This window comes from Trichosurus vulpecula, chromosome 5, assembly GCF_011100635.1.
Source record: "Trichosurus vulpecula isolate mTriVul1 chromosome 5, mTriVul1.pri, whole genome shotgun sequence".
NCBI classification, from domain to species: domain Eukaryota; kingdom Metazoa; phylum Chordata; class Mammalia; order Diprotodontia; family Phalangeridae; genus Trichosurus; species Trichosurus vulpecula.
The window spans coordinates 6,511,792-6,583,880 of NC_050577.1; the positions used below are offsets into that span (position 1 = coordinate 6,511,792).

General features: G+C 43.5%; 1 protein-coding gene and 1 pseudogene across 1 annotated transcript; one reads left to right on the forward strand and one right to left on the reverse strand.

Annotated features, from left to right (window-relative positions):
* Window positions 1–25,014: 25,014 nt before the first annotated feature.
* Window positions 25,015–26,066, forward strand: LOC118851506 (cell division control protein 42 homolog). The gene has a single exon (XM_036760974.1). It carries the CDS (start codon window positions 25,243–25,245, stop codon window positions 25,828–25,830), a length of 588 nt encoding a protein of 195 aa, XP_036616869.1. The 5' UTR covers window positions 25,015–25,242; the 3' UTR covers window positions 25,831–26,066.
* A 6,604-nt stretch (window positions 26,067–32,670) lies between these two features.
* LOC118851801 lies at window positions 32,671–33,241 on the reverse strand (annotated as a pseudogene).
* Between the last annotated feature and the right edge of the window lie 38,848 nt (window positions 33,242–72,089).

Sequence of the window (72,089 nt, forward strand, 5' to 3'; positions counted from 1 at the left end):
AGGGATACTTGAGTTCAAATCCTGCCTCAGACAGGTTGTGTGACCTTGAGCAAGTCACTTAACCTCCTTCAGTTTCAATTTTCTTATCTGTAAAATGGGGATAATAACAGAATCTCCCTCACAAGATTGTTGTAAAGATCAAATGAGATAATAATTGTGGAGCACTTAGCACAGGGCCTGGCATATAGTAAGCGATATATAAATATTAGCTATTATGATTATGTATCTTTAGTTATCCTCTGGCCTCTTTGTGCTTGAAGAAAAATTCAGTTTTTGAGAAATATTTAGGTAACAAAGCAGGAGATTATATTATAGTATACATATGAATAGATAGGAATTAAAAGGGGAAATTGAGGAAAGAGCTGACCTTTTCTCAGGGCTTCTCTCCACTGAGGTCTTGTACTGCCATACATACCTGTTGAGCCAAAGACCTTCCTCTATATCTCCAGTCTCTGTCACAGCTCAACCCTCCCTTTGCTCCTCAGAGATATGCTGGAAGGCCATGTTTCTTCTGACCTTTAAGATCCAGACCCTCCAAATCCTTCTCCTGAAATAGTTTTCCTTTTTATACTGATTCCTTAGGTTATGGCCAAGTCTCTCCCACAAGGGCTTTGATTGTTTCAAGAAGATATATAGGCTTTGTTCAGTGATTGATTCAATCAAGAAGGCTCTTACCCAAAGGTAATTAGCTTTAAGTGAGTGGCATAATCAATTGAGGTCCACCTTGACTTACAGTAATAAAGTCTGTTTTCTTGTTTGAATAGAAAGCTAAGAAATTCTTGGACTAATTCTCTGGGGGCAAAGGGAGTGGAATGATGGGCCATGACTGAATTGGGTCAAAAGACTTGCATTTGGATCTGCCTCTTTTTGAGGAAAAGTACACAATGAGAGGCAGCCACCAGGTGCTAGTGAGAATTGTGAGATCCCTAGTTCAAGGAGGATGGAACTGCTGGGCATAGCCTCTTCTCTTTATAGACACACCTGCAGAAATAGAAAGACAGCCCCCTAAATGGGACATCCAATAAAATAAGGCCATAGCAACAAGGAGACATACAAAACATGTAGAACCAGTTGATAAACATGCCCTATATTTCTTCTCTGCTTAGTTTCTCTGGGCAATATTTTAAGTAACTGACACCACACTTCCTTCTAGCTGTTTGGAATCAATGGTGGGGCAAGATACAGAATAACACCATTGCCTGTAACCAGGACTATAAGTCTCAGGAAACAGTGATTCCCAACAAGTACAGACTGAGGGAGATTTCAGTGTATGTATAGGGCAGAACTCTTCGATTCAAAACTTCGGTACCCCAGAAGTCACAGAAACAGAGTTGAGACATCTTTTGGTTTATTAATAGGGCTCCACAAATTAAAAAAAATGAATTCTTTATTCATAAAAGGTCACTGTCTTTGTTAACCTTCAGATCTGAGAGATTCTGGATAGTAGAAAATACTGCTTCACCCTTTGGGAAGAACTGAAGAAGAAACAGGCCAGGATGATAGCAAGGGGACCAACTTGCCCTACACATGTGGTTCATACAGCATTGAGATGAAAGTGTCTGGGCTTCTTCTTGCGTTGTCTCTCCTTCTCCCCTTAATGATTTAACCAGAAGGGAGGCTTCTCTTTACTCACATATTTTTCCTTCCTCTCCCTTTACCCCTTTTACTCCCTCTTCCCCTTTTCTCTCTCTTCCCCCTTCTCCCACTCTTCCTCCCTTCTGTTACTGATTGAGTATGAGAACCACAGCCTCTTGGTTCTGCTCCCACCTTTCCCTCTCCCTCACAGCTAAGAAGGCAGAACTCTTTCTGTCCTGTCTCCCTTTCTTTCCACTGTACTAGAGGAGGAAGAATCTCTGCCTTGATCCTCTATTTTTCTGGCTGGGACAAGGAGCACTTCTTAGATTTTTCTACCATCTCAGTGACTATTGGCCCCACTGGGCCTAGCAAAGGTATTGATAGGTCATCTTTAGTCATCTCCTTTTCAAGCATTATTGCATATCATATTTTTTAAGATCCCTGTGAGAAATTCTATTTTCACCATTTGGGTGACTTTCCTAAAATAGATTTCCCTGTTGACACTGAGCTAGTACTTGCCATGTATTTCTTTTCACCCTTTTACATCTTTTACAGATAACAGTTGTTTAATAATTAAGATCTAATTTCCCTAACTCCCCCACCAACTTACATAAAAATTGTAGGAGTTCTGAAAAATGTTTCTAGTTGTTTCCCCCAGAATATTGGAACACCTTGGCCAGTGTGTATTTCTTTTGGTATCTAGTACAGTGGGATGTGAAGTAGTGGCTATTTCACAGGGGCAGCCTGTGAGAACCTTGAATGAAAGTAACTTCCTAGATTTAGCATTAAGAATAGGAGAATATCCTGGGCATTTTAAGTTTAGCTAACATGGTGTTAGTTGCAGTTATTTAGGAAGAAAGTCATGCTATTAGCCCTTCTCACTTAAGAATCCCTGGGCTCATGTTCAATTTAAAATATATTCTTGAGTTTAAATTTGGCAAGATGAAACACTGGGCTGAAAATAGAGATGACTTATGAATCCTACCTTCTTGAGGCCACGCCAAGAGGCATCGTGCATGGTCTATACTCTTGGCTGCTCACGACCTCCAGCTTCCTTCACATTTTGTACTCCCCAATGTTTCTCCCTATTTTGGGATCTACATTCCTAATGAGCCCCATTCTGTATCCTTTGCTTTCATCACGAGCCAAGAGCATAGCTCAGCTTAGCGACAAACAAGCCTGTGCAAGGTAAGATTGTCACGAGGCTCTTGGTATCTTAAGTTCCTTTCAACAACTTGGGAATTTAAGAGTTTGTTTCAAAAGAATACTCTCCATGTTCTATGAGGGCAAGGTCTTTTTTGTTTGTTTGTTTTTGTCTTTGTATCTTCAGCAACTGTCTTGGTGCCCCACACATAGTAGATACTTAATAAATGCTTATTGAGTTGAATTAAACTTCATTGTTGCACTTTCCACTCATCACCCTCATGCCTAAACCTTTGAAGCTTTGGGCAGTAAGCATTTAAGCGGTTACGATATTGCTTGAGGACAGACTTTGTCTTTCTAGGTAAAACCATATAGCTCCAACAGTTCAGTCCATAGTGCCCCTCCACACCTCCTCATCCTGGGTGATTTCTGTCTTTGACTTTATGTCAATTCCCCTGGCACATTGGCCCACATGCTGAGGTCTTCCTTGGTTTCTGTTAATACATTGAGCATAATGTTATAGTGCCCATGTTGTCCATCTGTTGTCTTACATTCGTGTGACATGAGTGGCCTACATCCATGTTTGATGATATCTTTTAAACTCCTCAGCATCAGTAAGCGACTGGAGAGTGAAAATTAGGAGGATACCTCCTTATTTTATATATGAGGAAACTGAGGCTCATAGAATTTAAGGAATTTGCCTAAGGCCATCCAAGCCATCCAAGTAACAAGCAGCAGAGCCAAGATTCCAAACTAGCACCTCCGATTCCATTGCCTCTGGGCAAAAATAATAGATAATAATCTGCTACCCTCAATGCACATCTCTGTTGCTCTTTGGCTAATGGGTTCTTTGTCTCCTTCATCAGAATGTAAGCTCCTTGAGATGAGGGGTTGCTTTATTCATTTTATTTATATCCTTAGCTGCAAGCATAGTGCCTGGCGCATAGTAGGTGCTTAATTAAGACTTGTTGATTAATAATCTTGATTATTCCAGTGTTATGTTCTTCCATGAATTGAAGACATCAAACACTGCTAGGAGAACATCTATGTTAAAATGATGGAGTTTCAGAAAACCAAGCACTATGGAGTCATTGAAAGACCTGAAATCTGCACAGTCGATCCCACTCTGAGTTCCTCCTGTTACTTATTCCCGGGACAATGAAAAGAGCCCTCACATAGGACTAAGGAGAAATGAGGAACATGGAGAACTGGGGAACATAGAGAATTGGAGAATATGAGAAATGAGGAACATGGAGAATTGGGAAACATGGACAACTGGGGAATGTGGAGAAATGGGGAACATGGAGAATTGGGAAACATGGACAACTGGGGAATGTGGAGAAATGGGGAACATGGAGAACTGGGGAATATGGACAACTGGGGAACAAGGAGAACTGGGGAACATGAAGAACTGAGAAACATGGAGAACTGGGAAATGTGGAGAACTGGGGAACATGGATAACTGGGAAACATGGAGAACTGGGGATTATGGAGAACTGGGGAACATGGAGAACTGGAGAATATGGAGAACTGGGGAATATGGAAAACTGGGGAACATGGAGAACTGGGGAACATGGAGAACTGGGAAATATAGAGAACTGGGGAATAGGAAGAACTGGGGAATAGGAAGAACTGGGAAACATGGAGAACTGGGGAACATAGAGAACTGAGGAATATGGAGAACTGAGGAGCATGGAGAATTGGGAAACATGGATAACTGGGAAACATGGAGAACTGGGGAACAAGGATAACTGGGGATTATGGAGAACTGGGGAACATGGATAACTAGGGAATATGAAGAACTGTGGAATATGGAAAACTGGGGAACATGGAGAACTGGGGAACATGGAGAACTGGGAAATATAGAGAACTGGGGAACGTGGAGAACTGGGGAATATGGAGAACTGGGGAACATGAAGAACTGGGGAATATGGAGAACTGGGGAACATGAAGAACTGGGGAATATGGAAAACTGGGGAACATGGAGAACTGGGGGATGTGGAGAACTGGGAAATGTGGAGAATTGGGGAATATGGAGAACTGGGGAACATGATTAACCTGGGCCAAATCTCTTCAACACTTTGTGCCCCAATCGTGCATTTGTGTAAACAGATATTTTTGAGCGTAGTTGAATTGAAGGATGTGGTTATTAGCTAGATGCCCCGTTTTTTCTTAGAGGTGTTTTAGTGTCTTTGTAAACTTATTCTTAGAGATTATTTTCTTCAGTTTCACTTGGTTACTAGGATCGTTAGCATACAGATCATTAGTATACAATCATCATAAGATTGTAGACTCCCGCTCCAAAGCATTGGCTATTATACAATTACTTCTTTTACACTATTATACCATTTAATAATGCATTGGTGTTTCAGATACCCACCTTTTAGAGCATCTTCCTAATTAGTGCAGGATACTTATTAAATCATGCATTAAAGGACACGAAATAACTTTGGAACATATGAGAAAGGAAGTATGAAAATCTGTGCTTTAGTAAATCTTCCAAAGAAAAACTAAATGTAGTGCGGGCAAAGTAGTTTATTATGTGACTCATATTTTAGTTCCTTGAGAGCAGGAAATATTGTTTGCCTTTCTTTATATCCCCAACACTCAACACAGTTCCTGGCACATAGTAGGTATTTAATAAATGCTGCCCAACTGCCTAAATCCAGGCTCAGTGATTTTCAAATTCCAGTGTTTGCACATTTTTTTTCACTCTAGTGTTTCTTCAATCTCCATGAAATGGATCAGATTTGAAATGGAAAGGGGCCAGAGGTGTAATTTAGTTCAATCTCCTTATTTGACAGTTGGGAAAACTGATACCTAGAGAAGGACTGTGACTTGCCCAAGGTCACTTGTCAAAGTCAAGATCTGATGCTTCCTCCAGTGGCACACAGCAACTCATCATCCCTACCTCCCTATCCTGGGTGACTCTTGGCCAAGTCCTTCTATAACTCTCCTACATGGGCTCAATGTATAGGAGGTTTTCCTTGCTTTCTCTTTTAAAAAAACATACTTTGAACTTAAGAAATAAAACAAGCATTTCTATAACATAGTAGAACGGAAAAAAAGATGATTGCACATGAAACTGCAAATCTTTTATGTACAACTTACTATTCCTTTTACATATATAATAAAATATGATGTAACTCTCTTTTTTCACCTGTTTTTCTTCCCTTCCCCTCCCCTGATGGCTACCATTAGACATAAATTTGTGTGTATACATATGCAAAATCATTCTATATATACTACTATTTATCACTTCGTTCTCTGGATGCTTTCTCAGGGTCTTCCTCCATTGTAGCACCTTTGTGATTAATTTGGGTGTTTATAATAACCAAAATGACTTAGTTGCTCGAAATTGTTCTTAAAACAATATTGCCGTATACAACATTCTCTTGGTTCTGCTCATTTTGCTCTTCGTTATTTTTTGCAAGTCTCTCCATGTTTCTCTAAGATCGTTGAGCTCTTCATTTCTTAAAGCACAGTAATATTCCATCATGATCATGTACCACAACTCGTTTAACCATTTCCCAATTGATGGGCATCCCTGCAATTTCTAGCTCTTTGCCACCACAAAGAGAATTGCTACATAGGCTCTTTTCCTTTTTCCATAATCATCTTGGGAACCAGACCTAGTAGTGGAATTGCTGGATCAAAGAGTATGGGCAGTTTAATAACTCTTTGGGCATAATTCCAGATTGCTGTCCAAAATAGCTGGATTAGTTCAGTTTCACCAACGATGAATTTTTCTACATCTCCTCCAACATTTGTCACTCTCCCCTCCAATCATTTTAGGCAATCTGTTAGGTATTATCAATGTTGTTTTAATTTTCATTTTTCTAATCAATAATGATTTCTTTTGAAACCAGAGGAGCAAAGGGCTACATAGCCTACCACCATTTATTCATACCTTTCATCACATAAGGAGCCCATCTTCTTTGTCATTCAAGCATTTCATGGATGTCAACCTTGACTGCCATTCTCCTTTATTATTCCTTCTGTGTCAGGCATTGCTGCCTCCAAATCCTACTTCACTTCCCTCTGGGGGCATTTTCAGTCCTTTAGAGATGGTGGTGGCCAATGAATCATGGCCACACAACACATTGCTCACTATTGCAAAGTATCATGGGAACACAGAACTATAGAGTTGGAAGGTTCTGGGAAGGTTCTTGCCCCAACACAGACCTGACCAAGAATTCCCTCCATAGCAAACCTAACAAGTGACCACCTACCCTTTGCTGATGACCTCCAGTGAGAGGGAACCCAGTGCTTCCCAAGACAGCCCATACCACTTTGGGGTAGCTTTGATTGTTAGAATTTTTTTTTTCTTAAATCAAGACTAAGTTTGCCTCTTTGCTTTGCTCTCAAAGGCTCTGCGTTCTTACCTCTCAGTCCAGGTAGAACAGATTTATTCCTTTTCTATATGTCAACCCTTCAAATATTTGAATGTAGTTTCATGTCTCCCCTGAGTCTTGTGTTGTCCAAGGTGATCCCCAGTGTTTCTTTAACTTTTGATTTGAGCTTCAAGCCTTCCAGATCCTGGATGCCCTCCTCTGGACACCCTCTTATCTATTTCCAGAAAAAGGACATTGTAGTCTTGCCCACTCATTTTTGGTCCCAGTATGTTTTATGTACAAGGTTAGCTGGGCCAAAAAGTTTGCCAGTTTCTAAATAAAATGTTCCTGGGGCTAGTCTGAAGATTTCAATGAAGATTCTCTCCCTACCTCACCCCCTCCCCCTCCCCGCCAATGCCTGCATAGGAGAAAGACCTTTCGACTCTAGAGCTGGCTAAAGGATGTTGAGTTACAGGGATGGGAGGGAAAAGAGAGATATTCAGTGCAATTTTAATACATCTTGGAGGAGTTGTTTTGACATCTGGTTTTGTTTAATTGTATTACTAAAGATAGACAAGAGATGCTTGATCTTTTAACCTTAGGAAGAATTGTGGGCATTACAGACATACATGAAAAACATAGCACAACCGAGGAAATGGAGACTAGTACACTGTACTAGGAATGTAATCACAAAGCCAGCTTTTCCCTGCAAAGGGAGAAGACAAAAGAGCATTTGTTACACACCCATTTCCAATGAACAACTCTAAAGGTGGAGAACGAAGGAGATAAACATTGCCAAGAAGAGTAATTGAGTCCTGTGATGCAGCTTTTAGATCCAGAAGCCATACAGAACCATAACCTGTTTCTCCCTGCCCTGGGCCAGCCTATAGAAACCTCACCCAGAGGCAGACGAGATTTTATAAGTGCATTTTTACCAGAAAAATAATGCGGCTTCAATGGACCCCCAACCAGGAAAGTAGGCGCAAGAATTTAGAGGCCAAAGAAAACCATGACTGCACAGATAAACAAATATGAACAAAACAGCTCAGATTTCATTTCTATTTGTATGTTGCTGCTTTAAACCAATGACAAAAGTCAGATTTGGCCTCTATTCCCAAACCTCTAAAGCACAGGAGGAGTTCTTTATTGAGGAAAGCAGTGAGTTGACAGAAAGAATGAGAAGGAAACAAGTAAAAATACAATAAATACAATACATATTTTAAAAATCCTCATGGGAGATAGATGCAAGACAGCTAGAAATGTTTTTCTCTTTCTTCCTTTCCTTCTTTCTTTCTTTCTTTCTTTCTTTCTTTCTTTCTTTCTTTCTTTCTTTCTTTCTTTCTTTCTTTCCTTCTTTCTTTCCTTCTTTCTTTCCTTCTTTCTTTCTTTCTTTCTTTATTTATTTCTTTCTTTCTTTCTTTCTTCTTTCCTTCCTCCCTCCCTTCCTTTCTTTTCCTTTCCTTCTCTTCTATTTCTGTTTATGTTATATATTAGCACTTAGCACAATGCCTGCCTCCAAGTTCAATTCATGTAAAGCTTAGAAGGAGTCCCTGAGAGATCCTGAGAGCAGAGGCAGCTTCCCATCAACATCCCCATAGGGATCCTAGATCTAGAGCTAGAAAGGAAATTCAAAGCCATCCATCCATCTAGTCTCACCCACTCATTTTATGGATGGGGAAAGGGTTCAGGGAGGTTAGTGATTTGGTCAGGGTCACGCAGCCAGTAAATGTCTGAAGCAGGATTTGAACTCTGATTTTCCTGAGTCTGAGTCCTGTGACCTATCCACTAAACTACACTGCCTCTCATCTTTGGGTCTACTGAATCTCCAAGGTTCTCCATCTTGGGTCTCTCTTCTTACTGAAGCCCTCCTCTCCCTACCCCCATGGACAGTAAATTCTCATCCCCGGGCAAACAAACAAGCCCCAACTTTTCCCGTTCCAGCCTTTCCCATGGGCTCCTCCCTGTCTAGCTCCTCCCTGCCCTCTCAGACTCTGCTCCTTCAGATTCATGTGCCCTCTTTTATATTCCTGCTTTCTCATGAACAAACTGTCATCTACAAACTTTCTTCATCCTGGATCCTTCATCACAAACTCCTACCTTCTTCTGACATGCATAACACCCTACCTTAGCCCCTCTGCATGCCTTCTGAGGCTGCCTGCTCTTTCCACAGCCCTAACCCCTGGTTAGGGGGATAAGGTCATTGGGCCACTCCTGGCCCCCATTCCCACTGCCAGACCTTCTCTCCTTCAACAACACTCATTACTCTCTAATCTATCCTCACCTGAAGCACCCAAACCATTTTCTTAAGGCATGAAATCTAACCATATCACTGCCCTGCTGAAAAACTATGAAGGACTCCTTATTGCTGGTAGAATACAGGATACCTTCCTTGCCCCAATGCTTAAGGCCTTCCACAGTATAGTTCCCACCTTTCTTCCCAGTTATTCCATTAGAATGAACTTCACGCTATGTTTCCCTAAGCTCAACATGCCATCTTCCTTTATCTCTGTGCACTCTATTCCCTCCCCTATGCTTGAACATCTTTCCCAGAATCAATTTGAGTGGCACCTTCTCCATGAAGCCTTCCATGATTCCCCCAACTTAAACTGCTTCTTTTCTTTCTAAATTCTTAGCATTGGGAGGATATAGGTTCATCTTCATTCTAGAGCTCCAAACAGAGGCTAGATGAGCACTTGGCAGGACTCCATGGCTTCCAAATTGTTTTTGTTTTTCAATTCACTTATTTAAATTTTTGTTTTCTCTCCTGAATCTCCCTCCTCCTCATCTTTCACCCATCCATTGAAAAGGCAAGCAATGTAATAATGCCCACTATACATATGAAGGTATGCAAAACATTAGCCATATTATGAAATTTTTTAAAAAGCCAGAAAAATAAAGTGAAAGAAAATCTTCTCCATTGTGTACCCAAACCCTATAAGTTTTCTCTCTGGGGTTGGAAAGCATTTTTCATTATAAGTCCCATGGAATTGTTGATTCCATTATCTTGATTGGAGTATCTAAGTCATTCAAAACGGATCATCCTTGCAATATTGCTATAACTGTATACAGTGTTCTCCTGGTTCTCCTCACTTCACTTTGTATCAGTTCATATGACTCTTCCAAGGTTTTTTTTTGAAATCTTCCTGCTCATCATTTCTTATAGCACAATCATGTGCCATTGCAATCATATGCCACAACTTGTTCAGCCATCCCCCAATTGATGGGCATCTCCTTGATTTCCAGTTCTTTGCCACCACAAGAAGAGCTGCTACAGATATTTTTGTACATATGGTTCCTTTTCCTTTTCCTTTGATCTCTTTGGAACACAGACCTAGCAGTGGTATTGCTGTTTCAAAGGTGTGACCAGTGTGATAGTCCTTTGGGCATAGTTCCAAATTGTTCTCCAGAATGGTTGGATCACTTCACTACTCCACCAAATAGTGCATTAATGTCCCAGTTTTTCCATATTCACTCCAGCATTTGTCTTTTTTTTTCTGTACTGTTTACCACTCTGATAGGTGTGATGTGATGCCTCAGAGTGGATTTAATTTGCATTTCTCTCTCTCTCTCTCTCTCTCTCTCTCTCTCTCTCTCTCTCTCTCTCTCTCTCTTGGAGGAGGGAAAGCAGGGCAGTTGGGGTTAAGAGACTTGCCCATGGTCACATAGCTAGTAAGTGTGTCAAGTGTCTGAGGCTGGATTTGAACTCAGGTCCTCCTGACTCCAGGGCTGGTTCTCTCTTCACTGCATCACATAGCTGCCTTGTATTTCTCTAATAAATGGTGATTTAGAGCATTTTTTCATGGGATTATTGATAGCTTTGATCTCTTTTTCCCCCTGAAAACTGCTATTCATATACTTTGATCATTTATCAATTTGGGAATGGCTTTTATTTTCAAAAAATTGGCTTAGTTCCCTACATATTTGAGAGATTAGACCTTTATCAAAGAAGCTTTCTATAAATTTTACCCTTCTCCCAGTTCTCTGCTTTCCTTCTAATTTTGGCTGTATTTGTTTTGTCTCTGCAAAACATTTTTAATCTCATGTTTTCAAAATTATCTATTTTATCTCCTGTGATCCTCTCTATCTCTTAATTAGTCATAAACTCTTCTCTTATCTATATATTTTGCAGGTAATTTTTAATGTGCTCCCCTAATTTGCTTATGATATAACCCTTTATGTCTAAATCATGTACCCATTTGAAGCTTGGAATATGATGTGAGATGTTGGTCCATGCTTAATTTCTGGCAGATTTCTTCTAGGTTTTCCCAGCAGATTTGTTAAATAGTGACTTGTTTCCCCAAAGCTTGGATCTTTGGGTTTATTACACAGTTGGTTAATCTTTTCTAATTAAAATATTCTGTAAACTGAGGGATTCTTCAAGTTACTCACAAAACTTTGTATCTTATCCACTGTGGGATCCTTATGCTGTTTTCCACTTATCTTTTGTTATGTCCAAGTGCCTCCCCCCAACAGATGGATTGCTCTCCTGGAACAGAGTCAGTCTCACTTTTCACATTTGTTGTATATTCTAGTTCCTAGTATACTGCCTTGAATATAATATGACCCTAATAAATAGTTGTTTCGCTGACTTGAAAATTAGTGAAAACTGTTTTTTTAAACAAATTCACCACCACCCAGTTTGGGTGAGCAGGTTACCCTTCAGGGCCATGGCTCTGGGCATCTCTGCCCTTGTTCCAGGACCTTGAAGGAACTCACACCCTGGGAAATTTGAGGCCTGAAGCACATTTCTCTGAACAGCCTGCAGGATCCTAGGACACAGAAGAGCCAGACAGGATACCCAATGTGATCTTATCCAAGTCATTTTAGAGCTCAGAGTCAAAGGGATTTGGCCAAGGTCACAGGGGCAAATATATGCATTTGTATCTTCATCCTCTTTATTCCAGAATCAAAGCTCTTGATGTCAACTCTTCATCCCTCAAGAGGGTTTTAAGTTTAAGAAATAGTCATTGGCAGGGGCAGGTAGGTGGCTCAGTGGATAAAAGCACCAGCCACGGAGTCAGGAAGATCTGAGTTCAAATCTGGCTTCAGACGCTCACTATCTGTGTGACCCTGGGCAAATCATTCACCCTGTTTGCCTCAGTTCCTTCATCTGTAAAATGAACTGGAGAAGGAAATGGCAAACCCCTCCAGCATCTGCCAAGAAAACCCCAAGGTCAGACATGACTAAAATGTCTGCAGAACAGCAAGAATCATCAGAAGCTAAGACTGAGGGATAAGGAGACTGATTTAGATGGGCCATCCCATGCTCGTTCAAAGTGTGATCCTTCTAGGAGGTGATGATACTGATTTTCTCATGAGACTTGGGCTTTTAGGGAAGATTCCAGCAGCACCAGCTCCAGGTTCCCCGCGTCTGCCCCTGTCCATGATCCCTTGGTTCTCAAGGGTCTTGCCTATTTACCTCTGCAGGAGGAACTACTTAACAAAGGCTGCTTGGATTGAAAGGGGTGTTTGTGAACAAAGTGTGGCCACATTTCATGGTATGATACTTAAATCTGGGTCATTCATTCTAAACCTCACAAGGGCCTCTGGGTCATTCATTCTAAACCTCACCACAGAGACAGGGCCTCTCTGCAGGGGCCCAAGGATTCTTGGCAAAGTATGCTTCAAGGCTACTTATCAGCAGGATGGCTCCAATTCTCAATGGCAGCTGCTCAGGAGGACAAATAGCAGGAGAGGATGAGATAAAGAACAAGATCTGTAGCTTTGTATATGGGCCTTTAGGCATGAGGCATCTCATCCTTAAGTGTGCAGTACAGGGCTGGGCCACCCTCAAGAGACTGAGTTGCTCCAGCCTGGAGAATTCACTCTGCGTTTGGCAGCCCTCGGATCACCAACCGGCCTCTTACAGATTCACTGTCTGCCTTGTGGCTCAAGGCTTTTAGCTCATAGGCAATGCTGACAGAGCCTTAGGAGAGTTCTCAAAGAATGCAGGCCTCCTCCCAAAATTCCCCAAGAGACAATATTTCTGGGATGACCCATTCACACTGGGTCAGAATAGCCAGCCTGCAGAAGCTCAGCCATCATAGGGAGCCCTCCCACCTCTTCTCTGGTAATTCCCTGTAATTACCCTCCCCATGACCTTGCTCATTGTGGCTGCCACGGCAATGGCCTTAGACATGGGAACCTGGCAAACCAGGCGACCTGACTGTCCACTCTCAGCAAGGCTCTCCTTCTTCTTCATTTACAGAGCTGAGCAAGCATTCAGGCCACCTGCTGAAGGGCAGGCTCAGGCTGCCCCCTCCATCACCAAACACCAGAGAGTGGGCTGTGCCACCAGGGGCATCTATGGCTTTCCTCTTTAGAATCAGAGTAGGTCTTTCTGTGTTACCCCATCATTCTTTGGCCTTGGGCACAAGGGACTGAAATCTATTCCAAATGAGTTTCTCCAGACCAGAGTAAATGAGGCTTTCTCCTTTCCTATAGCAAAGTGTCAATTGTCCACATAAATGGGAGCCCTCAGGGATGACATAAGATCCATAACTCATCAGCTAGCCAGCCAGCTCTGTATGTCAGTCGGCTTGTGGGTCCACAGGATAAACATCCTTTCTGAAAACAGCCAGTGATGTATTTTTTCAATCAGATAGACAACAGGAGGAAGGAAGAGGATAAACATCAACCCTTCTCATTTGGGAGGTATCCCCAGGGCCAGGTGTATCAGCTATGCTGGAGATGATGCCCTTGGAGACCGCAGGTGTGGCTGGCTCATTCCAAGGGCAATAGGCCCACCTGAGGGGATGCTGGGAAAGGAACAGAATGTCCAGCCTTCCTTCCCTCAGCTGTGATCTTTGCCACAAAAGACCAAAAAATGTGGCCAGTACCCAGAGGGGCACACATCATGGTGGGCATGCTGACTCAGAATGTGGGTACAGCAAGAATTTGTCCTTGGAGACATGTTTTGGAGATGGTGAGAGTGAGCCCAGAGGACAGAGATAAACAAACATGGGGAGGGAGAATGCTCTGTGTCCGGCAGTCATTGTCTCACCTCTTGGCCAGTCTTTGGATTCCTTTCCAGTTCTCTAACTAGGACAAGATGACTTAGTGCTGAAGACACTGGATCCAGCCTCTGCAAGTGGGGCAGTGGGTCGGGGCCCTTCACCCTTCTCCTCCAGGGACAGCTGGGGGTGCTGATAGCAGCCTCCGAGAGGCTCCTGAAATAGTCAGTTTGAACCTAACCCTGTGCTAGGACCCACCTGGAGGTGTCTGGTGAACGCTCCAACTGCCTTCTGGGGGCCAGGCTCCTCTGGGCTCACCAGCTTCTCTCTCCCCAGTCCCATCCAGTTGATTCCAGTTACTGCTAATGACTATGCTTACCTCCCTACACACCTGCATGTACACAGGTAACTAGTTATTTCATTCGCAGCCTATTTCCTTCTTGCTGCCTTGGCCCTGATTCTGCCTCTTACTTCCTCTTGCCTCAGTGACTGCCTTGATCTCAATGGTCTCCCAAACAGAGCTCTTCCAACCCTTCCTGGTGTAGACCATGCCAAGAAAGGCAGCCCAGCCCAGTGGTTAGAGAGGTGGCCATGGAGCTAGGATGATGCAGTGCAACTACAAGCAAGTCATTTAACTTTTGTGAACCTTCATGTCCTGATCTCATGGGCACAGAAATATCTGTACTATTGGGATTATAGTAGGAAATATTTCATAGACTCACAGATTTTAGGGCTGGAACAAAACACAGAAAGCTTTTGGTTCAAACTCTATCATTAGGCTAAGGAACTTTACTTGTCCAAGGCCAACAAAGTCATAAGCACCAGGCTGTCCTGGGCCACATCCAGTGGCTTTCTGGTGTTCCACGGGGAGCTGAGAGTCTCAGATGAGTTATCAGACAGCAAGCATTTATTATGCACCTACTGGGTGCCAGGCGCTGTGCTAAGAATCAGTCTCTGCTCTCGAGGAGCTCACAGTCCAATGGGGAAGATGACTTGAAAACAACTATGTACAAACACACCATAGGCAGGATCCATTGGCAGTGACTACCAGAGAGAAGGCCCTGGCATTGAGGGGGAGCTGGGAAGGCTTTCTGGAGAAGGTGGGATTTTAGGTGAATCTCAAAGGAAGCCAAGAGCATCCCAGGTTGGGTGGGCGGGCAGCCAGACAACAGCTGGGTCAGGAGGTGCTGTTTCTTGTTTGAGAACAGCCAGGGGACCAGTGTCCCTGGATCTCAAAGTAGGTGGTGGTGGGAATGTGAAGGTATGGGAAGACCGGGAAGGTGGGGAGGGGGGCTTTGCATGACAAACAGAACATTTTGTACTGGATCCTGGAGGCAATAGGGGAACTACTGGAGTGTATTGAGTAGGGGGTGACAGGGTCAGACCTGGGTTTTAGGAAAATCAATGAGTGGAGGATGGGCTAGAGTAGGGGGAGACCTGAGGCTGGCAGACCCCCCAGCAGCTACTGTAATAGTCCAGGTGTGAGGTGACCAAGACCTGCGGTAGAGTGGTTGTGGTGCCAGAGGAGAAAAAGGCACATATTTGAGAGGTGAAATCAACAAGCCTTGGAACCATATTGGATACAGGGGTGAAGAATCCAGGATGACTCCTAGGTTGGAAAGCTGAAGGACTGCCCTCAACAGTAATAGGGAGGTTGGGGAAGGGTTTAGGGAGAAAGATAATGAGTTTGAGATGTCTATGGGACATCCAGTTTGAGATGACCAATAGGCCAGTAGAAATGCAATACTGGAGGTTAGGAGAAAGGTTAGGGCTAGATGAATAGATCTCAAGTGTATATGAAAAGCTTTGTAAACTTTAAAGTGTTTCTAAAGTGCTTTGTAAACTTTAACGGGCACAAATGTTAGCTGTTATCTTCACCTAATTAAATCTTCCTAGTGTTCAGTTTGAATTACACAACTGTACTGCAGAGGGTTGTCTGTGATTCCCCAGTGAGCCAGGAATACATCTATCTCCCTCAGTCTCAAGTGCCAGGTGGCGTGCTGGGTAGCCCAGAATCTGCCCAGGTCCGGCCTGCCTTCGCTGGGCTTCACTCCTCCCTCTTCCAATTTTGTGGCCTTCTTGGTCCTGCTCCTTCCCAGCAGCCCTGCCCCTGCATACACCTCACCTCTCCCAACCCACATCTCCAGCTTTGAGCTGTAGATGCTGTGCTTCCACATTAGAATACAAGCTTTTTCAAGGGAGGGAGTGCAGTTTGGCTTGGCTTGGTTTTCCCAGTGCCTAATAGTGTCTGACACATCTCTGTCTCTCTGTCTCTATTTCTGTCTCTGTCTGCGTCTGTCTCTTTATCTTTTTGTCTCACAATTTTTCCCCCAGTTTAAGCTGATTTAACCATTCTTCACTTACTCAAATCTGTGCTGAGCTTTCTTGGCCCTACACCTGTGTTGATGGATTCCCCCTTTCTTGCCTCTTCCTTTACTGCTTGTCGAAACTAATGTCAAGGCCCAAAGGAAATCTCCTCCATGAAGCCTTCCCTGATGATTCAAGAGGATGGAACCTGCCCTTTGGACAGAGTACTTGGTTCTTATCCATGGGAGACGACTGAGTTCTCTTTGGTGTTACGGAGATTTCTGCCTGCCTCATGCCCTGTTTGAGAAAATATGCTCCCTCTCACATCGTACCTTGTGTTGTTACACATCTTTGCATATTGTATCCCTTTCTATTAGAATGAATTGACCGCCGTCTTCTTGGGTTTAGCCCAATGACTAAACTTTTTTTTCCCCTAAAAACCACAGTAACCACGATTCAAACTCAAAGTATCACTTTTTAAAGAACTATCGGTGAATGGAACTCACAAATCAGCGTCTGGGTCAAAGAATGTTTCCCCAGCAAAGGAAAACCTCCTTCAAATCAGGGATTACAAAGCGAACCACGGAAATAAATTTAATAGAAGCAACACCAATCCGATTTAAACTCAATTTAAAGTTACACGCTTTAGAAAAAATGCACGTTTCCAAAATACCGCAACCCCAAGACAAAGCGAATGACTTTGTATCACTCGTCTAGGCCTATGTTGTTGCCTGTAGTAGAATGAAAGCTCCTTGAGGGCAGAGGCTATTTTACTGTTTTTATATCGAGCCTGGAGGAAGAGAGGAAGGGAGGGAAGAAGGCAGGGAGTTAGGAAGGGAGGAAGGAAGAAAGGAAGGAAGGAAGGAAGGGAGTGAGGGAGGGAAGGAGGGAGGGAGGAAGGAAGTGAGAAAAGGAGTAAAGGAGAAAACAGGGCAAGAAGAAAACAAGTATTTACTATTTTGCTCTTATTACTGTGCTATCTCATCTGATCCTCACAACAAGCTTGGGTGGCCGGCATTATGATTATCTTCATTTCCTTGTTGAGGAAACTGAGGCACAGAGAGGTTAACTGACTTGGTCAGGGTCCCATGGCTAGCGAGTATCTAAGACTAGAAAGGATTTGAACTCGTATCTTCCCAAATCCAGGCCCAGCGATCTACCCCCTAACTCCTCTGTAGTGGGAACTTAATTTTTTTTTCCAATTTCTTTTTTTCAAAATTTTTTGGAATAATTTATTTATTTAATATTTTTAGTTTTCAACATAGATTTCCACAAGATTTTGAGTTCCAAACTCTCCCCTCTTCCCTCCGCACCCACCCTCCCGAAGAAGACAAGCGATTCAACATAGGCCGCACATGTATCGTTATGCAAAACACTGCCACAATAATCATGTTGTGAAAGATTGACTATATTTCCCTCTATCCTATCCTGTCCCCCTTTGTTCAGTTTTCTCTTTTGACCCCATCCCTTTTCAAAAGGGTTTGCTTTCGATTACCTCCTCGCACTATTTGCCCTCCCTTCTATCACTGCCCCCCCCCCCCTTTATTATCCCCTTCCCCCTACTTTCCTGTGGGTTAAGATACCCAACTGAGTGTGTATGTTAGTCCCTCCTCAAGTCAAATATGATGAGAGGAAGATTCACTCATCCCCCCTCACCTGCCCCCTCTTCCTTTCTTACAGAACTGCTTTTTCTTGCTACTTTTATGTGAGATAATTTACCCCATTCTATCTCTCCCTTTCTCCCTCTCTCAATATATTCTTCTCTCACCCCTTAATTTGATTTCATTTTTTAGATATCATCCATTCATATTCAGCTCACCTTGTACCCTCTGTCTATATATATGTATATTCTCTTCAGCTACCCTAATACTGAGGTCTCATGAATTACAAATGTCATCTTTCCTTGTAGGAATATAAACAAAACAGTTCAACTTTAGTAAGTCCCTTATGATTTCTCTTTCTTGTTTACCTTTTCATGCTTCTCTTGATTCTTGTATTTGAAAATCAAGTTTTCTATTCCGCTCTGGTCTTTTCATTGAGAAAGCTTGAAAGTCCTTTATTTTATTGAAAATCCGTATTTTGCCTTGGAGCGTGATACTCAGTTTTGCTGGGTAGGTGATTCTTGGTTTTAATCCTAGCTCCTTTGACTTCTGGAATATCACATTCCAAGCCCTTTGATCCCTTAATATAGAAGCTACTAGTTCTTGTATTATCCTGATTGTGTTTCCGCAATACTCAAATTGTTTCTTTCTGGCTGCTTGCAATATTTTCTCCTTGATCTGGGAGCTCTGGAATTTGGTGATAATACTCCTAAGAGTTTTCTTTTTGGGACATTTTTGAGGAGGTGATCTGTGGATTCTTTCAATTTCTATTTTACCCTCTGGTTCTAGAATATCAGGGCAGTTTTTCTCGATAATTTCTTGAAAGATGATGTCTACGCTTTTTTGATCATGGCTTTATGGTAGTCCAATAATTTTTAAATTATCTCTCCTGGGTCTATTCTCCAGTTCATTGGTTTTTCCAATGAGATATTTCACATTGTCTTCCATTTTTTTCATTTCTTTGGTTCTGTTTTATAATATCTTGATTTCTCATAAAGTCTCTAGCTTCCACTTGCTCCAATCTAATTTTTAAGGTGATATTTTCTTCAGTAGTCTTTTGGACCTCCTTTTCCATTTGGCTAATTCTGCCTTTCAAGGCATTCTTCTCCTCATTGGCTTTTTGGAGCTCTTTTGCCATTTTTAAGGTGTTATTTTCTTCAGTATTTTTGGGGGGGTTTCCTTTAGCAAGTCATTGACTTGTTTTTCATGGTTTTCTCACATCACTTGCATTTTTCTTCCCAATTTTTCCTCTACTTCTCTTACTTGCTTTTCCAAATCCTTTTTGAGCTCTTTCATGGCCTGAGACCAATTCATATTCTTCTTGGAGGCCTTTGATGTATGCTCTATGACTTTGTTGACTTCTTCTGGCTGTATGTTTTGATCTTCTTTGTCACCAAAAAAAAAGATTCTAAAGTCTGAGTCTGAGTGTGAGTCCTTTTGAACTGCCTGGCCATGTTCCCAGCCAACTACTTGACCTTTGAGCTTTTTGTTAGGGTATTACTGCTTGTAGAGAGTACTTCGTCCCAAGCTTTAGGGGCTGTGCTGCTGTTTTCAGAGCTACTTCTACTCCACCTTCACTGCAAGCTGTGCCCCAGCAGTGCTCCTCCTCCCCCAAGAACCGCCAACAAGGACCGCAATTCAGATCCAAGCAGGGCAAAGAAGAGAACCCTGTACTCCTTTCACTTCCACTCTGATCTGCTGCTGGATTTCTCCTACTGTGTGTGCCAGGGACTCTGGAAGCAGCTGCAGGAGCTTTCTGCTGCTGCCGCTGCCACTGCCACCTCCACCACCACCACCTCCACCACCCCCAGGGCTGAGGCCAGACTACTCTCACCCTAGTCCAGCAGTTTTCTCACTAATCTGCTCTGTGGTCTTTGGCGTTTGTGGGTTAAGAAGTCAGTGATTCATGGCCATGACTCTTGGTCTGGTCTGTCCTGGTGTGGCCCACGGTGGGCTGCGCTCCACTCCCAGCACAGTGGGATACACCCTTCTTAGCGACCATCCAGGCTGTCCTGGGCTGGAGACCTGCTTCCCTCTGCTATTTCATGGGTTCTGCAGCTCTAAAATTTGTTCAGAGCCATTTTTTTTTACAGGTTTTTGGAGGAATTTGGGGGAGAGCTTTATCAAGTTCCTGCTTTCCAGCTGTCATCTTGGCTCCACCCCCCCTTAATATTCTTTTCAATTGAATAAGTTTTCTTTTTATGTTTTTCAAATTTTGTCCATTCATAAGTCAAATTTGGGGCCTAATGGCAATGATCTTGATAAGGTAAAAAAGTGCCAGAACCCACATCTTCCCAGCATTGCTAACCAAGATAATTCCATCTTTCTAAGCAGTAGAAAAATAATTTGGGGCTCTACTTGTCCTTCTCCCTTTTTCTAAATGATTGCAGCCATCATGAGTTCCATGACACTTTGTAGGCCCCTAAAGAAATGAAAGAGTTTGTCACTCAGCAAATCCAGGTCCCATCCCCTAAGAATGGCCTCCTTTAGTGAAACCAGTTTCTGGAAAAGAAATCAGAAGCTTGCTTTTGTCCATTTCCCAGAGTTCCGAATGGACTGACCTCTGATCAGTCATCTTTGGAGAAGATCTGGTGAGTGGGGCGGGAGGGAAGCCTGAGAGGCCTGTGCAGGAGCTTCATCCTCTTTGCCTAGCCTTCAGCACTCGAGCATGCATTTTCATTTATTTATTAACTGGAAAACTTTTTAATGTAGGTGGAGTGGGATAGCCGGACACAGTTTAGATGATTCCAGTTTTGTTGGCAACATCTAAAGCTTCATAGTCTGGAGCAAGTAGGACATAGGCCTTCTCTCCATCTAGCTGATCAATGTCGTACAGCTTCTTTACCACCTGCTTGATCTGATACTTGTTGGCCTTGACATCCATAATGAAGACTAGGGTGTGGTCCTCAATCTTCTTCATAGCAGACTCAGTGGTCAAGGGAAAATTAATGATGGCATAGTGATCAAGCTTGTTTCTCAAGGGGCACTTTTCTGAGGGTATTTGGGCTGCCTTTGAAGTCTTGGTGTCTTGGCTTGTGGAATGTGGGGGATATTAGGATCTTCTTTTTTGTGGCTAGGGACACCCTTCAACACTGCCTTCTTGGCCTTCAAGGCCTTGGACTTGGCTTCTGTCTTGGGGGGGGGACAATGGCTTCTTTCTTCACCTTTAGCACCATCTTGGGGGAAAGGCCTGAGCATGTGTTCTAACCAACCCTGGACTCTTAGTGGACACAAGCCCCTAAACATTTCCTAGGAATCACTTCCTTGAAGACATGGTGGCTTCCAAAATATTCTTGCGAAATCACTCGTGAGATTTGGAGAAGATATAAAGAGGGATTTCTTAAGGCTGGGTCACCACAGGCAAGGTGAAGTAAAGACAAGAGGTCATTAGCACTTTAGACCAAAATGTAGAGAAAGGTCATAGCTGCCTCCAGTGCTTTTGATAATAACCAGGAGGATAGGGCAGGGGGAGATTAATTAAAGCTAATGAAAGCAAAGGTGACTTTCTGCTTTAATTATCTGACCATTCACTTTGTTCAGCCAGTTCATTTTGCAAGTGTATCTGTGCTTCAACCAACTAACACCTGAGGACAGAGTAGCCAATTAGTGGCTTTTGACATCAAAACGGTAAATTAAACATGCAACAGTTGGGTTTGGGAGCAAAGGAATGAAGACAAACCTTGCCATGTGACACTTACAATGTCTTAACCCTCCCTCATGAGGAGCAATCATCTTGGAAATTTGTTGGGATGGGAACAGGGCATCAGGTCAGTGAGAAACTTGTATGTCTCCAATCTGTTGTATCATGTTTCCCACAGAGTCAGACCAAGGGCCACTAGCGAAATCTTCAAACTTTAGGTTGTGGCAAGTTGAAGTCTTTCATTGGTGTTTCTACTGGAACCCTCATGTTTCATCCTCTCCTCTCCTTTGCTTAAATGGGACATCCCAGATAAAGAAAGATTCTGACCTGTCTATATTTTCAGCATTTTCATATAAATGAAGCTATTGTCTCCTCAATCTTCATGGCCTCCAACTTTCTTAGTCTGGCCCCTCCCCCTCCTCGCTTTTTGACTTTCTTTCCCCCATCCCCACTTTGGACTTCTTCTCCCTCATCCTCCCCCACAGAATCTTGGAGTTGGAATCAACTTCCAAGGTCATCTGGTTTGGCCCTTATCTGAACAGATCCTGCAAGATTGCTCAACCTTCTTTGAACAAGGAAGGGGAGGGAGCCAGGAGGGGGAGGGAGCCCATCACCTGTGGGAGCAGCCCCCTTTACCTTTGACCAGGCTAACTGTAGGGTAACTTTTCTTCCATCCAGCTGACACCTGCCTCTGTCCAACTTTCACCCAGTCTTCTTCTTTTGCTCAAACAAAGGGAGTCCCATCCCTTTTCCTTGGGCCATTCTTTCAAATCCTCAAAGGTATCCATCATGCCCTCTCTGAGTCTCCTCTTCAGACTAAGTATCTCCAGCTCCTTCCAGTCCAGCCTCATATCACACCTTCCTAGCATCCTGATCACCCTCCTCTGGACAAGCTCCAGCTTTTATCAGTGTCCTTTTAAAACCAGGGGGCCCAGAACTGAGTGTGATGCCCCAAGTGAGGTATGATGAGATCAAAGGACTCAGGGCTGAGTCCCCATCCAAGAAGGGGGTGGAAGGTGCCCTCTAAACACCCACAGCCCCATGACCAGGCCTCCCCCATTTTGGGTTTCCACCGAGGTCTAAAACTTTACATCTGACCCTGTTAAATTCCCTCTTATTAGATTGAACCTAGTGGGTTAGTCCATTGGTGTTAAATTCAAATAGAAATAGGTGCCACTAATCTATATGGAAAGATCCCTGTAGATGTACCATTGACTTTCTTTTAAAATGTAATATTATCTCTGTTGTATTATATTTTCACTTATTTTGTTAAATATTTCCCAATGACATTTTAATCTTCTTGAGGCCACACTTGGGAGTCACATAGCCACAGGCTGTGTTTGACAGCTCTCTTCTGCCTGTGAAGATCAGCCAATGGGTGCTGGCTGTCCCTCACTTGCTGTTTGAATGGCTATGTGATCAAAGACATCATTTAAGATGTTTACCAAAACTTAAGGGACTAAATGGCCAAGGGCAAAACCCTAAGAACTCCACTAGACATTTCTCCCCTGCAAGTTGGCGTCAAGTCCTTAATGACTCCTCTTTCCATCCCTGGCTGACTTTTAAAGAATCATGTGGGCTGGCCGGGTCATCTGAATGCCAAATGCACAGTTACCTAAAGACTATTTTACAGAGAACTCACAAAAGGCAGGTGCTCACAAAGCTCAGAAGAAGTGATACAATCAAGGCCTCTCTGAAGAACTTTGGTATCAATTGTGAGACATGGAGATGCCAGCACGGGACTGTCCAGTATGACATGCCCACACCAAAGCGGGTGCTGTGCTCTATGCATGAAGGAGAATTGTGATAGCTGAAAAGCAATGTGAGATGCACAAATTTAGAGCCATTTCCACCTCAAATGTTCATGTGTACTATTTGGGCCTGACATGGTAGAGCCTTCTGAGCTCATATTGGTCTCATCAGCCACAGTGGGACACATTGTCCATTGACTGCAAGATTGTGATGTCACTTGTGGTCTTCTAATATGAAGGATGAACCACAATCTCCTGAAATGGAGAGAGGTGGGAAGCGGGGGGGGGGGGGATGAGGAAAGAAAGAAGGTATAGATAGAGAGAGGGAGGGAGGGAAAGGGGGGAGAGAGAGAGAGGGAGAGAGAGAGAGAGAGAGAGAGACAGACAGAGAGAGACAGAGAGAGACAGAGACAGAGACAGACAGACAGAAAAGAAAGAGAATGTCTGTGGGTTTCTGGAGCATTCCCTATGTTCGAAATACTGTCCTGGAGGTTATGTGCAATATAAAGAATTACCAGCCAGGGTCTCTGGCCTTGATGAGCTTATTATCTAAAAGAAGAAGGAATACATTTTTCAGAGATTGGGGCTGAGTTAGTTGACTCGGTGGATAGAGTGCCAGGCTTGGAGTCAGGAAGACTCATCTTCCTGAGTTCAAATCTAGCCTCAGACACTTACTAGCTGTGTGACCCAGGGCAACTAACTTCACCCTGTTTGTCTCAGTTTCCTCATCTGTAAAATGAGCTGGAGAAGGAAATGGCAAACCTCTCCAGTTTCTCTGCCAAGAAAACTCCAAATGGGGTCACGAAGAGTCAGATATGACTGAAAAACAAAACAAAACAAAACAGACTAACCAACTGACTCCACTAACTCTTGGTAGGTCAAAACACACATTCATTCCATAAATATTAAGTACCTAATGATCAGTTTTAATGTTTGTGCCCCCAAACATTTCCAAGCTGTTTTCCTTTCAGCAGACCCGTGAGCAGAGCATTAAACTGACTTACCTTGGTCTCATAGTCAGCATTAACCCTGGGGCTCTGAACTTGAATTTTCTCAAGGGGGTTGGAGCTGTGATTTTTATTGTTCTGCCGCTTGCTATGTGGAAGACCCTGTTCTCGTCTTATTTATCCTTAATAGATTGTAGACTCCTTGAGAAGAGGGATAACGTATAGAGCTGCTTAATGCATATTTGTTGGATATGAAATTTGAATAGCACATTGTCCTAGCCTCAGAAATTTTGAAGTAAACTTGTGTGGGGGGGGTGGGGTTATACACCCAAGTAGGGACAATGATGCCCTTCTCCATACATCATATTGTCCTATTTGATGAAATCTTTTAATAGCCGTCCTGATTTGGTGCTCGCTCTCTCTCTCTCTCTCTCTCTCTCTCTCTCTCTCTCTCTCTCTCTCTGTCTCCCTCTCTCTGTCTCTCTGTCTCTGTCTCTCTATATATATCCTTTGGCATAAACAATTTTTATTAAGTGTGTCGACAGTTTTATATTTACCATCACCCCCCCCCCCCCCCGCACCTGGGAAGAGGGCTGTTTGCGTGGGGGAGGGGGAGTGGGCTTGAGGTCCTTATTGCTAGTGCTTAACGGGAATGGAGAGGGGTGGAAGGCTATTTTTGGAGCGTGGTCCCCATTTCTTCTCCTTCTCCTTCCGACCAGGGTCGTTGGGGACCGTTGCACCCACCCCCACCCACCCCGTGCTGCTTGCGTCCGCAGTCGGGAGCCAAGGAGACCTCAACGCTCTGCGAGGCTGCCGACGCCCGCCCCGGGCAGAGGCCTGAGCTTAATCTCGCAGCTCTAGCCAGAAAGGGTCAATTTCATAGTTTTCCCCAAACCTCTTGGAGCAGGGACCGGCCTGGCCCTCGACGAGTGACAGAACCATCGTCTCCAAGCAGCAGATTCCCTTGAGCCTGTGCTGCGCGCTCTGCAGGATGAACCCACTGTTGAATACCATTAAATGCGTCGTGGTGGGCGACGGGGCGGTGGGGAAGACGTGTCTGCTGATCTCGTACACTACCAACAAGTTCCCGTCGGAGTACGCGCCCACCGTCTTTGACAGCTACGCCGTCACGGTGCTGATCGGCTCCGAGCCGCACACCCTGGGGCTGTTTGACACCGCGGGCCAGGAAGATTACGACCGCCTGCGGCCGCTCAGCTATCCCCAGACCGACGTGTTCCTCGTCTGCTTTTCAGTGGTGAGGCCGAGCTCTTTTGAAAATGTGAAACAGAAATGGGTCCCGGAGATTACTCACCACTGTCCGAAGGCTCCGTTCTTGCTGGTCGGGACCCAGACAGATCTGAGGGACGAGCCTTTTACTCTGGCCAAACTGGCCAGAAACAAACAGAAGCCCATCACCCCTGAGATGGCGGAGAAGATGACCCGAGACTTGAACGCCGCCAGATACGTGGAGTGTTCAGCGCTCACTCAGAAGGGCCTGAAGAATGTGTTTGATGAAGCCATCTTGGCTGCCCTGGAGCCTCCGCAGCCGAGGAAGAACCGCAGGTGTGTGGTGCTCTGAGCATCCCTCCGGGCCGGCGCTCTGAGCATCCCTCCGGGCCGGCGCTGTGCTGCTGGCTGCTGGCTGCGGCGCCTGTAAAACTAAATCAAACCGAAGAAAAATTAAAAGTTGGTTCTTTTGCAATAATGATAAATATTCTGTGTGTCCCCCCACGCTCCCGGTGCGAGATAAGGCCCCCCAGAGCTCCGCGATTCCCTCCCGACTCTGCTAATTTTGAGTAACAACGTTTTGTCGGAAAACTGATCCGCATGAGTTTGTTTGTTTGTTTTTTTTTTTTATTTCACTGTTTTGATTCTTGTTTCTTTTTAGAAAAAAGGCATACTAGTTCTGACCCTGTAACAGATTCATTCTAGACTCAAATCCTTGAACCTACTGATTGGTGCTGAACGCAGGGACTTTTGTGTGTATGTTTTTGTTTTTTTAGAAGGAGGGGTCCGTGGGTATTTCGGGTGTTTTTTTTTTTTTCCCAAAAAAGAATAAAAAACATCATTACCCAGACAGGGCAGGGATAGGGAAGGCTTGGAGGGAGGAAAACAGGGTGGATCCCACTTTTCAGACTTAGTTCAGTAAATAGATCTCCTCCTGTTGCTCTTTAGGAACAGTAAAGAAAATGACTTCCTTCAGTACTCTCTACTCCATTTGGGAAGTTGCTCCTTTCCTCCGTGATCTGAGTAGGTCCAGTTGATTGAAACGACCACCAGTGGGTAAAACATGCCCTAACTCTTGTTCCTGCTGTTCTAAGTGGCACTGGGTTCTTGACCCAGGCTCGAAGGACATTTACTTGCCAGTTGCCCCTTTTGAAGTGAAGGTTCAACCTTCATCAATAAGAGAAGGAAATCAGGGTACATTTGGGACCAGAGCAGAGGCATTCAGTTTAGGACTTTAAATTTAAAAAAAAATCCATTTTGTTTTTCTGCCAGGCATAGTCTGAAGACTGTGCCAGGATGTGTAGCTGAATATGGCCCAAGATTATTTCCGTGGGACATAGATGACGAACCTCATGAGCTTAGAATGAAGGGGTACTGACTACTGATTGTCTCTGAAATGATTCAAATGATCTTTCAAGAGAGCTTGGGATAGAGAATAAGCTTGATTTTGAAACCTGGTAGAAGGAGCACATCTAACACCCTAAACATAGACCCCTTATCTTTGTCTTACATATGAGAAATCCCACAGCCAGAGAATGGGGGTCTATTATTAAATAATGGGGATTTGTTTTTTGTTTTTTTTTTTAGCAAAGATGCTTCTGTTAAAATGGACTTTTGTCATGCTCATCTTCACATTCTAATTCATGTACGTTCACTAGTGTAGAATGAAAGGTTTTCTCACCTCAGTTCTTTGTATGCATACTTTGCAGATATAGCAAATACTTAGACACACATGTACCAAGTAGGAGCATCCATAGCTCTGGTGAGTAACACAGCAATAAGTCCTTGTTGCTTACCCCTGGCTCCCCCCACCACCACACACACACTTTTCTGTCATTGACCATGACAGTGAACTTCTTTTCACCTACCCCTGATTTCTCAGCTCGGGGATTGGGTCCCTCTTCTTGTCTCCTATCTTCTAGCCCAATTCCTGGTATACGTGGCCAATTATCTATGATCTAGGTGACATTCTGTGTCTGGCTCTCCACCTCAAGCCATTACTCTGATATCATGTTCCACAACCTGCTGGGGATGCTGCCCCTTGCTCTCCCCTCTGCAGTGTCCATCCTTGGAGTTTCCTCATGCTAACCATCTGCCTAATGCATAGAGGTCCATTTCCTTCCTGCTCCCCATCATGATGCCCCATGCCCCTAAGTAACACTGCTCCACAATCTCTTCCCAAAGTAGACATCAAGAAGAACACAAAAGCCCAGGACTCAGACACTGCATGGGAACAGATCTGAGCTTTTCCTCACTGTGGCACTATGCTGGGTGCATGGTGGTTGTTGGGAGTGAGACAGGCTTGTGGTAGCAACAAGGTCACTGCTTGGATGAGTCCCAAACCTCATTTTTCCTCTAGCCAAATCCCAGTGGATGGCCGGTGTTCCCAATCCCTAGCCCTCCCTGCCCTGGGGCAGGCTATTTCTCCATAATCTTTCTCTCTTGCCAATCTACGCATGAACCCTGATGCTCTGCTCAAACTATACTTCCCAAATCACTTATGCTTCCATTTGGCCATCTCCCAGGACTGTTCAAGGCAATCCCGTTCTCCTCGAAGGTTAACTGATGGCATACCAAGCAGCCCAGAGGATGGAAGAGTCCTGAGAGCTCACAGTCCAGCTTCTTTCTTGCCCAGACTTGCATGACTAGTTATTAGCTGAGACTGGGTTTGAATCTCAGCCCTCTTTATTATAAATTCAGTGCTTTTTTTCTTATACTTTCTTTCATTTCATCCTGACAAGAGCTCCAGAAGAGGATTTTAGGTAGCTAGATTGCACAGTGGATGGAGCACAGGATTACAGTCGGGAAGAACTAAGTTCAAATCCTGCCTCAGACACTAGCTGTGTGACCCTGGGCAAGTCACTTAACCTCAGTTTCTCATTTGTATAATCGAGTTAACACATACAAATCACTTTGTGAACTTTAAACACCCTACAATGATAGTTCTTATTATTGTGATTATCATTCTTCAGATTCTCCAGTCTTAGGCATCCTTGTGTAAACATAGCCCTGCTCAAGAGGAGGGGACGGATCTTACCAGATCCAGGAATTTATAACTACAAAGTCAAATTAACTGTTTCATTTTCATAAAGCCCCAAACCTTTCTACAAGGATCTCCAGGAAGGATAAGGGTTAAAAATAGTGATAGTGAAGTTCCTTGAATTCTCCTTTAGGTACGGTGACCATATTCTGAGAGAAGAATGGAGAATTTTGAGCAGTCATGATGGCATGAATGAAGACAGGCAGGGAGATTCATAGCTAACCTCTACTCTGTTTCAGAAACAAAATATGAGCTCTGATTGAGGCAAATGCTTAGAAATGATCAATCAGAGAAGTCTGACCTTACAGCGGAGAGGTAATTCATGAAGAATGAGGCATCATTTGTGGGATACAAATGTGTTTCCAACAAGGAGATTGATATGACACATCAGCTAAGGGGGGTAATGCTGAGCAAAGGAGAGAAGCTGCCTCTGGATTCTTTGTTTATGCAGAAATCAGAAGCTGGACGTGGAGCTGAGAACAACGCTGAGCTTGCATTACCTTTCTCTCCAGAACTACACTTTATATCAGGTGTTGCAAGGAACCAGCCTGCTGCCTCCCAGGGGAGAATTCCCTGCTTAATCAAGACCCATTTAGACTTAACCACATTTTCCCCTATAACATATCAGGAGAGTGGTCATAACTAGAATTTATGTAGTGGCTTAAAATTTTCAAAGCCCTTTATAAATATCTCCTTTAACCCTCACAACCCCCCTCCCCCCCAGCAAGGTAGGTGCAGTTATTGAGATTTTACAAGTGGGGAAACAGGCGAACAGAGGTGTAAGTGACCTTATCTGGGCCACACAAGTGCCCTAGGCAGGATATGAATTCAAGTCTTGCAGAAGCCCAGTCTCTTGTTCTACTCACTGCACTGCCCATTGCTACACCCTACCAGCAGTGTGGTCATCTAGCTTCCATAACACCCTCAAGCAACCTATTTCCCTTTGGGGAGTGTTAGGATTTTTTTTTGTCTCCTGACATCAGGTCTAAATTTTTCTCTTTGTAGAGCTCATCCATTTTTCTACTTCTGCTCTTTGGGGCCAAGTGGGAGAAAAATAAATTACTTTTCCCAGTAATTCCTTTCAAAATAGTTGAAGACAACTATTCACTTTGTCCTGAATTCTCTCTCTGTTGTAATAGACATCTTCAATAATTTCAGCTAGTCCTCATAGGACTGGCATTGGAGGCCACATTATCATGGTTACCTGGCATGAAGGTGGCCCTGGGTTCTTAAAGGTTATGTCAGTGGAGTAAAAGGGCAAGTTTCTATGAAGTTGCAATTGCTCTGAGAGAGGGGCCTGTGATGGACTATGTGACATTATCTCTAATGAGTCTAGCTAAATTCAGAGAAGCCCAACCTCAGAAAACTAACCACCAGATGATGGCCCATTTTGTTCTTGTAACTCATAAGCTCCTGCCAACTAAGTCTCCAAGGGTTGACTCCAAGAATCAATAGAAGGAGGAACTCCATCTGTGATTTCACAGAAATCACAAAGTGTGAGGAAGATGGTTACTGCAAGCCCAACATTGTGCTTTATTACTCAGATACCTAAAATTGATCACTACTGTATTGCCAAGAGAATGCGGAACACCAGGACCACTTCCTGTCAACAAATTTTCCAGGATTCATGATTCAGACAGAAATATGAATTGATTATAAGCCAAAGTAATTTCAGACTTGAAAAATGTGATTACCAAATGTTTTTTTTTTTTAATTCTTTCCAGTAAAGGAATATTTACTTGTAAAATTTGTGGAGTTACACTCTCTCTAAACTGCTGGAACTAAGTTTAATTTCCATTTCAAAATATCCTTTGTTTCAAAACAGACTCTTACCCTTATAACCCTCTGAAATTTCAAAATCAACAGTTCAGATTGGGGACATACAGAAAGTATTTGGCTACAGTCAGTCATGCATCAGCAGAAACCCAAATCAGGCAATCCAGAGGAAAGGATCGAAGGTCCCAAAGGAAAGAATCTGGAGGCTGCTAAATGTATTGAGCTGCTAGGAAGTGGAGGCAGGCTGGACAGCTGGAAAAATTGCTGAATGATCTTCAGCTTCCTCCTTGGGACTCACATGCTACTGATTCAAGGGGATCCATTTTGTCATGGTGCCACTGAGACAAGGAGATGAATGAACTGGGGGAGCTGAGCCTGGAGAAGAGAAGATGGGATTATGGGGGAGGTAAATTAAGCCTCAGCTTCAAGTATTTGAAGGATTGTCACATGGAAGAGGGATTGGATTTCTTCTGTTTGGCCCCAGTGGGCAGATGTGGGAGAGGGATGTAGAAATAGCAGAGACAAATTTAAATAGCTTTGTTTTTTATTTTAAAAAAAATTATATTTAAAGTTTTGAGTAATAGCTTTGTTTAAGGAGTAGCTTTCTAGCAATGAGTGCTGTCCCAAGTGGACATGAAGGTAATGGGTCCCTTCTCAGGATATGGCATTATGCAGAGGTGACTATCTGATCACCTATTGGGCACATGGAAGTGGGGAGTCTTCTGGCGATAATGACCTAGATGGTCACTGAGGATCTATCCGAATGGGAAATTCTACGATTCTGTTTGTGCCTTTTCCAAATAGAATCCTTGTGCTGCCAGCACTTTTGTTCCACAAAGGGTCCAAGTTCATTCTGGGAGATTTTGCCCCTCTCTGATTCATTGGCTCCATCCTGAAAATAGGGCTCCAGCCAAATTCATAGCACATTATCATCTATTCTTCTTAGTAGTTAAGGAATTGGGAGCAGAGTTGACAATCTCAAAGGTCTTCTTCACCAGTCTGAGGTAACAAATAGAGTCCGCATGAGTTGCTAGAACATATCTGCCCCACCAGCAGAGACCTGGACAGACATAGGTTCAGCCATGTCCTGCATGGAGGTGCCTGCCCCACTGATGCTCTGCAGAGCTCCCAGCTGGGGGGGGGGCGCGGTGCTGGCTGTTACTCCCAATTGTCACTGCTCTTGAAGTTCTCTGTAGGTAATCATTCACTGGTGGTCTCTGCCATCCAGCTTTGGTTATTTAACAGCTCTATGGCCCTTAACCTCTTTCAGCCTCAGTTTACCTACCTGTGAAAATAGTACCTGTAAAAAGTCTCCAAGATCCTCTCCACTTCAAAATCTATGATTCTTTGATGATACAATTTAGGGGAAAGTGACAATATTTTCAGTGTTTCAGCATCCTAGAAACAATTGAGCTTTAGTCCCAGGTTAAAAGGATATTTATTTATTCATTCATTCATTCATTTATCTATTCATTTATTTATTTATTTATTTATTTATTTATCTATTCATTTATTTATTTATTTAAACACAAGGAGGTTTTATTAATGCACACAGGGAGAGGGTTGAGGGTGCTGGTGGGATAGGACAAGTCTTCCTTCTCTTCCAGATCCCCAGAGCATATGGGCAAAGTCTGTTGGTGGGTTTGTAAATGGGGGATTGGGAGGCAGCAGGCTCTCCTTGCCCCTTCATCAGTTGGTCAGGTGCTGGCTGGCTCCCTTTCTTCTCAGGATCCTGTGCTCTTGTCCTGGCAAGAGGGGTAGGGTGTGTCCTGAGCATGGTAGCCAGGCTGGAGCAGGAATGGCAGAGGGTGGGATGAGTCTCCAGTGCTCTAGACCTAGGGAAGCTTGGAAAGACCCCTGAGGGTTGGCCCAAGGAAGCTCATTGAAAACTGATGGGGTGGGAGAGCTGGAAAAGGCCCTCCCCACAAACAGGCCTCCTAGCACAACAAGACTTTTGCAACTCTGAGTGCGAGGAACAGGACAGTGGACTGTAAGCTTCAGGAGAGCAGGGACTATGTCATTTTTCATCTCTGAATTCCCAGCATCTGAACAGGGCCCTGTACATAACAGGAGGTTGGTAAATAAATGTTCACTGAATTGAATGTAAAGACTGCCCAGAGAAAGGGGGCCAGGAATGTTGCCCCTATCACTCTCTCCCTTCCTCTGATGGGGAGGGCATGGACACTGGTTGGGGGGCATGTAGCTGGAGGGAGAAAGAGGAGCCAATCAGACCTAGAGGGGAGAAGGGGGTCAAGGCATATATGGCTGAGGTAGGAGGAGGAAAAGGGGGCTCAGAAAGATGGACAGATAACAAGTCCCAGGACAGGGCCAGCAGGGGTGGGGAGGGGGGATCTGTCCCCTCCCAAGGTTGGGAAGTCACAAGAGGAAACAGGAGTGGCTTGAGTGGTGTTGGATTGAGCATGGCCTGGACAGCCTCAGTGAACACTTCTTTGATGCCATCCTGCTGCAGTGCAGAGCACTGTTGGTAGCAAAAGGCATGGATCTGCTTGCTCAGGGCTACACCCTGCTGGGGCATGGTGGGTGCCTGGCCCCGCTCCTTCAACTGCCTTACAGCATCTGGCTGGGCCCTCAGGTCCTTCTTGGTGCCCATGAGCAGGATGGGCACATCAGGGCAGTGGTGACAAACCTCTGTGTACCACTTGTGCTGCACATTCTCACAGGAAGGTGGGCTGGCCATGGAGAAACAGATGACAAAGACGTTGGTCTGAGGATAGGACAAGGTGCAAAGCCAGTCATGTTCTTCCTGGCCTGCTGTGTCCCACAGGTTCAGATTGACTGTGTGTCCATCCACAGTGCTTTGGGCCCTGTAGTTGTTGAACGCTGTTGGGGTGTACTTCTTAGGGAAGGCATTGGTAGTATAGCAGATGAGAAAGCATGTCTTGCCCACTGTCGCATCACCCACCACCACACACTTGATGCTGTGCATCGTGATGGCTGCGGCAGGTGCAGCTGTGGCCTTCCTTGCCTGTCCCAGCCAGAGCCCCCACAGTGGCAGCCAATGTTTCAACCTGGTCCTCTCCCTCCCTTCCTCCCTGCCCATGCTGGGGGTGCTGGGGGTGGCGGCAGCAGTGGCTCCAGGACTCGAGAAGGAAGCGAGAGCAAGGATAATTATTTAAAACAAGAAGATCCAGAACTTTTTTTTCCTCTGGTGGCTGCACCCCAGGAAATTCTTTCCTGCCGCACCCTGCCCCATCCCATTCAGCAACACTTGCCAAAGTGACTTTGCAATGTCCTGGGGTCTCCACCCATCCCTTTCATTCTACTTGCCCTTGACCTAAAAATGGCTAGGGGTCATTGTCTGAAGAAGATGGAGAGCTGGTCTCTTTTTAAGTCCATTGTTCAAGGGAAACTCTACTGAATAGAAAGTACCCTCATGGAGGGGTGCCTCAATTCTTCCCTCCTACAGCACTCAGGAAGCTCAGGAAACGAAGCCCAGGGCAATCTGGATTCTGGCTGTTGTTCCGTATCAGCATCTCTGTTTGCCTCCTTCTCCAAGATCAGAGCCTTTAATGAGTAAGGCCTGGTTTTCTTCTGTTGGGCTAAATCCAGGAGCTCTGCTCCACTGCATCATCAGTCCTGGGTTCAAGCTTGATGACAAGGAAGGCTTGGGATGGGATCCTCCTCGCTGCTGTCTTCTGGCCCTCTAAACATGGAAGCTGATGCTCATTACCATTCCATCTGGGTTTAAGTTCTATATTTGGTATATGAGGCTTTCAGAAACAAAAGTTCATTGCTCTGTCATCAGGATGTTAGGGAATCACTCTAGGGCACTTTATATTGGAGTGGAGATCATAAGGGCTTTGGAGATGTTTGGACCTTCAACCCATCAAATGGGAAGCTTGAGGCTCAGAGAGGGATGAATTTGGCTGAGGTTCCATGAGCAGCCTGAGTCAGATTCAGACCCTCCAGTTTGAAGCTTCATGCTCTTCCCCCTATAAACAGTAAGAGATAGATGGCCTCATCAGGAGCAGGGCATGGCTTCCTTGCTCTGGTTAGGGGAAAGACTTAAGGCTTTGGATTGGACCTGGGATTCTGTTAGTGAAAGAAACTCCTGAGAATGAAGCTGTGTCCCCAAAGCAGATCTGTGCTGTGTATGATTGCCTGGGACTTGGAGAGATAAAGTAATGTGTCCAGGACAGCCCTCGAACCCAGGTCTTCCTGCTTCAGAGGCTGCCTTGATATCCACTGTACCACACAGCTTCTGTAGGCACAGGTTTTTATCTGTGTTGTTGTCTGGTTAGAGGGGAGGTTTCTCTTCTATTTGTACCCTCAGAACTTAGCACAGTGCTTGGCACATGGTAAGTGCTTCCCAAATGCTCTATTCCTTCATTCACTCATTCTTAGCCTGGGGGTGCATGGATTTAAAAAAAACTAACTATTCCAAAATACCTTTGCAATATTATTCACTTTCTTTGATACATTTGCAAGCTTGATTCTGAGAAGGGGTTTGTAAGCTTTGCCAGACTCCTAGAGGGGTCCACGACACAAGAGAAGCCTAAGAATACTCTTCTGCAGATCATTGATATCTGGGAAAAACACTTCCAAGAAACTCCCATTGCCATGGGAGGACTCTTTGTGCTTCTCTCCTAAGAAATAATCACCCCCATACATTAAGAAGGGGTGCCTTCTATAAAGGGATAAACTAATAATTTAGGCCTAATAAGCAGCTGTCAACCTCAGAGCTTCAGGTAATGCTGAAGATACCCTGCAATAGACAACTAATGTCAGGCTTCAGCTGAATCCAAGACTCTTAGGATGTAAGAGGGCATAGACCTGAGCCTTTCATTTGGCATACAAAGGAACCAAAGCACAGAGACATTAATGTGGGCCTTGCTCCAGGTCAAAGGAGGAGCTGGTGGCAGAGCTGGTTCTAGAGCCAGGGTCTCCTGAACCCCAGGCCAGGGACCTTTCCAAAAGCTCACAAGCACAAGGTGGGCCATGGGAGCCTGCTTAAGTCAAATAAAGGTGGCCATCGTCCTTCCAGGAAGCCTATGCACAAGGCCCTGGGCTCCAAGCTGGGCCCAGAGAGACAGAATGAAATCCATTTCTTCTGCTTGGAAGCTTCTATTTGACCAAGACCTTGTTTCAAGAAGTCTTCCCCATTTTCCCTAAAGTGGTTGGAGTCGCTGAAAATGATCACCTTTGAATTTTAGTATGGAAACTTCTGCCTGGCTCCATCCCTCTCCGTCACTTTTGCTCTTTGGTGCTGGAGAGATAAGAGGGGGATATTATGTGTGAAGAGTGAACAGCTTTACCCGGGTCCACACCTGGAATCCAGCCCACCCAGCGGGGGGAGCCAACATTAGGGTCTTTTTTCAGTGATACACTGATATTCTGAGAAGGGGTTTGTAAGCTTCTCAATCCCATCGTGTGATCATGATTCTACACTTGCCAGTATCCTTGGAAAAGGAAATCTGAGAAGAACCTGGAAACCCAGGTAGGGAGGAGAAGGAAATTAAAATCTGGAGGAATCTTTTCTTTTTTGCTCTTTTCATCTTGTGTGGGTAAACATACCTTTGCACAGAACTTTGGTTCAAGACTGTGAGCTGGAAGGATGGGGGTGGCGAGTGCTGACTTTCTATTCTTAGAATCAGAATGGCCCTATGGTTGTCCCACAGCTGAGTTCTGGAGGGATGATCTCATGACCAAGCATGGTTTATACTGGATGGAAAATTTACACAAAGATGGAGGTAATGACCATAGGATGGATAATGGATGGAGAGAATCTCTGGGGCTCTGGCCTATTCTGATTCCTGTGGCCACAACAGAGTGTATTGTTTCCATATGTCAAGAGATTCATAGTTTTCATGACGTGAGAACTCCTTATCCTGACCATGCCTCTCTATCCTGTGAGATTCTTATCTTTGCTCTTCCGTAAATCTTCCATTGAGGAGATGGCCACCAAACCTGCCATAGGCCTTCTTCTGATCCTTTAGGCATTCTGGAGTTATTGGTGTAGCACTTGACCTGTCCATCCACTAACTGACTCCCTTTTGCCCTATGACCTTCTCCCTTCCCCTGTTTTTAGTCACACATGTAGCTGATGTTGTCTTTTGTGACACTTCTTACATACCAGAAACTGTAGGTACTACTCTGCAGTCTATGTTCACTTGCCCTCTTGGTGACCTGAGATCACAGGCTTCTATGACTTGCAGAACTGTTCTACAGAGCAATGCTGGGACATCAGTTCTAAAAGTTGGAGTTTTCTAATGATGAGTTCCTTGGGGTAATAGATCCTAAACTGACAACTTGAAGGGACATAGAGGCCATGGGACCTTTCCTTTTACAGATGGGAAAACTGAGGCATGAGGAGGTGAAGTGGCTTGCTCAGAGTTCCACAGTTTATAAGCCTGCAAGGAAGTATTAGAACCCAAGTGTTCCTGACTCCCAATCCAGGGATCTGTCTAGTACTATACCTTGATACCTTCATAACACTAAACATTTCCCAAATGTGATCCATCTTGTTTCTCTCCTTCCTTCTTCTCCTCTTTTTTCCTTCTCTTCATTTTCCTCCTTCTCCTCTTCCTCCTCTCAATCTTCAGTTCTGGGTCCAATGTACTGAACTCAGAGTATAGCCTAGATGGAGTAACCTCTAGCAAAACTCAATGGGCAGGAAATCCAACTGAAAATCGTCATCTGAGAACACTATTCTTGGTCTATTTGATTGTGTGTGTGTGTGTATGTGTGTTGATATGTATGGGGAGAGTGACATTTTGAGTAATCATGGATCTTAGTCAACTAACATTTTAAAGTACCTACTATGTGCCAGTTATGGGACTAAGCACTGGATTTCGTGGAAGATGCTTTGTGGTGTCTGTGCAGTCCACTCTAGGTCTACTTTCCACAAAGAGAAGCCTCTATTCATATGACATACTTTTTAAATTTTGACTCTGGATGGGACATTCTTCAAGACATAGTGTACCTGTACAATATGGAAGCCAAAAAGCTAATGAAACCTGTGACTCTGTTTAGAGAGGCATGATTTCCAGGACTCTTAGGGAAGTGGAAGTCTCTCCCTCTGCACAGTCCCCCAGCCAGATCCCATCTGGAATAATGTGTTCAGTTTGAGTGACCTATTTTAGGAAAGATCCGAATACTCTGGGGAGTGCCAGCAAATGGATGGTGAAGGACCTCAAGTTCTCCTATATGACCATTGGTTGAATGAAATAGGGAGGTTTAAATTGGAAAAGGAAAAACTCAGGGTGGACTTTCTCACTGTCTTCAAGCATTTGAAGCCTGTCACTTGGAAGATGATGTAGTAGGGTTAGTTTGCTTGACCACAGAAGGTGGAATGAGAAGCTGCAGACACAAGCTTAGGCCCAATGTCAGGAAGCACATGACAGGAATCAGAACTTTCTAAAAGTGGAATCGATGGCTTTAGGAGGGCTTTCCCCATGGAGGTCAACAAGGGAAAATGCAGAGAGCATTCTCCTTCAGGGCTGGATTGGTCCAAGGGCCTCTGAGATTCTTGGCAGCTTGGTAGTTTTATGTACTTGTGACTACCTGGCCTCAAACTATTCGAGACCATTTTGAATTTTTCTCTATTTTGTGGGCCATCTACAACACATGTCATTATGTCATCACCAACATTAACATGTTAATAATGTTCTAATGTAATAATGTAAACATGTCATTAACATGACAATACTCAGACTGGTCCTCAGATCAGGTTGTTCTTAAACATAAGTACTACATAAAAGCAACTATAGATTAAAGATATAAATAAATGCTAAAAAAACATTGTCACTCTAAAGGAATTCAGGGGGATGTTTATTTTTGTGGTTTGTGTGAACAAGTGATTGTCACCATTCAGACACTTATGATGTATAACTAGGGATGGTGGACATTGGCTTGTTGCACTTTATTCAGATCCTTTATGAATGAGGAAGTAGAAGAGGTGGTCAGAGACACATGTACTTAGGGTGGAAGGCAGGGGGAAGATAGGCCAGTCAAACTGTGAGAATGAGGATAGCTGAAGGCTAGCCCTTGGGCTCCACAGGGGTCCAATCAATATTAAGACATCTAGAAAAAGTGTGCAGCATTTTGGGTGGACCTCCTATTGGGGATTAGTTGGAGTTGCTGCAGAAGTTGCATAGGTTGTGCGGGCATGGATGGGTGGGATATACAACCATGAGATGTCATCCATGGGAGAATGAGATTACAGATCCATCACAATAGCCATGTATTATTTTAGGGAACTCAAAGCATTTATAAAGGAATATCCCAATGCAAACATTATCGTAGAGTGGTAAATTGGCTTCACCAGACTCTCCTTGCAAACATGATTTTATCATTCATTGGGTAGTTTCACAAAGTCTGGCAGTGTATTAGAGTGGAGATTCACTTCAGGGATGGGTTGGAAGAGGTTTCCTCCAACTCTCAAATTCTGTAAAATTCTTGGACATTGCAAATATTAAACTTTTGCTTCAAATACCTTCACAACTCTTATCTTATTTTATGCTCATGCTGACCCTATAATGAAAATGTCCGAGAAGGTGAGTAATTTTCTCAAGTGCTCTCACAAAATCAGTGGCAGAGCTGGAACTGGACCTCAGGTCTTTGGACTCTCAACCCAGAGCCCTTTCCCAGTGGATCAGCTTGTGGTCTTTTCTTCTTTTGGACTCCATCTTAACATAGTATCTCTCCCTATCCCATAGTGGAGCAATTCCATATGCAGCTGATCCTTATACATGAAAACATGTGTCCTGAATCAGTTTGCTGAAGAAATAGATGGATGGATGGATGGATGCATGGATGAGGCAGTGTGGTGTTGTGAATAGAGTGTTGAAGTCAGGAAGACCTGGGTTCAAATCCACCTCTGGTGCTAACTTTGTAACTGTGGGATTTGTGACTGGTTTTCTTGAGTATAAAATGGGGGGGGGGTTGGATTAGATCCATTCTAAGGTCTCTTCCAGATCTAAATCTATGATTCTGTAGTATAATTTCATAAAGGAAGATTGTTATTTGTCTTTTGAGGTTTTTAAGAAAAAGTACAATTTAGTCATTTTCCTTGTATTTATTTCATTGAAGCATTGGGTGGGTGAGGTTAAACTGAAAAGTCAGATTTCCCGAGTTCATAAGAGTGTGCATACTCTCTCTGTAGGAGGGTTAACAATGATTTACCCAAAAGAGGCACATGCATCAATACATAATAGGGTAGTGGGGTATTCTGGTAGGAAACCATCTACTGTATCCCAATTTCTTGAACATGGCAGCCCAAAAGAGGCAGGTGTCCCAAGTGGGTTTTTCTTCAACAAAATATCTGAGCCAGATCCTTGATAACCCTCCTCCCCCTGCCCTTGAATTGTACTTCTGGTCAGAAATGCTCCAATTGCTTTCTTTGTGATATTTCCTTCCTTCTGCTATTTCAAAACTCCTAACTCTTCTTCTGGTGCTGAACAGAGGAAAAGGCTGATCCCATCCCTTCCAGCTCTGTCCACAAAGCACAGATTAAGCTCTATTCCCAAAGTCCATGAAGGGGCAGGAAAAGATGCATTCCACCTGTGCTCAGTTCAAATGGGAAGACTCCAAAGGAGGAAGGGCAGTGCAGTGGATGGAGGACTAGACTCAGTGTCCCAAGGTCTTTGCTCCAATCCTGGTGCTCTTCATATTTGGAGCACCTGGACAAGTGGCTTTATGTCTCTGGGCTTCTGTTTGCTCACCTCTCAAACAAGTGATTGGTCTAGGTGTCCTCTAAGGTCCCTTATGGCTCCAGGTCTCTCCTAAGAACTTGAGAAAATGCAAAAAGCTGCCCCCAAACCACAGTCTTCACTTGAAAAGTGATGGGGGCTCCAAGCAGCTTTATTAGGCATCATCATATTTAATGACTGGATTTTGTGGAGTAATCCCTTTGTGTTATAACTACCATTTAAGTAACAGTCACACTGCAGAGACATTATCGTTTTGGTTTCTCTGATTCCTTTTCCCTCACCTAACATTTTCACCTTCTTGTTTTTCTTGTGATTTTTGACAGTGTTGGGGATGGGGGAGGCTCCCCTACAGCTGAGAGCACAAGAAAAACAAGGGGCTTCCCAGGCATCACCCGATCCTTGCTTCACCTCAGACTGGCAGAATTTAGAAAATAGAGGGTGAGATATCATCACTGAGAACAAAATTAGGGAATGATGTCAGAATGAAGAGAAGGAAGAGGCTTGATCTCCTCAAGTCAGATGGACAGAGACTTGACAGCTTTTATTCTTTAAAACTCTGATTTACATCAGGTGAAGCAGTAAGCTGAGAAAACAGCAGGATTCCAGATAGATTCTTGTAGTTTGAAAAGAGGTAGGAGGAGGAGGTAAAGAAAGGATTAAAATCAAATAAGTGAACTGCAATCAACAGCCTTGAATGTGTTTTTTTTTAGAACAAGCAAACACTTTTAGTCCTTCTTTTCTTTATCAATCATGTCACCCTGTATCACTAGAAAACAGACACACACTCACACAATTTCAAAGAATCAAGTGTGACACAGAACTGATTTTCATGAGAGATGAATTATGTTCCATTTATCCATGTGCCCACACTGTAGCCAGTGACAGCACCACCTGCCCCACTTGATGACATTGTTCCAGATCAAAGCATTCAATGTCCCTCCTTTTCTTCCTGCCTTTCTTTCCTTCCTTTTATCTCCCTTCCTTTCTTTCTCTTTCTCCTCATTTTCTTTCTTTTTCCCAACCCTGATCCCAAGGCCTTTCCCTCTGCTTCTTTCATGCCACAAAATACTCTCAGATATCTCTTTTGATTGACTTATGACCATCACATGTTTGGAGTTAACTTGTTTAGCATATTTTGATTTTCAAATGGTGTGGTTCCTAAAGTGAAGTTGTTGAGTCAAGTGTTCCCAACCACTCTGAAGGAGGGAAGAAAAAAAGGTTGATTAGAATCCACTGACTGACACTAGAGAGGGAGAGGGGGAGAGAGGGAGAAAAGGAGAGAGGGCAAGACTGTTGTTCCTGATGACAGTATGCAGTTGAGCAGGTGCCAGCCACCAAAGGTTTATTAAATATCTGTTTGGTGCAAAGCATCTAGGATAAAACAGACAGAAACAGGAAGGTGCCCTCCTTCAGGGACCTTACATTGTCTTTGGAGGTACACCATGCACACAACTAAGTGTAACCCAAGAGAATAAATGAAGGGTCCAAGAGACAGACAACCCAAAATGCTCTAGGGAAATTTGACGATGGAAACAACAATTTCATCTGGGGAGCTGGGGTCTGGGTTGGGGTGGAGAAGATGAAAGGAGGTGAAGCCTGAGCTGAACCTTGGACAAAGCTCAGAATCATGGGAGGTGGAGGTAAGAAGGGAAGGCAATCCAGGTATGGGGGAGGTATTGTGTAAAGACATAGGGGTGGGAGATGGATCCTGCTCAACATCTGATTTGATTTCCATGCATGTGGACTGAAGGTTGTTAGGGACAGAGAAACCACCTTGCACAAATAATAAATGAAGACCTGGGAAGTTCTGTCTGTGATACATGCTGGCTGGAAGACCGTGGGGAGGTCACTTCACCACTTAGGGCACTAAGTCAGTGCTATCAAACTCAAATAGAAATGGGGATCACTAATGCACAAGAGGATCACCACTGCTAGTATGTTGTTTTGTTTGCTTTTGGAAATGTTTCTGAATTGCATCTTCATCTGGTTCCTGAGGCACTCCTTTGAGTTCCTGAGTTTCCTTTGACAACTCTGCTCTGGGTCACTCTCCGGAAGATGATGGTTGTTCACATTGGAAGGAGGGAGTTTCCTCCCCAGAGAATTCTCTATATCAGTAAAGCAACAGGCCCAATGTCTACCTTAGCAGAGTGTGGAGACCCTTAAATTGCAGGCTAAGGAGTTTATATCTTAGGTAATAGGGAGCCACTGAAAGTTATTGCTCTAAGAAACAAGGTAGAAAACTGAGTAAATTCCAGAGAATGAGCTGCAGAACCGTGGCAGTTCCTAAGTGGCATTCCCCTGGGAACGGTGGGGCCACAGAACACATTCTTGTGCCATCCATGTGTCTGGAAAAAGCAAGGAAGGGCTCTGTGACCCTGGACAGCACCCCAAACTCTAGGAGCCTCAGTCTCCTTGGATGTAAAATGGGATTAACAGGAGCACCACTCACTTCCCAGTTGGTTGGAGAAAAGCGTCTGGCACGTAAAAGCTCTAGAGAAATAATTGCCATTGTTCTCAGTCGAGTTCATTTGTTAAGAATTGTATTTATGTGTTGGTGAGCAGAAGGGTGACATGGGCAGCAGGAAGGCTGCTCTCCAACACAGCCATCACTGGGCACCCTTCTGTGTTTAAACATATTAGCAGCCGATGTGAGAAGGCATGCCCAGACTTTAACCTGGCCCCGTCCTCCTCGTCCTCCTTTTCTGATCCCCCCCCCACCCCAAGAGACCCCCCTTGCTCTGTATTGGGACTGAATTCAAAAAGCATATTTGAGCCACCTCCCTGACTGAAGGAAAAGGAAACCCGCATCTCACAAAGAAAGATAGCCACGTTTGCCCTGAGCAGTGACTGTAGCGATTTTTTAGATGAACAAAGAGGCAGATCTGTTGATGCTTACAGCCTATCCATCTACCCTTGGCTCCTGGCTGTTCCCAGCCCCCATGCCACATCGCGTGCACCCCCTGCCTCTATAACTACATGGCTTGGTGATTCAGCCCCGTGCCATTGGCTCTGTGTCTGGAGGTCAGAAGCAGCCCCCTCCCCACGTACTACTGCGGTCTGAAGTCATTCAAGGAAAACAAAGGCCTCGATTTGTCCCTGTGGGTCTCTCTCTGTCTCCTCCGCGGTCCAGCCTCTTCCTGCTCTTTGCCACTTAGAGAGAAGCGCCTCGAAGGGGATGGTTGCTTAGCCCCAAGAATCGTGGGTCGCGCCACGAGGCGTACGAACAAACAAATGGCCTGAGAGAAATCCGGGATCTCTCACCGCTCAGTGATTCCCATGTAACATTCCCAGCCCAGAGGGTTAGCTCTGACCCTCAGGACTCAGGTCTTGTGGAACCGAGGCTTCTCCTAACCTTCTAGTCTCTCTCACTCCCTGAAGGAGCACCAGCTGCGAGGTGAGCAGGACAAGGCACTCTCTGCTAACACGTGCCAGTTGCCATCAGTATTTCAGTTAACTAGCAGCTGGCCCTTGTTCTCAATTACAAGAAGAGGTCATGGAGCCTTTTGAAAGGTTGATAGGAGGGGATCTTGTAGCTCTTTTTTCCCCCTTCTCACACAGCCACATGCTCTCTTAAACACAGGACGCAGCAGAGTTCTGCCCTATTTCTCTGAGGTTAACACATCTTCAGAATATGAGACTGTGGGTGCATCCAAGTGTACCTTCCTCTAGGAGGGAAAGGGTCAGCATTTACAGGCCTGAACTGCCTCAGAGCCTCTGGGAGAATCAATCAACCAAGCATTTAAGAAGCCCCTGTTATATGAGGACATGTTTGACCCAGGACTGCTTTTCTCTAGGTCTGAATGCAGTTTCTCCTTCCTCGGATTGTCTCCCTTTGCCAGTCACACCAATATTCCTGCCCTCCAGGAAGTTATTACCAATGTCTACAATTGTGATTCTCTCTCCCTTGCCCCCTTCTACCTGACCATTCGTTTTGTGTGTCTGAGGGTCTGCCTTATCCAGGAACGCACTGATGAATATTAACCACAAACACCAACACACTTTTAAGTTTAATCTGCATTAGGGGAAGGGATGGGGAGAGAAAAAGCACCTACTATGTGTCAGGCCCCAGGCTAAGCACTTTACAAATATCACCTCATTTGATTATTTACATTTTCTCCTAATTCTGGACAATTAATGAAACAAACCCAAAGAGCACAGATCAGCTCCTTGTAGTGTTTCCCAATCTCACACTGAGAATTTAGAGATCGCCTCTTACGAGAGCCGGAAGGAATACCCTGTGAGTTGGCTCCAGCACCCTGCTGGATAGCCAGTTTTTAGTGGGAGCCAAACCCAGGAACAGTGACATATTAGAATGTGAGCTCCTGGACAGCACAGCGGTCTTACTTTCCTATCTGTATCTCTGGGGCTTTGCACATTTAATCAATTCTAGTCCACTCAGTCATTCATTTATTCAAAGAAATGTCATCCAAAAAAACAACGTGATTGCAGAGACCTGTTGGTTGGTTTTTCTTTAACAAAAGGTAGTCAGATATATTAGGAAGGCAGAATTTATGATTTCAAAGAGAATCTCATATGTGCCTAAAAGGTCTGGAACCGCAGGATATAAGGAATTCTCTAGGCAGAAGGCAGGAGAACTAAAGCATGTATTTACACTCCACAGTAACAATCCCACAAACCAGCATCCCCATTTTGATATTTTCATCAAAAGCTTCCAGGCCCAATAAGTCCGCCTCACAAGGGTAACCAGGAGGCCACAGAGAAGCGAGATGGTATAAGGCAAAATCGTATACATGCTTCCCCTCTACGGTAAGAAGATTAGCCACTAGCCTCTAGTCAGCTCTGCTACTGGCAGCTCAGCTTCAGCTGTAGGCGTCTCTGGCTCCAACCGGAAAAGGAAAGGAGGATCTTCAAGCTGTCCTCTCCCCTTTTATAGAGTTTTTGACATCATCAAGGGCCGCCTGAACGACCAGGGCCGATTGGTTCTTGACTTGGCCCCTCCCCCAGCATAGACCACGTTAACACACCTCCCCTCAGCCAGCGCCACGACTCATCACACAGGAAGCTCTGGTCCTGCCCCGGAAGAGCAAGCCCCAGCGTCCAGGGAAGCTCAACGAGGCGAGCTGAGTCATTCAAAGAAAACAAAGTCCATTCTGGCTACATCAGACTGGCTGATCTCTTCTTTCTTTTTAAAATGTTTATTTCTAATTCTGAATCCCCTCCCTGCCACCAGCCCCTGCCCCACCCATAGAAAAGGTGAGAAATACAGTACTCGTACAAACATATCAAATAGTGATTGTTCCTCTCTCATCTTGTCTAGAGTCCCTCTCCCCCATCTCCACTTCACTACCCATCCATAGTTGCAGCAAACTGATATACTCACCCTTCTCTGAATGTAGCTGGCCCTTCCTTACAGTTCAAGGTCTTGGCCCCTTCAAAATCTGTGGTTCGCTCCAGCTGTGACACCCCTCAATCTCTGTCTGTGGGAGCCTAGCTGTGTTTCTGGGCCAGGGGCACTGAGAGCTTCCTGTCCTGGTGAGTGGTTTGTGGATATTGTTAATAAGTTACTGGAGTGTGGGAATACTGATGTGAGCCCTCCAGGGCCTTGTACATCTGGCCTCACCAGGTACTGGATGGAATAGCAACACAGAAGGAGGCTTTCTCGTTGATTTTTTCATTTGATCTTTTATTTTAGAAATACATTTAATACTTTATTTTCCCCAATTACATTTAAAAACAATTTTTAACATTCATTTTTAAAGTTTTGAGTTCCAAATTCTACCCCTCCTTCCCTTCCCCCGCCACTCACCAAGAGGGTAAACAATCCAATACACATTATATGTGTGCAACAACATAAAACATTTCCATATTAGTCATTTTGTACAGGGAAACTTGGAAGGAAGAAAGAGAAAACTATTATGCTTTGGTTTGTATTCAGACTCCATCAGTTCTTTCTCTGCAGGCAGATAGCATTTTTCATTGGGTCCTTCGGGATTGTCTCGGACCATTGTATTACTGAGTACAGTCATTCACAGTTGATCATCTTACAACATGGCTGTTACTGTGTACAATGTTCTCCTGGTTCTGCTCACTTCAATTTGTATCAGTTCATGTTGTATTGTTGCAGGTAAAAATATTGATATGTTTTATTTATACATCATTTTCATTTCCAAATATTTCTTTACTCCTTCCCTAGCCAGGGATCCATTTCTTGTTACAGAAAACTTTTTAGGAAGAAAGGGAAAAGGGTAACTCAACAAAACCAACCAAGATTTCTACCATCTGACAATAGAGGATATCCTACCCCACTCTTTGTCCTTGTGTGCTTCATGCCTGCCTTGATCCATGCCTGGCACCTAGCAGCTACTTAATGCATGCTGCTCATTGAGGGATCATCCCCCATTTCTGCAAAGAAGGGTTTGGGATACCTTCTATCATTTTTTTCTCCTGGGCTAAGCTTCATCACTGTAATTACAGTGTGTAAATCCTATTTTATTTTTTTAAATTTAATTTATTTAATATATTTAGTTTTCAGCATTGATTTTCACAATACTTTGAATTACAAATTTTCTCCCCATTTCTACCCTCCCACCCACTCCAAGATGGTGTACATTCTGGTTGCCCTGTTCCCCAGTCAGCCCACTCCCATCTGTCACCCCACTCCCCTCCCTCCCATCTCCCTTTCCCTTCTTCTCTTGTACGGCAAGATAAATTTCTATGCCCCATTGCCTGTGTATCTTATTTCCTAGTTGCATGCAAAATCTTTTTTTTTTGTTTTTGAACATCTGTTTTTAAAACTTTGAGTTCCAAATTCTCTCCCCTCTTCCCTCTCCGCCCACCCTCCCTAAGAAGTCAAACAATTCAACATAGGCCACATGCGTATCATTATGTATAACCCTTCCACAATACTCATGTTGATGAAAATTTGCTCCTTCCTAACCTATCCCCTTTTATTGAATTTTCTCCCTTGACCCAGTCCCTTTTCAAAAGTATTTGTTTTTGATTACCTCTTTCTTTCCTGTGGGGTAAGATACCCAATTGAGTGTGTATGGTATTCCCTCCTGAGGTCAAATCCAATGAGAGCAAGATTTACTCATTCCTCCTCACCTGCCCCCTCTTCCCTTCCTACAGAACTGCTTTTTCTTGCCACTTTTATGCGAGATAATTTACCCCATTCTATCTCTCCCTTTCTCCCTATCTCAATATATTCCTCTCTTATCCGTTAATTTGATTTTATTTTTTTAGATATCATCCCTTCATATTCAACTCACCCTGTGCCCTCCGTCTATATATATATATATATATACATATATATACACACGTATATATACACACACATATGTATATATACACCTACATATATACATACATAGATACACACACACACACACACATATATATATGTATATACATACATATACATACACACATATATACATGCATATTCCTTTCAGCTACTATGATACTGAGGTCTCATGAATCATACACATCATCTTTCCATGTAGGAATATAAACAAAACAGTTCAACTTTAGTAAATCCCATATGATTTCTCTTTTTTGTTTACCTTTTCATGCTTCTCTTGATTCTTGTGTTTGAAAGTCAAATTTCCTTTTCAGCTCTGGTCTTTTCACTGAGAAAGCTTGAAAGTCCTCTATTTTATTGAAAGTCCATATTTTGCCTTGGAGCACAATACTCAGTTTTGCTGGGTAGGTGATTCTTGGTTTTAATCCTAGCTCCATGGACTTCCGGAATATTGTATTCCAAGCCCTTCAGTCCCTTAATGTGGAAGCTGCAAGATCCTGTGTTATCCTGATTGTTTTTGCACAATACTTAAATTGTTTGTTTCTGGCTGCTTGTAGTATTTTCTCCTTGATCTGGGAGCTCTGGAATTTGGTGACAATATTCCTAGGAGTTTTCTTTTTGGGATCTTTTTGAGGAGGGTATCTGTGGATTCTTTCAATTTCTATTTTACCCTCTGGCTCTAGAATATCAGGGCAGTTCTCCTTGATAATTTCTTGAAAGATGATATCTAGGCTCTTTTTTTATCATGGCTTTCAGGTAGTCCAATAATTTTTAAATTATCTCTCCTGGATCTATTTTCCAGGTCAGTGGTTTTTCCAATGAGATATTTCATATTGTCTTCCACTTTTTCATTTTTTTGGTTCTGTTTTATAATATCTTGATTTCTCATAAAGTCATTAGCTTCCACTTGCTCTAATTTAATTTTTTTTAATTTATTTATTTATTTTTAGTTTACCACACACGGTTCTACATAGTTTTGAGTTCCAGATTTTCTCCTCTCCCTCCCCCCTCCCTCCCCAAGACGGCATGGAATCTCATATAACTGTCATGTATAACTTCGCATTGAATTAATTTATGGACTAGTGAAGTTGTGGAGAAGAATTTTGACCAATGGAATGAATCACGAGAAAGAAGAAACAGAACCAAAAAAAAAAAAAAACAACCCAAAAACAAAAACAAAAGAGAAGCAAAAAAGGCGAGCATGTAGTGCGCCTCGATCTGTATTCAAACTTCACAGTTCTTTCTCTGGATGAAGACAGCATTCTCCATTGTGAGTCCCCTGGAGTTGTCCTTGCCCCTTAGGTTGCTGAGAAGAGCGCAGTATGTCAGGGCTGGTCCTCATGGAATCCATATATCTGTGGCTGTGCACAACGTTCTCCTGGCTCTGCTCCACTCACTCAGCATTATGTCGTGTAGGTTTTTCCAGGTTGTTACGAAGTCTGCGTCATCCCCATTTCTTATGGCACAATAGTATTCCATCACCTTCATATACCACAGCTTGTTCAGCCATTCCCCAATTGATGGGCATCCCTTTGATTTCCAATTCTTGGCTACCACAAAAAGAGCTGTTATAAATATCCTTGTACATATGGGTCCTTTTCCCTCTTGTGTGATTTCTTTGGGATACAACCCTAGAAGTGGTATTGCTGGGTCAAAGGGTATGAACATTTCTATAGCCCTTTGGGCATAGTTCCAAACTGCTCTCCAAAATGGCTGGATCAGCTCACAACTCCACCAGCAATGCAACAATGTTCCAATTTCCCCACATCCTTTCCAGCACTTATCATTTTCCTGTTTTGTTATTTTAGCCAATCTGACAGGAGAGATGTAGTATCTAAGAGTTGTTTTGATTTGCATTTCTCTAATCAGTAGTGATCCAGAGCATTTTTTCATATGCCTATAGATAGCTTTAGTTTCTTCCTCTGAAAACTGCCTGTTCATATCCTTTGACCATTTCTCAATTGGGGAATGGCTTGTATTCCTATATATTTGGCCCAGTTCCCTGTATATTTTAGAAATGAGGCCTTTATCAGAGATACTAGTTGCAAAGATTTTCTCCCAATTTTCTGCTTCCCTCCTAATTCTTGTTGCATTGGCTTTTTTTTGTACAGAAACATTTCAATTTGACATAATCAAAATTATCCATTTTGCATTTTGTAATACTCTCTATCTCTTGTTGGGTCATGAATTCTGCAGGATATAAAATAAACCCACATAAATCCTCATCATTCCTATACATTACTGACAAAGCACAACAGTAAGAGATAGAAAGAGAAATTCCATTCAAAGTTACTGAAGGCACTATAAAATATTTGGGAGTCTATTTGCCAAGACAAACCCAGGGCCTATATGAACATAACTATGAAACACTTTTCACGCGAATAAAATCAGATCTAAATAAATTGAAAAATATCAGTTGCTCATGGTTAGGCCGAGCTAATATAATAAAAATGACAATTTTACCCAAATTAATCTATCTATTCAGTGCCATACCAATCGAACTACCAAAAAATTATTTTACTGAGCTGGACAAAATAATAACAAAATTCATTTGGAAAAACAAGAGGTCTAGAGTATCTAGGATATTAATGAAAAGACATGCTAGAGAAGGTGGCTTAGCCACACCAGATATTAAACTGTACTACACAGCAGCAGTCATCAAAACTGCCTGGTACTGGTTAAGAAACAGGGGTATGGATCAGTGGAATAGGATAGGTACAGAAGTAGGAGAAATCAACAAGTTTAGCAATCTACTCTTTGATAAACCCAGAGGCCAGCTTCTGGGCTAATAATTCACTATTTCACAAAAACTGTTGGGAAAATTGGAAAATGGTAGGGCAAAAACTGGGCATAGACCAATATCTTACACCATATACCAAAATAAAGTCAAAATGGGTTCATGATTTAGGAGTAAAAGCTGATACTATAAGTAATTTGGGAAAGCAAGGAATAGTTTATTTATCAGATTTATGGAAAAGTAAAGAATCCAATTTAATTTTTAAGGTAGTATTTTCTTCAGTGGTCTTTTGGACCTCCTTTTCCATTTGGGTAATTCTGCCTTTCAAGGCATTCTTTTCTTCATTGGCTTTTTGGAGTTCTTTTGCCATTTGAGTTAGTCTATTTTTTAAGGTGTTGTTTTCTTCAATATTTTTTTCAGTATTTTTTAGTTCTCCTTTAGCAAGTCATTGACTTATTTTTTCATGGTTTTCTCACATCAATCTCATTTGTCTTCCCAATTTTTCCTCTACTTCTCTAACTTGCTTTTCCAAATCCTTTTTGAGCTCTTCATGGCCTGAGACCAGTTCATGTTTTTCTTGGAAGCTTTTGATGTAGGCTCTTTGACTTTGTTGACTTCTTCTTGCTGTATGTTTTGGTCTTCTTTGTCACCAGAGAAAGATTCCAAAGTCTGAGACCGAATCTGAGTCCATTTTCGCTGCCTGGTCATGTTTCCAGCCAACTTACTTAACCCTTGAGCTTTTTGTGAGGGTATGACTGCATGTAGAGCAAGGAGTACTTTGTTCCAAGCTTGAGGGGATGCACCATTGATTTCAGAGCTATTTCTATACAGCCAGCTCTGCCACACCAGCACTCCTCCTTCCCCAAAAACCGCCAACCCAGACCTGATGCAAATCTTAAGCAGGCTCTTCACTTCTGCTCTGATCCGCCACTTAGTTCCTCCCACCAGGTGGGCCTGGGGCTAGAAGTAACTGCAGTTGTAGTTCTGCAGCTGCACCACCCCCGCCACCCCCAGGGCGGCAGCTGAACTGGGAACTCTTTTCACTCTGTCCCCTGCAGCTTTTCCCCCTAACCTTCTCTGTTGTCTTTGGTTTTTGTGGGTTGAGAAGTCTGGTAACTGCCACAGCTTACTGATTCAGGGTGCTAGGGCCTGTTCTGCCCAGCTCCTGGTCTAGTTGGTCCTGCCACCGCCCACACTGAGCTCCGCTCCCCTCTGCTCCATATGCGATAGACCTCATCCAGCGACCATTCAGGCTGTCCTGGGCTGGATCCCGGCTTCCCTCTGCTATTTTGTGGGTTCTGCAGTTCTAGAATTTGTTCAGAGCCATTTTTTAAAAAAGTTTTTGGAGGGACCTGGCAGGGAGCTCACACAAGTCCCTCCTTTTCAGCGGCCATCTTGGCTCCGCCCCCTCTCCCCCCCCCCCCCCCAAATCCTATTTTAAATGTCCTTTTCATTTACAAAGTCTTGGTCATTCTGTATCTTGTTTTCCTGGTTTTACTACTTGACTCTGCATCAGTTTGTCTTCCTAAGCTTCTCTAATTTCTTCACATTTGTTGTTTCTTATACTTAGGAATATTTTGCATTCTATTACCATCACATACCACAACTCATTTAGCTATTCCCCTGTCAATGGGTACCGGCTTGGCTTCCAGTTCATTGCTACTACAAAATAGTGCTGATGTGAATATTGTAGAGTATACCATAATGACCCTTCATTTTTTGCAAACCGCCTTTCTCCTTGGTTTATATGGTTAACAGGAGAATCTCTGGATCCAAGGGTATGGATGTTTCAGTCACTTTCTTAGCAAAATTCCAAATGGCTTTTGGGAATGGTTGGGCCATTTTCCATAGCTCCTTGATGGAATCATAGAGGCTTCTCAGTCTTGACTTATATGCCTGATGCAGTGTCAAGTAGTAAAGCTAGGGTGCCAGCATCTACAGGAACCAAGACATTGTAAATGAGAAGACCATTCAATGGGAGTTGTCCAATGCATTTGGGTGCATCTGCACAGTCTTCCATGGCTAGATCTCTCTCTTCCTTGTCTTCCTTTCAGAAAATTTTGTGTCCTTCAAGGCTTAGCTCCAGCCTCTCCCCCACTGATGCCTGCTCAGTTTCTCTCAACTCTGTTTCCAATGAGGGTATTCTCTCTCTTCCTAAATGTTGCTTTGAGCCCTTTCTCTGGGCACTCCTTTTGTCTCCCATTCCCTCCTGCCTTGTGTTAGACTTAACTGGGCATGAGATGTTTTCCCAAAGTAGAGGGTAAGCTCTCTCAGGGGAGGGATGGTTTCATTTTCATCAGCTAGTCTCTCTTACTTACCCTACAGACCCAATGGACTGTCACATCAGCCTTGGTTTCCTCACTCACAACATTTTTAATAGAGCTTTTATGAGCAGGAAATGATCTTGGACATCATCAGTTCCTCACTTATGGTGCAAAGAGCTGAGACCCAGAGGTTGAGTGACTTTCCCAAAGTCACCCAGCTAGGGTACAGTTACACCTTTCAAACCACCCAATACCCAGGACTTTCCCCTGCTCCCTCCAGTAACTGTTCCATATGGTGTACATGCAAAAGTGGTGCTGGCCCAGAGGAATTTGGAATCCCACATCTGGTATATTTGGGGGTGGAGGTGGGAAGAGAGGGGCCACAATCATCCCACAGGGGTGGGTCCAGCCTTGTTTCCTCACACCTTCTCCAGCTCCCAGTGACTGTGGGCTGGAAACAAAGCCTAGGCTGGCTCCAGGAAGGTGGGAGGCCTGGCTGGGGGGATGGGCAGGAGTGGAAGGATGAGAGGCAGCTGGTGATGTCTCAGTTCTTCTTCCCCTCCCAGGATGGTAGGAAACTCTATTTCCTTCCATGGGACAGCAGGGTGGGAGCACAGAGGGGGCACCAGGCATCTTTCTGCTGTGCAAATACCCACAGCAGGAATTCTAAACCCTTTGTGGTCCTGCCCACCTTGAATCTCTTCCATCAGGCTTTTTGGATGGGAATTAGCTTCAAGCAAACACAATTAATGCTCTACCTTCCATGGGGAGAGGGTTTGTTCTGGTGGAGACCTTTGCTCCTCCTGCTAAGGGCTTGGAGAAGGGGAGCAGGTGCAACCTTGGCACCCCACAGGTGACCCTGCTTTGAGCTTCCCCTCAATGGCCATTGTCCCCTGTGCTGAGGAGGGATTTTCCTTTCCATGCAGAGCCATCCCTGGAGCTATGGACACATAATGGGCTTAATGGAGCAGAGACCTCCGCTGACAGGGTAAGAGCAGGTCTGTCAAGGCCTTCCCCTGCTGAGCATGGCTCTGAGCACCATGTGGGAGTTCTCTTCATGTGAGGCCTCCCAAGGAAGCTGGGCAGGGGCTTTACCTCCATTAGTCTCCCCACCTTTTCCCAAAGTAACAAAAGGCTGGGGGGGAGGGCTTGGTGTGTGTTAATGCAGCACGTTTCCTATCCACAAGCCCAACAGTCACACAGGGTTGTTTATGAGTGAGAAGCCGTATTTATTGTCCCTTCTTGTCCCCATTGGGATCAGATGAGGGTCTGATCTGTTGTCAGAGATGCTGCCAGTGTTTGTGGAAAGCACACACGAGGGAGACAGCAGGACGCTGGTCAGGCTAAAGACACAACTTTCTTCTGATTAAAGAGAACCCCTAGCTGGGAAAGAACACTTCTTAGAGCAGAGATCAAGAGCTGGAAGGTGCCTTGGGGTCAACCTCATAAGGAAAGTGGGATTCAAACTTACCCAGGGACACTTGGGTAGAGACTGGCAGAGCCTAGATTTGAACCCAGGACCTCTGACTCCAATTCCAATTCTCTTTCCCTCTATCATGCTGACTCTCAAGATATGTCAAAGCGAAACCTGAACCCAGGACTTTCTAAGTCTCCAGAAGGGTTACTTTGCAATTACCAAAGGAAGAAGGGCCACATTTCAGAATTTTGGGCAAGATGGCAAGGATGCCACTTGCGCTTGGACCCCTCCCATACTCAAATTTACTTCTTTTTTGTGGCTTTGCCATTTTATTGTTCCAAGTATGAGGCCAAAAGTCAGGCAAAATGAGCAAAAATGTTTTCCTTGATTATAAAAAATACAAAACATCAAAATTGCTTCTGGAATTTACAAATGCTTCTATATTTCCTAATGAGGGAGAAGATTGGGTTATTTCCTATAAGTTTGCCCTGATTCCATTCCGAAGGGTAGAGTCTGAGTAAGGGGAGACATTTCCTTCAAGGTTTAGGTCACAGACCCTTCTCCAAGAAGCTCTCCTTGGGCTCTCCAGGTACAAGCTCTCCTTCCTGTCTCAACTTCTCCTAGAGCACTCTGTGCCCCCCTCTCTCTTTCTTCCCCATCAGCCCCTTTTGTGTTAGAGATTTGTGGCTGAAGCTTTGGCTTCTTGGTTCCTGAAAGCTCCTAGAAGACCAGACTTCTGCCATTTGGATACTCTTGGTGTGTCCAGTGCCTGGCACTGAGCCTGGCATATAATCTGAGGCTGAGCAAAGTTTAGCAAGTGAAATGAAGTGCACTGGACATGATAACAGCTCTCCCTTGACCTCTGAGGGAATTCTACAGCTGCAGAAGCTGCTGGGGCCTTGAATCCCTAGGCTTGGACATTGTCAGGTGGATTTCTTTGCAGGTGCAGATTGGCATGCTCACATTCCAGGATTTCAGGTAAAATTTGAATTTCTCAGAATTTTCTTTTCTTTCCTGCATAAACATTCCTTTATTCCTAGGTCTTATCAACATCTCTCTGTGTGAAAACAAGTAGCCAACACTTCCCTGAAAGGCTTAATTTACTTCAGGATTGGCCAGTAAAGGCCAAGCCCACCAGTATGACCTGCTTTGGGCCCATTACCACAATTGCCATAGGGAATGGAGTATCAATAGTTGATTTGAAGAACAAAACATGGAGAACAACCACAGAAACAGTGGTTAGTGAACTCCCTGAGGGTCCAGCTCTTTTTCTGTGGTGGGTGTGTGTGAAGGCACAACTTACTGTCTTCTGACATGGGGCAGCACAGCACATACCTCCATCTCCTTTCATCACTTGCCTACACCCCATACTCAGGGCACATGCCAGGGTTTGAGCCTGTGAACAGCTGACCCAAAGAAACCATGTTGTTTTACTACCAACAAGGGTTCAGTAATGATGAGATAAAGAAAAGATAAATACAGTTAGAGAGGAACCCACGTGGTGGCATCCATTTCCACAGAAATTTTTTGAAAATAAGGAAAAGTAACAATCATGAAATCTCTGAGGGAGAAGGAAGGGTCTTTGAGAGCTTTCTAGTCTAACTTGTATTTGAAAAAGAATTGCCCCTTGCTGCCCACCACAAGGTTCTACTTCAAAGTGCCCCAATGAGAAGGCAAGAGGGTTTCCACTCTGTCTCGAGGTAGTTTCACTTTACTTCTGAAATTTAAAATTTTGTTTTCCCCTGACATTGAGCTTAAATCTGCCTCCCTTTTGGGATAGGAGATCATGTCAGCCTGCACATAGAGATGTCCAAGTAGAAAGAGACTCGGCATTTCAAAGCCACACTTATTTTTCCCTTTCCTAGAGGGAAAAAGGGTGAGGACATTGGCTTAAAGAAAATAGAAAAGATGAAAGAAGTGGATGAGATCACAAGATCCCAGACCTCTGGCTGAATGGCAAATCCTCCCATCTCCTCATTTTGCTGATGCAGAAACTCAGGCCCAGGGTGAAGCTAAGGACAAGTTGGCTAGCTTTCAGAAATGCCCTGTACTTCTTGGGAAAAAGGACAATTTCCTTTCTTTCTTTTAAAATTTATTTTATTCTGAACTTAGCTAACAAAGTGAGCTAGAAAAACAGAGGATTACACCTAAAATTGCAGATCATTACATATAACTTGCTGCGTTGGTAATCAAAATGGGCTCCTTAGCACTTAGTTCAACAAGTGCCCTTGAAGAGTTTGGCCTTTGTTTCCTTTGATTAATTCAGTGTCTTTGATTGAGTCTCACTAGGTGCTAAGCCCCAGGCCCAAACCCCATTAGGTGTAAAACCTTAGTGGGTGTGGATTGGCAACTAAGGTGGGGCCCAAGGTGGGGCTAACTCCAGGGAGGGCCTAGTTTACATGTCTGGGAGAGTGGAGGCTTTTAGACCATGTGGGTTTAAGTCTGCCTCTTTGTGATGATTCTAGGTAATGTGGGTGAGTTGCATGCGTGACTCACCCCTGACGCTGAAAAAGATATAAAAACCAGGAGTAGGCTGTCTGTTCCTTGGAGCTCATTCCCGCAGCAACGGTGGCGCATGACTCTGGGACAGCCCTTGTTCCAAGCTCCGGGGCTGAACCTAGATGTTGGTAACTATGAATCTGTATTTGGTCTGTCTGTTGATGTTTGTACTTTGTTTGTATTTTATTCTGAAGTTCAGGGTGCTGGCTTTTTCCCCTGAACTAAGTGAATGCTGTCTGTATGCTGGATTAAAGTAAGCTTGTCAACCCCTTCACCTTGCTTTCCCTAGTTAAGCAGATCAAAAGAACCTGCACTGTTGGCGGCTTTCCGGGTGCTGGCTGTGGGTGGATCTTACACCCCTACAGAAGCTGCTAGCCGGATTGTTGAAACACTTGCTATTCCTTTCAAATATACAAAGTTATCATGCAACTTTCTTTTTCTTATTTCCCTTCCCCCCAATCCCAAACTTTGAGATGGCTACCACTAGGCACAAATCTGTATGTGTATATGTGTACACACACACACACACACACACACACACACACACACACACACACGCACATGCGCACGTGGCGCCAGCGCATTTCTTTCTCTGGATTCCAACAGCATCTTCCTCCATAGAATCTTTTCAGTTAATTTGGATATTTATAATAGAATGACTTGGTTGCTCAAAGTTCTTAAAACAATTCTGCAGTTCTTGTATACAGTGTTGTCTTGGTTCTGCTAATTTTGCTCTTCATTATTTTGTGGAGGTCTCTCCATGCTTTTCTAAAATTATTGAACTCATCATTTCTTATAGCAGAATAATATTCCGTCATGAACAAATCCCATAACTTGTTCAGCCACTCCCCAACTGACAGACATCTCTGTGATTTTCAGTTCTTTGCCACCACAAAAAGCTGCCATAAATATGTTAGAACACATAGGTTCTTTTCCATTTTCCCTCATCATCTTGGGAAGCAGACCTACTAGTGGTATTGCTGGGTCAAAGGGTGTAGATGGTTTAATAGCTCTGGACATTATTCCAAGTCTCTCTCCAAAATGGTTGTATCAGCTCACAGATCCACCAACAATGAATTAAGGTCCCAATTTTTTCCACATGTCCTCCAACATTTGTCACTTTCCCCTTCAATCATTTTAGCCAATCTGATAGGTGTAAAATGATATCTCAAGGTTGTCTTAATTTTCATGTTTCTAATCAATAATGATTTAGAGCATTTTTTTCTTATGACTATGGATTGCTTTGATTTATTCATCAGAAAACTGCCTGTTCATATCCTTTGACCATTTATCAATTCGGGAATGACTCTTGTTCCTATAGATTTAATGAAGTTCTTCATATATTTGAGATATGAGACATTTATCTGAGGAGCTGCCTATAAAATTCCTCTCCCCTTCCCCCAAGTTTTCTGCTTTCCTTCTGATCTTGGCTACATTTGTTTTATTTTTACAAAGACTTTTAAAATTTAATGCAATCAAAATTATACATTTCATATCTTACAACACTCTCTATTCCTTGTTTGTTCATACATTGTTCACTTTTCCATAAGTCTGATAAGTGATATGTTCCGTGTTCTTTAAATTTTCTTGTAATATCTCCCTTTATATCTAGGGTGTGTATCCATTTTGATCTTATCAATTTTCTTTATACTGCTTTCCAGTTTTCCCCCAGATTTTTTTAAACCAAATCATGGATTCTCATCCCCAAAACTCAAGTCTTTGTACTTGTCAAGCACTGGGTTACTATATTCATTTGCTTCTGTTCATTGTATGTCTACTCAATTACTATTTCCCCATTTATTTAAATCTGATTTTATTTATGTATAAAATCTTTTATGGTTTTGATCATATGGATCCCGGATTTGTTTTGGGAGATGTATTTCCAGGCGTTTTATACTGTCTGGAGTTATTTTAAATGGGGCATCTCTAGCTATCTCTTCCTGCAGGATTCTGTTGGTGATATATAAGAATGCTGATGATTCATGTGGGTTTACTTTATGTCTTGCTACTTTGCTGGAATTATTAATTGTTTCAGTTAACTTTTTAGTTGAATCTTTAGAATTTTTCAAATATATCATCATATCATCTGCTAAAAGAGAGAGTTTTATTACCTCATTCCCTAGTATGATTTCTCCTGTTTCTTTCTCTTCTTTTATTGCTAGGATTTCCAATATAATATTGAATAATATTGGTAACAGTAGGCATCCTTGTTTCACACCTGAGCTTACTGGGAAGGCTTCTAGCTTATCTCCATTACAAATAATACTTGCCTAATGGTTTTAAGTAAATGCTTTTTATAAATTTAAGGAAAAGTCCATTGATGCCTATACTTTCAAGTGTTTCTTAATGGAAATGAGTGTTAGACTTTATCACATGCTTTTTCTGCATCTATTGATGTTATCACATGATTTTTGTTACTTTTTAAATTGATATAATCAATTATGTTAATAGTTTTCCTTATGCTAAACCATCCCTGAATTCCTGGTATGAATCCTGCTTGGCCATAATGTACAATCTTTGTAATGTATTGTTGCAATCTTTTAGCTCGTATTTTCTTTAGGGTTTTTCCGTCCATATTCATTAATGAAATTGATATTCATTTTCTTTCTCTGTTTTTACTCTTCTCAGTTTAGGTATCAGAATCATATTTGTCTCATAAAAGGAGTTTGGTAGGACCCCTTATTTGCCAAATAATTTATTTAACATTAGAATTAGTTGGCCTCTAAATATTTCATAGAATTCACTTGTCAATCTGTCTGGTCCTGGTGCCATTTCTTAGGAAGCTCATTTATGGCCTGCTCAATTTCTTTTTCTAAAGTAGTTCTGTTTAGACATTCTATTTTTTCTTCTGCTAATCTAGGCAGTTTGTATTTTGGTTAATATTCTTTCATTTCACTTAAGTGGTTAAGTTTATTGGCATATAACTGAGCAAAGATGATTTTCTTAACTGGAAAACTGCACAAAGCATTTGACCAAGTTTCTTTTTTTGGCAGAAGTTTTGCAGTTTTTGGGACTTTAAAAAATGTTGGATCATAAAGATGAGGCTGTAATTGCAATTTACCCTCTGCCTTCCCCAGGCTGATATTTGAGATACTTTGCACCCCACAGCAGGAGAAAGAAAGATGGCTAATTGTAGGGATCAATGATGAGAGCTTGGCTGGGGGCATAAAGAAAGGAGAGACCACTGAACAAAGCACTTGAAACTGATCCAGGTGCTGGAAACATTACGGGCTATAGGGCAAACTGAGTGGTTAGGATAGTTGAGTCTCCCATAGATTGGATAGCCAATGATCTGGATAGAGGATTAAGACAAATAACTGAGGCTGGGCTCTTTTAGGCCAGCCAAAATACAGACAGTAAGAAACCAAGAAAATTTAGAAAGAAACCATTGATACACTAAACTAGCTTTCATTAAAAAACAAAAAACAAAAACAAAAAAAAAAAAGAAAAAACAGCTAGGTGGATAGAGTACGAGGCCTGGAGTCAGGAAGACTCACCTTCCTGAGTTCAAATCTGTCCTCAGACACTTACTTGCTGTGTGACCCTGGACAAGTCACTTCACCCTGTTTGCCTCAGTTTCCTCATGTGTAAAATGAGCTGGAGAAGGAAATGGCAACCACTGTAAAATAATAAACCTCCAAATGGGGTCACAGACAGTCAGATGCAATTGAAATGACTGAATAACAACTACAACAATGCTTCCATTTGAAAATATTTCTATTTGTCCATTGGCATTTCCATTCATGGAAAAATGTACAGGTGTGAGGATCTGGAGACCTGAGTTCTAGCTCCTGATGTGCCACTAATGTACTAGGTTACTGAGACTTCCCTACTCTGGGTCTGTTTCCTCATCTATAAAATGAAGGGTAAATTGGATGGCCTCTAAGGAGCCTCCTAACTCTGCAGTATTAAGAGTTTATACTCTGAATCTTTCATATGCTTGTGAAATAAATGTTTCAAAATAATGGGCACTGTCATTTTTTGCGCATTGTTTTTATAGATAATTCCGTATAGAGACTTGCACATGACAGGAACCCAGTATCCAACAGATGGCTGATCTCATGGACGTATCCCATTCAGGTTCCTGCCCCTCTATGACTTAGTAGTTAAGTCATAGTGAGCTGCTGGACCATATTGACGCTAAGGGAGTCATTCAGGCTCACATAATTAATATATACCTTAGGCATAGTCTTGCACAGATCACCCTGAGTGAGCCAGCCCAACCTGGGCTAAGTCTTTTGCTCATTCCTCTTTCTTGATCAAGATCATCTTGGCCCTCCTGGCCCAGGGTCTATGTACACCTATATCTCAGGTAGGATTTGAGCCCAGTGCACCCAGAAATAGACCCACTGCATGTTGTAACCTCCAGGGGAATCAAAGTTTATTATTAGGGGATTCATGTTTAATTGAGTTTTTATATCAGAGTCTAATAGTCCTGCTTGCCTTCTGACATATATTCAATTCAACTGGCCAGAAAGTTAAATTTCTAGCAAGGGATCTGAACCTTTTGGTACCATGGATCCCTTTGGCCAACGGCCCAGTAAAACCTATGCATCCCTTCTATAAATTATGTTTTTAAATGTCGAAAATAAGTGTGTGGACTTCCAAAGAAAACTAAAGGTTAGGGAAAATGAAGTGTAATGTTTTTTATTCTCCATTCAAGTTCAGACCCTGGGGTGTCTGCAGGCTTCAAGTTGAGAGATGCTGGTCTAAAGTTGCAGCAGCAGATGCTCTTTGTTATTCCTGTCTCCATTCTGTGCAGTCTCCTTCCAATCTTTGTTTGGGCTTTGTGCTATGGGGCTTATCCTTGGTTCTTGGATTGGTCAACCCCTCCTCTTCTCAGGTCCTTTGTTATTTCTTCCAGATGCCCCCAAACTCCCAGACTTGAGCCTCGGGTGATGTTTCCTCTACAATCATTCACTGAGGAAGCTTGTCTTCTCATGGAGCTTCCGTAGGCACTTTAGGCAGATGACAGGCCGAATATCTATCTTTTTATTCTTTATTTTTATGGATATCTTTTGCTTTCACAATGCCTTTATTTGCATTTTTGTAAATTCTTAATTCACTTTAAATTTAAATATAAAGCAGAAAAGAAAAAAAGAACATTGCCATGTACACTCCAGAACATGAGAGGATTCAATATAAAACAATAAATTTACATTTCAAGAAAACGTCTGTAAAAAATACTCCACCTTGTTTTCCAAGATGCCTAGCTTTGCTTTGCTTCCTAAATAGTGCTGTGCATTATTTAGTTTTTTTTTAAATGCTTTTATTTCCAAATGCATACTCCCACCCCATACTCCCACCCCACTCCAGAAGTTATCCATCCCTTGTATTATCACAAAAAATGAGGAAAAAGCAACACATCAACCAGTTCCAATAATAAAACTAATGCTCCTCACCCATAGTTCTCCAGACCTGTCAAAAGGGAAGGCAGTACATTTTCTTACCTCTTCTTCATGAACATGGTATTCTTTGATCTTTACTTAGATTTCAGTTTCAAATTTTATTTTTGGTTATTCTTTTTATGCATCATGGTGGTCATTATGTAAATTGTTTTCCTGGTTCTGCATACTTTACTCTATAACAGTTCATGTACCTTCCAGTGATTCACTGTATTCATCATTTTCATTATGTTTTTTAATGTCATGGTAATATTAGATGCAGGTGCCACAGTTTTGATATTTTCCAAACAATGAGCCCGGGCATTGTTTCTGTTTCTTTGCTATTATGAAAAGTGCTGCCCTCAACATTTTGGTGTTTATGCAAGCTTTCTTTTTGTCTTTGACCTTTTTGGGGTACATTCCAAACATTTTTATCTCTGGGACAAAAATATGTATGTATGTGTAAAAAAAGTATTTTAAAAGTATATGTGTATATGGATATATATGTATATGTATGAATGTGTGTGTGTGTATATATATATATATATGTGTATAGGTATGCATATATGTGCGTATGTATGTATATGTCAATTTCTTAGCATCGTTTATAATTGGCTTCCAGAATAGTTGGACTAGTTTCCAGCTCAACCAAAAGTGTACTGGTGCATTCATTTTCCTGAAGACTTTCCAACAATAGAGTATTCCCCAAGTGGAAAATGAGGGAGCTGGATCTCTACACTCCCTCCCCGCTTTAATGACTGATGAGACCAGGATGCTGCTTCTACAAGATGGCTGATTCCTGCCCTCCCTTCATCTAGGCAAGATTCCTGTGCACAGGCAGCAAATGGAGGATCAGTGTCAGGGTGGGAGATCCTAGAAAAGCCAAAGAAACCCACACCTGGTCCTGAATAGAAAGGGTCTGGGGTAAAACTGTGAGTTAGCCAAGAGTATGTGCCAGGGTACAGGACGGGTAAAATGCCAGTTGTTTCAGTTTGCATATGTCTTGTTAGTAATTTGGAGCAATCTTTCATATGATGACCCATGGAGGAATGATTCTTTTGCTACTATATTCATAGAGGTGTGTGTGTGTGTGTGTGTGTGTGTATATGTGTGTGTGTATATGTGTGTGTGTATGTGTGTGTGTGTATGTGTGTGTGTATGTGTGTGTGTATGTGTGTGTGTATGTGTGTGTGTGTAGACATGTATATACACATCCGTATATGTATATGCACAATAGATGTGTACATAGTGACACCTCAGGGGAACTTCACAAAGACTGTGATGGAAGAAAAGGACTTTTGGGGACCGACACCTGTGACCATTCCCATTCCTTGGCTGTCAGAGGCAGACTAGCCTGCATTTGGTGAACACCGAGCAGTGACGTGGCATCGGCAGAAATGTCCCTAATGGCAGATGTTCCTTTGGAAAGCAGCAGCCTACACCATGTTACGATGACTCCTTTTGGGCTCACAGAGTCTGAGTTTTAAAGCTTGGAGGGATGGACCTCAGACAATACGGTGCCAACTTTTTATGTTAAAGTTGAGGAGACACATATTGTCCTAAGGTCAGCAGAGCACTTTATACGAATCATCTCCTTTGATGCACACAACAACCCTGTGATGTAAGCATGGTTATAACCCCATTTTGCAGATGAGGAAGCTGAAGGCCACAGGCGTCAAGCACCTTGCCTAGGGTCATGCAGGTAGAAGAGGCAGTACCAGCATTAATATTCAGGCTATTTAGGCCCCTTCAGTCCTAATCTAGGGCACTTTCCTCTGTACTCCACCAACTTGGGTGTTAAAGTGCCCCTGGTATAGTTAGACTTTCAATTTCTGCTAAAGTAGAAATGCTTGGTATCTGATCTTCTCCTAGACTCTTGGAAAGATCTGTGATCTTTGTGGTCATTATTCCAGGCCTTCCTTCAACCTGCCATGCGCCCTGAAATCTGACAAGTGTCAGGGCCTGTTTTAACATCCCCAGTGGTATAGAATCCATTGCTTTGAAGGATAGCCCATCCCATTTTCAGACAATCCCAGTAGGCTGAGAAATTTTTCCCAAGAGAAATTGAACCCAAACCCACTTCTGTCTGACATACACCCCTTGAGCCAAGCCCTGTCCTTTAGGCTTCATTTTTAGGAGCAGTTTGGTTAGAGGCTAGGGCTCTTAGGTCAGAGCACATTACACGGTTCCTGGGTATCTGCTACAGACATGGCAGCAAGGTCAGCTGCCTTACTTAACTTGAAAAGGCTACAAGCCAAGACTAAAGTGGAGGGAGAGCTGGTGTGTGATTTATTTTGTTGTTCACAGATGACTGTGCACTCAATGCAGCCTCTGAAGCTGAGAAGCAGCAAACTTTCTATCAGTTCTCTGCTGCTGGTGCTAATTTTGGCCTCACAACACTAAGAAAGCATGGATTCTCCACCAGCTAGCACTACGACATCCGTATGGGGAACCATCAGTTACGGCAAATGGAGACATTCTGAATGCTGTGGATAAGTCTGCTTAACATTGGCAGTATACTTTACAGGGATGTACACATAGAGAAGGAAATTGACACTCGCTTTGCCAGAGCTAGCTCACACTTGGGAGTCTCCGAAGGACAGTGTGAGAGGGAAGAGATATTAGACTGCCCGCCAAACCGAAGGTCTACAGACATTATGCTGACCTCGTTGTGTCCCTATGAAACCTGTGCCATGCCAGGAAACTGAGTCATTGACATTTGAATTGTCTTAGGAAGAATCTGAAGATCACCTGGTGGTATAAGGTACCAGACACTGAGGTCCTTCCTAGGGCTGAACTGCCAAGCACTCAATTACTACTGCAGAGAGCCCAACTCTGACGGGCTGGCCACGAAGCCCAAATATCAAACATAGGCTTGCCTAAGAGACTGTTCCGTGGAGAACTCACACAAGACAAACACTCATACAGAGGTCAGAAGAAATGATGCAAGGGCAGTCTCAAGAACCTTAGTATCAATTGTGAGACATGGGAGATTCTGACACAGGCCCAGCCAGCGTGGCGTGCCATATCAGGGAGGGCACCATACTCCATGTGCAAAGCAGAACAGCAGTAGCACAAAGAACATATGACCTGGGAAAATCCAGAGCCATCTCCATCCCGATTGTTCTAATAGACTATTTATTACCAACTTGTAGAGCCTTCAAGCTCGTATTGGACTGATTGGACACACGGTACTCTGACTCCAATGTCATGATGCCATTGGGTTGTCTTAAAAAGTGAAGGACAACAACAGGCATGGAGAAAGAAACAGAAGATACCATCAAGGTGGGAAATAGGGGCTGGGAACTGTGAGAGGAGAGGCAGCTTTGCCAGCTTCCTGGGGTTGTCTGGGACTAGTTATGATCAGGCATGATTATGGTGTGTCTCACTGAGACCGAGTCTTTTAATGAAACTGTGTCTCTCTCTTACTTGTAGACTCCTGGGGATCATGTAAACAAGTCTCCTCATCTCTCTGGGAGCTACTAGCTGAAGTAAAACAACCAGTTCCATTCCCATTGAGCATCATGGCCTGTCTCTTCATTTAAAATAGCTTGTGGAGAGGGACTACTTGAACCCTTCTATCTTATAGCACATGGGTTTTTAGGGGAATGGATGACTTTAATATTCCACAAAGGATTTCTGCATTTATAATGAGGGAACATCTGAGATTGGGACTTTCTGGTATAATAACAGTGATGGGGCCCTGGACCACATTTTAAAAGGAGCCAGAGCATTGAGAAAGTGGAGCAGAGGAGGAAAGGTTTTACCCATCACTGTAGAGTAAGGGCCAGAAGCCTATCTGTCCTGTACCCTGGCAGAAACTCTTGGCTGACTCACAGTTTCTATTCAGGACCAGGTGTGTGTTTCTTTGGCTTTTCCAAGGTCTCCCAGCCTGACACTGATCCTACACTTGCTGCTTATGCACAGGAGTCTTGCCTAGATGAAGGAAGGGCAGGAGCCAGCCGTCTTTTAGAAGAGGCATCCTGGTCTCATCAGTCATGAGAGCTGGGAGGGAGCTTAGTGATCCAATTCACTCATTTTCCACTTGGGGAAACTGAGATCCAAAGAGGTTTAAGTGACTTCCCTAAAACAAAACAATTTTATCTCACGTTGCCTGAATCCCAGCCAATGCTTCGCCTGCTGTCACACTTATTCACCCTCCCGTCTGTTAAAGCCAGTCAAGATTTTATCATCTGTTATTTTATACCACAGCAAGGACTCCAAAAGATGCCCAGACAGCCAAAATCTCCCCCCCCCAGCCCCACAAATATGGAGTGAAAAAAGCTTCTGAAATGGATCCTTTTACATCCAATTAGCTGAACTGCAATATGTGTCCACCAATCGATGGGTCAACAGATATTTAACAAGTGGTCATGATGTGCAAGGCACTATATTAGGTGCTGGGGGTAGGGACAGGAGGAAGGAAATAATCTCTACCTGCAGGGAGTTTTCCTGCTAATAGAGAAGATATATATATATATATATATGTGTGTGTGTGTGTGTGTGTTTATATATGTATAGTTAATATGTTATATATGCACACACACACAATATGCAACACATAGGTTAGTAGGAGAGTTGATGCAAAGGATTTCTATATTTTTAATAGGTATCTGGACTTGGGACTAAACACATGCGTATATACATACACGTATAAATGTGTATACACACAGGTACATATATATGATGTGTATGTGTGTGTGTATATATATGTATATGTGTGTGTGTGTGTGTGTGTGTGTGTGTGTGTGTGTGTGTGTGTGATTTGCAGGTCATGAGCAGTTGTGGGGAACAAGAAAGGCTTCCTGCAGAAGATGGGACTGAAACCATGTCTTAAAGGAAGAAGAGGCCTCCATGAGGCCTAGGTAGGAATAGGGTGTGGCCATCACAAAGACGGTGAGTTATGTGTGAGTCATGGAAGCCCAGATTCAGGGCTCTAGAGTGTAGAAGATTCCATGTCCGATGAGCTTGGAAAAAAAGGTGGCACTCTGGTTGTCTGGGGCTTTAAAAGGTAAACAGGAGTTTCTATCTGATTTAAAGGCAGTAGGAAGAGCCCTGTTGAAGCAGAGGAGTCCGAAGGTCAAATCTGTGCTTTTGGGAAGGTCGGAGTCCAGATGTGAGTAGGATGGCCTCGTGTGTAAAGAGGTTTGAGGCAGGGAGGCCAATGATGAGACTTGCAACAGTCTGGGTGAGAAGCAATGACTGCCTTGGCCAGGAGAGTGTCTGGGTGAGGGGCAAGAAGGGATCAGAGGCTTTGAAGGCAGATTTGTCGGCTGATTATCAGTGATCACTCTCCGTCCCGGTGGGGTGTGGGAGAGCGAGAAGACCTGGAGGAGGCTGAGGCAATGACCCTCCAACTCTGGAAGGATGCTGGGGACGTCCATAGAGAGAGGGTGATTTGGAAGAGGGGAGGCTTCAGAGGCAGAGATAGTTATTTCAGGTTGGGCTATTTCTAGGCCTATATGTTTGGGATGAAGATGCCTCCAGGATGTCCAGTCTGAAAGATCTAGTGGCCAGTCAGTGGCATGAAAGCCAGAGAGAGATGGGGGCTGACCAAGAGAGATCTAAAAATCATCTGTGTAGAGCTGTTAATTAGACCTATGGGAGCTGATAAAGTTACTAAGGAAAAGTGAAGAAAAAAGGGGCCTAGCACAGAACTCAGTGGGTAAGTTATGGATGCTGAGCCCTTAAAGGAGACTGAGAAGGAATGGATCGAGGGAGAGGAGAGAGTGCTCCACAGGAGGGAGTGACCTACTGTGTCAAATGCAGTAGAGAGGTGTGAAAAGATGAGGATAAGAAAAGACAGCCGATTCCTCTTCTGAGGCTCAGCGTCTCTGGCCACATGAGTCCAAGTGTTTCAAGATTGAAGGGAAGAAACAGGCACTGAGGAAGCAGGGAGATACGAGACACAGAGTTGTCAGCATTCACTTGAGAGGCAGTGAAGGAATTTAATGGAGGACTCTTGGATTTGCCAACAGAGGGCCTGGGTGTTAGTCTGAGCTATGCTACTTCCCTGAAGGAGGCCAAGTTCCTTTCCTGCTATGGGGCTGATATGGCCACCCCTCCATTTTCCATATGAGTATATGAGATGGTCTTTGAGATCTCTTCTTCCTCTGAATTTTATGGAATATCTTAGGAATTTGGCAAAAGCATCCTGCTATACCAGTATCGGAAGATAAGTGAGCTGGATTGGCTGGGGTCTGTCTTCTTGACTCCATACCTCAGTATTTTCTCTGAATGTTTCATGCTTCTCATCTTTCCCCCACCTCCTCAAATCTGCTCCCTTCAATCCTATCCCAGGTTCATGGCCCACAGTGGGTTAGTATCCACTCAAAACCACTACTCACTAGCCCCTAAAGATGGGTGACCCCTCCCCCAGTCTAATTCAGAGAAGATTAAATCAAAACTAAAGACATTACAGAAAATATCTTAGCAAATTAGATGACAGAGAAGATTTTCCCTTGCTTTATCATATCAGGGCTTACTCCTCCATTATTTACCATACCACTGTGAGGGCTGTTTGCCCAGGAAACATGGGTGGGAGAGGATGGATGAATGGGGAACACATGTAGAAAGGGAAACTATGCCCCAGATGGAGCCCCTCTTCACCCCCAGCATCATCACATGATGTTGCCCTGAACAGATTCTTTGGCTATTAATTGGATTATGTAACTCGTCCACAAGTCTTAGCTTTGAGCTACCATGATGTACTGTTGACCTCTTCCCTGCTCCTTTCTGCTCTCTGCTGATCCTCTGGGTCTAGGCTTCTCAAGTTTATCTGCTGGTCTCTCTTGCCATTCATTGGTTTTTGGCTCAGAATCAGGGTTAGAGTTGGACAAATGGAGTCAGGGATTGAGTTGCCTTTTCATAAGAAGAGGAGCCTTCTCAGTACTTTTAGTTCATGGTCCCAGTGGGCTAGGGCAACCCTTTGTGATTCAGACACCAGCTAACCTGTTGGACAGGATCTTAGGCAAAAGGCTGATTCTTTGAACTCCTTTGCTCTCTGACCCTGGTTTAGTACCTGGATTTAGGATTAGAAAATTCCTTTTCATTGATTTCCGTGCCATCTTGCCATCCTGCCATGCAATGAGCATAAAACTGAGAAGAACTGGTTAAACCAGTGCCCCTTGTCCTTCCCCACTCAATAACAAAGTCGCTGCACTGGGCAGGTTTGTTTCTGGGGGGAGTCTGGTGCTCATCTGAGTCAGGAAGCATATTATGTCTGAAAATGTTGATGTATCTTTACAAAGGGCCAATTTTCTCTGGAAGAGAAAATTCATAATATAAACAAATGAACTGAGAAACCAACCAAAAACCATTTTAAAAATCACAGATTCTGTCCGTGACACAGGCAGCCTGAACGTCCCATCAAAGAGAGAAATTACAGCAACAACAGATCAATATGTCTCAGAAAGAAAGTCGCCCTTGGTCCTGGTAAGAGCTCTCTGCAGAATACAAGCGTGATGGAATCTCTTTTGAGGTTTGCTTGACATCCGTCCACTCTGTGAACCGCAGCCCAGGTTTTTCACCCTGGCTGATCTCTCAGGAGAATTCTAGCTTTGAGGTTACTTCTGGGTTGTCCTGCTTGAGACCCTGGAGAAGACCAGGCGCGAACATCGCTGGGGCCATGCCTTCCTTTTCTCCTTTCCCGAAGGTATTCTGCCAGGGCAGGGGCCTTTCAGGTTCGGCAGACCACTGCAGGTTATAGCTTTTTTGGCATGCTTATTTACCGCTTCAACATTTCTTTGGGAAATCACACTGAAAATGCTCCCCCCACCCATGCTGGTACAACTGAGCAGGGCCGCACAATGCAGGGCCACCTGTTTTTCCGCTTGAGGCTGGGCATTCTCCAGGGATGCCTCACAAAAGACACTGATGCTTAGGCTCCAGGAGCGGGCTAATATTCTTCATCTTTGATTGCCATAGACATAGCAGAAATGGTGTCAGGCTAGAAATCTGGAGTGCCGTCTCTGACATAACCTCTCATTCTTCTCACCTGCAAAATGGGGATAACAGTTTGTGCACCATGACTCGCTGGGCTGCTGTGAAGAACATTCTTTGCAAACCATAGTCATGCGAGCTGCTGTTTTCTATGCTGAGCAACCCCCTCACTTACGGAAAATACGATCTTTGGTCACTTCTTTGTCCTGTTGACACTCATTTATGATTTTCTATAAAGATGATGTTTGTCTCTGGCCGTCCTTCCTCAAAGACAGGGAAAACAGAAAAGCAGCTCAGGCCGGGGACTGCATGTCCATCTGGAGACAAAGGAAGATTCCCACAGAAATGGTTTTCCCCTTAAATGGATGAGTGTCTGGGGCACCTCTAGGTTGTTTTCCTGCACATCCTAACCAACATGTGTTAGTAATGCATCTCACATCGGGATTCAGTTTAGAAATCAGGGGCCTCTCTGTGGCAGGGCCAGTCAGCTGAAGGAATCATATCAGACCTCCTGACCCTCCCACATGTTACTGAAATCACTTTCCTCTCCGAGCTTTGTCTGTTTGTCGAGTCTTCCTCTCTTTGGGACTTGCCTCCTTCCCACATTCCTGCCTTTGGGGTAATGGGGCAGCAGGCTGGGCTTCTCAGCAGGTGAATGGATCTCTCAGCAGTGATGGGGTCAGGGAATTAGAATCAACATAAAAGAGAAAACAAACACAAGAATTCCCCAGACCACCCACACTGAGGCCATGACCCTGTCTCTGATGCCATTTTTTGTGAAAGCAGCTGTTTTGAGGAGCCTGTTTTGCAGTTCTAGCAGAAAAGGGGGGCCAAAAGTCACATTAAAATCACAGAAATGTGTGAAGGCCTTAGGGAGACACTTAGAAAATGGACCTTCTCAAAGTGGAAGGAAACAACATTTTATTCCATGTAGGACTTTATCCCCTGTATGCGCTATGAACATCTGCAAAGAACCCAGTGAAGCGAGGCTATTAACTACAGAGAGGTCTAGCAGGCAGCTTGATGGTGCCATGGTTCATGGAGTGCTGGAGTCCGGAAGATCTGAGTTCAAATTCTTCCTCAGATACCTACTAGATGTGTGATCCTGGGCAAGAATTATGGGGAAAACAACAAGGGAACCCGAGTTCATGCTCTACTACTTTGGGGCCAAGGCTGAGGATACCTAAATGTTAGTCTTTTATTGCCCAAAAGTATGATTTCTTGGGAATTCCTGGTATGGAAACTTCCTCCGCTGATGCAGACAGCAACTTGTTTGGAATTTGAAGAATGTTCAGGTTGCCTGGGCCATTGAAAGGTTCATTGACCTGCCCAGGGTCACTGTGTGTGTGTGTGTGTGTGTGTGTGTGTGTGTGTGTGTGTGTGTGTGTGTGTGTGGAGCCAGGCTTAGCCTTGGTGCTCTTGACTCCAAGACTCATGTTCTCTCCACTGTATCACAGCCAGGATCCAAATGCTAATAAATCTAAAAACCCTTGCACATGGAGACAGGTCCACCCCTGGGTAAAAGGCCCCTTCCAACTGAGAGAGAGGGGCAGCCTTTCTAGGACAGGGATCTGCAGTCCCCCGGGTTGGTCAATGACCTTGTAGAGAGAATGAACCCTTTTTATTTATCAGAATATTTCCACTGAGCCTACCCCTTAGTTTTATACCCACTTTTAATTCAGCACAAATAGGAAATTAAACTTCTTGTCTTTTACCCTGGGCTTTCAAATGAGGTCTTTAGGGTCCTGCATTTGGCACAATCACCCCAGATTTCTTCCTCAATGGCCGTCCTCTAGTTTCCCCTCTCCCCATTCAAACCCCAAACTCCATTCATCCCTAGCATCCTTCATCGTGAATTCTAATCCGATGTCTGTTCTCTCTCTGTCCCACCTCCAGGTCCACTTTTTCCCTGCTTCAGGTCATGATTCAAAAGAGATTCCTCCTCAATGTTCACTAACAACAACAAAAAAAAAATTTGTATCGAGCATCTATTATTTTGCTAATGATATCAGCCAGCATTTACATAGTACCTTAAGGCTAAAAAAACCCCTTCATCTCACTTGATCTTCATACAAACCCTCTGAGATAGGTACCATTATTCTCCCCATTTTACAGATGAGCAAACTGAGGCCGAGAGGTTAAGCGATTTGTTCATTGTTCTATAACTAACAGTGTTAGAGACATGCTCTGAACTGAGGTCTTCCTGACTCTAAATCTATTACTTTATTCTTTCAGCCACCTAGTTGCCTCAAACAATTTATTTGCCTGATAATTTTAATTGCTCATCAATACTGTAAATATAAGAAAAAATTCTGAAACCAAATGATTTTTCACTAGGTGAATAGCCTAAAAAAGACAATAGTTCATGTCCTGACATATTGTCAAGGTGACCGTATTTCTAGATATCAGATATTCACTGGCATTTTGGGGGGAGAGGGTGGTGGTGGTGGTGGAATCACTATATAGTAAACTTGTCACGTCAGCCATGGCTCTTTCTTTGATGTTCATTCATTTGCTCACCAAGCACATCAAGCATTATAATAGATTGACCACATGTGGAAAGTGTCTGTCTGTGACCCCTCACCATGATATATTAGGGTCTACATCTTCCATGCTCTGCT

Excerpts from the sequence above, each read along its gene's own strand:
- LOC118851506 (XM_036760974.1), top strand. The coding sequence starts at position 25,243 with ATGAACCCACTGTTGAATACCATTAAATGCGTCGTGGTGGGCGACGGG.